Source organism: Monodon monoceros, unplaced genomic scaffold, assembly GCF_005190385.1.
Source record: "Monodon monoceros isolate NGI ecotype Baffin Bay Population unplaced genomic scaffold, NGI_Narwhal_1 Super_Scaffold_5, whole genome shotgun sequence".
In the NCBI taxonomy this organism is placed as follows: Eukaryota; Metazoa; Chordata; class Mammalia; order Artiodactyla; family Monodontidae; genus Monodon; species Monodon monoceros.
The window spans coordinates 21,715,825-21,786,693 of record NW_021703782.1 but is presented as its reverse complement, the minus strand read 5'-3'; the positions used below and the strand labels follow the sequence as shown (position 1 = coordinate 21,786,693).

The following is a 70,869-nucleotide window of genomic DNA, read 5'->3' as shown; positions in this document are numbered from 1 at the left end:
TGTGGTTTCAAGTCCCAATCTGGGTTTGGCTTGGTTCGAGTCCCAGCTCATGGATTCACTTCCCATCTGAGTTGTGCGGTTTCAGCAGGACAAGTCTCATTTCTTAGAATGTATCTTTTTTTGGCTGTAACTTGAGGCTTGCGGGATCTTAGTTCCCTGACCAGAGGGATTGAACCCATGCAGTGAAAGCGTGGAGTCCTAACCACTGGACCGCCAGGGAATTCCCAGTAAGTTTTTTTTTTTTTTTAATATTTATTTATTTATTTATTTAGGCTGCACCAGGTCTTAGTTGCAGCATGCAGGATTTCTGTTGCCACATGCGAGATCTTTAGTTGCCGCACGCAGAATCTTTAGCTGCAGTATGTGAACTCCTAATTGTGGTATTCATGTGGGATTTTGTTCCCTGCCCAGGGATTGAACCCTGGCCCCCTGCATTGGGAGCACAGAGTCTTAGCCACTGGACCACCAGGGAAGTCCCGCCTGGGGAAAGAAAGTAGGTATCTTTACCCCCAGTAAGTATCTTTTAACACTGGGGTCAATAAAAGGTATTCTCTTGTTTTCTACCTTTCCTGCTGTCTGTCAGCTTTTTTTTTTTTCTTATTTTATTTGTTACTTTAAAAGTTACTAATGAGAAAAGCCCACATTTAAAGATAACGCTTTTCCAGCTACCCGGTCCTGAGACTGGCCAGTCTTCTCCCTGAGCCCCAGCCCGCTCCCTGCACCCTACAATCAGCCACGTGCTGCAACTGACCCGATGTTAGTTATTAGGAATCCTGTGAGCCTGTTGCTAAACAGTTGTAGCTTGAAATCTGGTACTGGGAGAGGATTTACACGGAGGAAATGGGGGCAAATGCTGCTAGAGCTTCCTCCACCCCCAGAGCCAGTTGTTAACAGTTACTTAGTGCACACTGCCTACAAACCTACAGCAAAAAACAGGAAGGAAGGGAGGGAGGGAGGGAGGGAGGAAGGAACACAGGGAGGGAGTGGGGAGAGAGAGAGAGAAGGAAGGAAGGGAAAAAGGAGAAAAGGAAGAAATGGGTATCTCTGAAGCCACTGCTTATAAACCTGAGGAGCAGCAAACCCTCTTGTGACTGTTCCCAGAATTGCAGAGGATGCAGGGAGAAGGCGACACAATCAAGATTTCATCCCAAACACATTTTATATAAGGCTTTAGAGGGAGAGTGTTGTTGGTTTAGTTCAATGTCACCTATCTCTGAGCAGACTTTCCTTAAACCACCTGAGGATGTCACTTAAATATCTTTCTCAAGAACTGGAATTACCTTCTTATGAAGAGTAGGCTTTTCTTTGTGTTAGTATAGAAGGCCTACAACATTTTTTTTTTAAGAACATAAATTTTCTGTGGGTTACTGTGGGCTTGTCCCAGCAAGGTGGTGCGCCCTGAAGTTGTCTGTGTCCTTAGCTGTCCGGAGAACCCATGTGAGGAAAACAAACAGACATATAAAACACAAACCTCACCAGGCCACCCAACAATGGTTTCCCACTGTATCTAAAATAAAGCCCAAACTCCTCGCCAAGCCCCATGTCCCTGGGTCAGGTACGTCCTGCTAGTTCTGGTGCTTGGCTGCCACCCTCCCTGCCCATCCCCTCCACCCTGCACTGTCCCCTACCCATTAAGCAGGTGTTTGCTCAAAGACCACTCTTCAGTGGGGTCTTTTCTGGGGACCTGTTCTAAATCAGTGCACACCCACCATCTGTCCATTGGTCACATCACCAGGTTGGTTTTCCTCCATCTGTCTCTACCTGGAATCACACTGATTGTTTCTGTGTTTAACTAACTGACCGCTCAGTAGAATGGAAGCTGGAAGCTCAGTGTGAATAACGCCTTTGTCTCACTCGCAATGTTTCCCCCACGGCAGGCCTCTAGCATCGGGAAGGCAACAGATGTCCACAAAGGAATTGGGAGCCCAGCACCAACCCAGCCTCCCACCTGGGTGTAGGGTAACCAACTCTCCCAGTTTGCCTGGAGTTGTCCCTGTTTTAGCATTGAAAGTCCCCATCCTGGGCAACCCCTCAGCTCTGGTCACCCTCTAACTGGGTTATGTACTTATCTAGAATTACCTTCTGGAATGATTGTGAAAAGTAACTTAAATGACAGTAAAATATTTTAACATAAAAGCTTCCTCTGAAAACAGAATTAAACTTGCAGATTATCCTTTAATACTCTGTGAAAAGTTATTTGAATTAGCAGAATTAACCTATCTTAGTATATTCATTTGTATTTGCCTTAGTACTTAAAATATATATGCACCATATTGTTTTAAAAAAAGGATCATATTGCATTTGTCAGGTAGTGTTTTTAATTTTAAATGTCACTGCAGAAATAATGTGTTACAAACACTGCATGCATGACTCATTGCTGGTAGGGCTTGAAACTTCCCACTCGAAGTTACTTAGATTCCTAAAATAAGTTTATTCCTGTGTTTCTTTTACATTATATCTTCCTGATTAAAAACTCAAAATATTGCGTTTTTCCCATTTAATTTTCGAAAAAAATATTCTTCAGCATTTCTACTTCTCCTTGAAATTGAAGGGAAAAGCACTGTCAGGAGAAGTAATCACACCAAGGACATTGACTAAGCTATCAAAGTTATCTAAGCTGGGAAGGGATTAGTTGGCTTTCTGTTTATGTTTATCAGAATGCCTCGCTGAAATCACCAAACTTTTCAAAAGGTAAATTTAAAATCTCTATTTAGCGAATTAAAAAGCAACCATGTGGGGCTTCCCTGGTGGCGCAGTGGTTGGGAGTCCGCCTGCCGATGCAGGGGACACGGGTTTGTGCCCCGGTCCGGGAGGATCCCACATGCCGCGGAGCGGCTGGGCCCGTGAGCCATGGCCACTAAGCCTTCGCATCCAGAGCCTGTGCTCCACAACATGGCAGTGAGAGGCCCGCGTACTGCAAAAAAAAAGCAACCATGTGCAATCTGAGACCACCCAAAGTGTGCAGAAGAGCTGTGATCTCTATCATACGTGTGCTGAAAATGTATTAGAGGCCAGCAAAATATTTCTGACTGTTGTTTGTATCATCCAGTAGGCAAGGAGATGGCAGGCAAAGAGAGACACGAGGCCAAGGGCCACAGAGGACATCGGGTAGTGAAGTGGATAAACAACACCCTCCCTGCTCTTTCCAGTCCTCGCTCTCACCCTCATCAGGCTGTCCACCTGCCCTCTGAAATCATGAAGAGCCAGCAGGTTGGGAGAGGGCACAGAAGCAGCTTGTAAGCTTTTCCAGTCTACGTTGACTGTTGACCTTGCAGAAGGAACTGCCTCTCCCGTGTCCCTCCCGTACTGACTGTTGATCACATTCCAAGGCCAAGAAGTGACTTGCTAGACAAAGTCTTGAGTACAAATCTATAAAGTCACTGCCTTAGTTCACACCCATGGCATTTCTTACAGTGTGATCCAGTGAACACCCACATCCCAAAATCACAAAAGAGCTTTTCAAGAATACGGGTTCCTGGGCTCTGCTGCATCAGAATCCCTGGGAGGGGCCCCAGGAACCTGCATTTGTAACACATCCTCCGATGGTTCTGGTGCACACTAGGGTTGAGTCTCGGTGACCCTTGATCTTCAGAGCATAACTTTCATAAACCCCTCCCCCAAAAGACATCTACCATCCCAGCCATGCCCATGGAGAGCTCCCTTCCCGACATCCTTCTCGATGGGAAATACCCATGGGTCCTGAGGATCTGAAATTAAGTGCACACAAAAGTGCCTCCCTGACTTGGTCTCCTGAAAAGAATAGCCTGTTTCCCAAGTCAACGTCACATATAAAATAGCACACGTTGGTCTTCTCTGCAGAACTTGGGCTTCACTTGGACTTGAAGAGGCCAACTTTACGTTTGCCTGTCCTTGAGCCTGTTTCTCCGGCAGATGGACAGCGAGCCACTTGGCAGGTGTGGCTATCCCTGTTTCTTGCACAAACCCTGGACCCACAAGCTAGACTCGAAGCTGCCTGTGACAGTGCTGTTCCCACACCCTTGCTGACATTCTTCAATTCGGCAGTATCCTGGTAGGTGTTTTCAGAAGTAAAGCTTCATTGGACACTCAGAAAAAGTAAATATTAAAGCATACCTGGGGACTTCCTTGGTGGTCCAGTGGTTAAGAATCCACCTTCAATGCAGGGGATGCGGGTTTGATCCCTGTTCAGGGAACTAAGATCCCACATGCCGCAGGCAACTAAGCCTGCGGACTCTGGAGCCCGCACACCACAACTAGAGAGCCTGTACGCCGCAACGAAGAGCCCACATTCCACAACTAAGACTCTCAGCCAAATAAATAAATAAAAATAAAGCATAACTAAGCTAGCAATAACTAATTTATTAAATGTAACTACAGCACAAAATAATGCCAGATGTGTTGGAATATTATCAATATATAGCAGTGCACTCTAAAACACAAAAAAAATGGATTTAGTTTAAGCATTGCCTAAGTGCAAATAAATTTTAAAATATATGTAATTTAAAATACTATATAATGATTACAAATAGGAATAAGGTTGTTGTCTTTATACATAGTTCCTACTTTCTCTTTTTCCTGGTTACTAGAATCAAGTTTTGGACCAGCTCATTCTGGACTATCTCTAAATGCTACAGCTGCTACCAGAAAAGAACCAAGAACTGTAACTATAAAAAAATGAACAATGGGCTTCCCTGGTGGCGCAGTGGTTGAGAATCTGCCTGCCAATGCAGGGGACACGGGTTCGAGCCCTGGTCTGGGAAGATCCCACGTGCCGCGGAGCAGCTGGGCCCATGAACCACAACTACTGAGCATGCGCGTCTGGAGCCTGTGCTCCGCAACTAGAGGCTGTGATAGTGAGAGGCCTGCGCACCACGATGAAGAGTGGGCCCCGCTTGCCACAACTAGAGAAAGCCCTCGCACAGAAACGAAGACCCAACACAGCCATAAATAAATAAATAAATAAATAAAAAACAATGAACATTGCCTGGGATCGAAGAAGGCCCTCGGCTGATATCAAAGGCGGCCCACCTGCCTCCACGACTCTTGGACAATTGATTTTCCATTGATACCACCTGGGCAAAGGGCACACTGACTTCTTCAAGGTTCGCTCCAAGGAGACGGCTGTCCTCCCGACATGGCACCTCTCCCACCCAGCTACTCAGTACTAAACATCCAGGCACCAAACAGCTCTCTCCACTTCTAGAGCAGCCCTAGCAATTCTCCACCCTCCCAGAAGGTTCTAGTCTTGCAAATCCCAACTAAGCAGCATGCTGGTAGAAACTCAGAGTAAAAGTTCTGGACAGTGAAAATAAATAGCATGAAATCCTTGTACTTAACCTCATCAGAATCCTTCAAAACCTTCCACAGGGCACACTGACTATTCTCGCTTAGATTCATGTGGCCATTTCTGATCTCAAGTAGCATTAGAAGGAAAAGTATAGATGGCGATGGAGGCAAGTATTTAAATAATAGATACATGAATTCACCAGTGATGAGGCAAAATAAAAACAGGAGATACTCAGTACCTACTACAAACCAGGCATTGTGTTGACCCTGGAGACGTAACTGAGCAGAATCCTATGAGGCCTTTCTAGAATAGACCCCCAGCCATGTCCTCTGCCTGCCTTTTGTAGAAAAACTTTAGCCAAGGAAAAATTTTAATCAGAGAAGTGAGAAAGTTCAGAAAGAAAGGAAAACAGTCAAGCAAGACAAAATAATAATACTTTAGCCATTAAACAAAGTCAAGGACTTTTAGTTCCTCCTCGAGGGCTGTAGGTAATATTCTGAGCCATGTGCTTTGAGCTGTTTTGCAGATACTGAAACCCCCACCAGGTGGGAGAAGTTAACTGTATGCTGCCCACAAGCATGTAGACCCCAGACCGCTTAGAACTAGAAGGTTGACGATGCTGACTCCCAATTGCCTCACCACCAACCAATCAGAAGAATGCCCACAAGCTGATCACTCCCTCCTCTTTGAACACTAAAAGACTCCTCACTACCCCTTCCAGGGCGGGGCATATAGTCTGGAGGGCATCAGCCCCCTCTGGCCCCCTTTTCCTGGCAAAGCTATTTCTTTCTTTAATACTTCACCCAAAACTCTGTCTCTGAGATTTAATCCAGCACCCGTGTACAGAGGCCGAATTTCGGAAACAGAGAGATGAAAATAAATAAGGCCCTGATCTTGCACTCATGTTATACACAGTCTGTGTGTTTAGACTAACACACAAATGATTAACTTTAATATAATGAAAACAAAGTAGCAATTACATTAGTACAGGTACCAAATTTGACCTAACTTCAGCATAAATGGCATTTGCTGGAACGGTGTTGGTGACTCAAATAATTATTGGTCAATCTAGACAATCAACCAAGAGAGACAGAGACCAAAGCAACCCCAAAGATCTCAGCAACAAGAATTCCTATACTGTCACCTAAGTTTGCTGCCATTCTAATTGCCTCTCATCTCAAGATTCACTTTCCTGAGAGAAAAGATGTTGTCATTCTAATATGCATTACCAACCCTTCTTGTGGTCAGGGGGACAAAGTCCCATAGATTGCAGACCAAGAATCACCTGGAGTGAGGACTGAAGTGGGAGATGCCTTGTCTTGCCAGCACACATATAGACACACCTTTCCATACAGATCTCTGCCTAACCAAGAGGCCTCTAACATTCTGCAAATACCACCAACACACTCACCTGCTCCCCAAATGGAACACAACCCTAAATGACATTTAGCAACTGCATCTGAGGTAGGAGAAAGATGGGCTCCTGGGCTGGACAGCTGGTGTTTGTCAAGTGGAGTAGAACTGAAGCTTTGTTCTCACCCAGATACTCCAAGGACAAAGCAAGTGGCAGAAGCTGAGCTCTGCTGAAGTAAAGAGATAAGATGACCCGTTCCTGAGGCCAAGGAAAGCTTCCCTGTCTGCATATGCACAAGAAGGCTCCTTGGGGGTTAAAAAGGGAGGTGGCACCACCCCATAATAAGTGTGGACATGCACCCACAGGCCTCTTCAGTGGGATCCATCTTAGCAAAAATTTGTTCATGCATCTTGGGGAGGGTCCTAGGACCAGTGAAGTGTGAAGAAAGAAACAAGATAATTGGTGAAAGGTAACTGTCCTATACAAGGGATTTAAATCACCTCTTTACTAAGCTCTTCCTCATTAGAGAGGACGCCCACACCCTTTCTCTCCAGGTGTGTATTTCTTCCTTGCTTCTGTCGTAAGTAAACAAACTGCTTCTCTGTGTGCTCTCCCACATGTTATGCTGTGTCTCTAATAATAAACTTTGTACCTGTTTTTACAGTTTTTGCCTCCTTGAAACACTCTTGCTTTCAATGGGGGTAAGAGCCAAGGGAACTTTGCTTCTGACATCTAGCCTCTGGTGGTCTAGTGGCTAGGATTCCTGGTTTTCATCCTGGCTACCCAGGTTCAATTCTTGTTCAGGGAATTAAGATCTCACTTCACGCCACCGCTCACTGCTGCCTTTCCGAGATCACATCCAGAGTAAGATATGGTACCCAGTTGGGGCTACACATTGGATTATCTTGCTGGCAAATTGGACACTTGATTATGGCCAAGTGAGTTGTATCAATAGAAGTTCATATTTTTGAGTCCAAGGGAGCAGAAGAATCTTTTAATAATTGTTCATCCAGACCCCCTAATTGTTAAGAATCTCTCCTATAGAAAGGGCCCTTTGGTTAGCATTCAAACTGAGCATTGTATTCTTAGGTTCTGGGCCTCTTCAAGCAGCAGTCTCAAGTCCCTGTCCCGAGTCCTGTTGCCTGCAGACCTCCAATTTCAGTCCTTCCAAGTACCTGACGGATGACAGGACCCATGTAAGGACTGAAAGAAGCATGACAGAGGGGTCCCACTCCCCACTTGCCTTCTCCCTTTGCCCGCTTTCTTTCTTTTTGACTACCTGCCTTCCTTGTGCCATGAACTTAGACTACCCAGTGGACCACAAGGCTAGCAAAAGCAGTAACTGGTAAATGGTTATCAGGATTGTACCAACAACTCCAAACAAAGGACATGAAAATAGGAAACCACCCCCCACCAAGTTTTGGTTAAAACAGAAAATGCTGCCTATGTTAAAACTGCAAGGATGTGTACTCAACTTTCTCCTGTCCTATAAAAATGCTGACCCTTCTCCAGTTGGGGGGCGGGGTGGTGCTCACTGTGTGCCCATCAGCTGAAGAAAGCCTTTAACCTCGTTTGGTCTCTTAACTCATTTTCCTTCTTACGAGGAATAGGTCCAGATCTGAAGCTCAGGCCATTTTGGTTTGCAGGCGAAGTGGACATTGAGGTGCTCTACTCAAACAACGCCTACTTGGAAGACATTTCTTCTGCTCTGTTGTCCATCAGAGCCACCTAAAAAGGACGCAGTGCCTCAAATATGTATTTCTCTTAAGTGCAGCCATATTCTTACACCAAACTCCTTTATTTTTTATTTGTAATTCTCAGTGAGTCAGTCACAGGGCCATATGCTTCATATGATGAAAGAGTGGAAACACAAGAACCCTAGGAGGGGAACAGTGCAATCCCATGTCTTCCAGAAGCTTCCTTGTGTTTTCACGTCTTGCCAGGCCCAATTCAGTACTGACCACCTTCCTGTGATGCTTCAGTGTTGTTGGAGGAGGTCATCAAGAGGACATGACCTCTAGTTGATGTGAGAGCAGGATCCTGGCAATCAGAGGTTCCTTACCCACTCCCCTGTCCTTGGAAGGTACACTCCCATTCCCACAGCTGGAGTTGTTTCAGAGACTTAGTCTTGAGAGAGCAATGTGTTGTTGAGACCATCTGGACTGAATATGTGACTGAACCCAGGTAAGGCCTCTCTATAAACTCTTAAGATTCTTGTGGGCAGGTGTGAAGGTCTACTGGTCTGCGGCCACCCAAGACAGACTCCTATGTAAGGTCCCTTGATTATTACTGTCACCTACCAATCTGGAGCGTTCTGCCTCTTTCTTTGGTCTTTCCTTGCCCCCTGTGTAAGGGGGCCAGTTTGCAAACCAAGAAATGTTCCTGGGTACAACTGCCTTATGGCCAGGTGAATCAGCTGGAGCCCAAGTCAGGATGGAAGCTTGAAGCCCTGGGGTCCATGATCATAGAGGAATTCTGTCCCCACAATAGGTCCATATCTGTATGTCTCTATTCTGACATTTTAAATTTCTTCCTATATATTTTATGCCAAGATTTCTGGCCCTGTAATGTTCCTTTGTTTGAGCCAGGATTTGGTCTAGGTTGTGTTAGCCAACCCAGGAAACTGTTGGAATTGTAACCAGCTGCAAGCCAGCACCTTGAATGCAGAACTTCTGATAAGGACATCCACAGAAGCGATGTCGTTCTATCTAAAATTAGGTTTTGCCCTTCTTAGCCTCCCACGCTCAGAAAATTTCTTTCCTCAAGTATAAATTAGTAAACTCCTGCAGTTCCTCCTCTTTCTTACTCTGGTTCAGTCACACACACCCCACCTACACACCATATACCACACCCAATCACACACACAACACAATGCACCCACACCCCAGGCAGGTTAAGTATGAATCCTGGGAAGCTTAGAGCAGGAAGATAATGTTTTTCTACAGGAGAGGCAGCTTTGTCGAGCTAGAGAAACATAGGGGAAGGGGATAATTAAGAGGACTTGGGCGCTGAGTCTTCCAACTTGCCCCGATGACACCAATACCAATTTGGGGAACCCATCCTTTCCAAATTAATGCTGTAATTTCAAGGAAGAAACCTGGTGAGATAGTGAATTCAACTGGCAATCTAGTTCAGGAACCTGTAAAATCCATCTCTGAGGTTTGGTTTTGCAGAGATCTTAAAGCCAAAGCTTCAGGGATGCTTTCAGGATGTCAAGGAAAGACCCTGAGATTTGTCTCCTGCCTCACAGGGGAACTGAGATTCATGGCATTCTTTTCTCATTTTAAATCAGCTCCTGAGTCCAAAACACTCGTGGAACCCTGTGATCTTGGCAGTTCCCTTCTCCTTTTATGGGGTCTCGAGCTCTGTCAGGAGACCTAGAGCCTCAGGGAGCCGCAGGCAATGGCTCAACAGGCCAGCTGTCCGCTGTGCACTGCCTGTCACAGAACAGGAGTCGGTGACACAGCCGTCCCTCAGGCAGCTAACACTTCCAACGTCCCACAGGCCTATAACCCACTTCTGCTGAAAGCCTTTTTTTTTTTTTTTTTAAAGTCATTATGGTTGTTTGGAGGCTAAATCTATAAAAGTGAATTACCCCCAGGTCACTCACAGGATCAGAAAGCAGGAGAGGGGCAGCCTGGGGGCTTGGGGAAGGACACCCAGCCCACGACTTGGGGACAACTGCCACTGCATGACTTCCTTCAGCTGTGTTCAGTCCCTCTCAACATCCAGACTCCAGGAGAGATGACAGCTTGCTCATATGGGGCCACATGCTCTTCAGGCGGTTGAGGGTTAGGGTCCCATGTTCTATAGCGCAAATGAAAGATGTCTGTGACAGGGCTAGTGATAGAAAGTAGAAAGATCTATGGAAACAGAAAGGAGGGACTGCAGTGATTTCACTTGGAGTAGAGGGAGAAATGGGAAGTTGCCAAACAGGAAGGAAATTCTGGACCAACATACCCCTCAAAAAACTAAAAAAAAATTAATAATCCTGGGGCCATGAGCAATAATCCAGTCGGCCCTGAGCTAGCTATCAGAACCAGTTATGGGGAAAATCACATTCCCCATATCAGTATGTCCCATGGATGGGTGTGGGCTGTAGACCCAAGCAGCATGGGGGACATGGATTTGACATTCACGGTCATTGATGCTCCTTTAACCTGGCCTGGGTCAGGCACTTCTGACAGCTCCCTTGGGCACTTGCTGGCAGGGTCAGAGCGCCAGTTGAAGGAAAGGGCATTGCGTGGGTGGGGTTCACTAAGGGTCCACAGAGGGGTCCTGAGACCATTCTGTCCTGTGGCCTCCTCATTTCTTTTTAGATTTAAAGTATTCTGAGGAAGCAGGGAGATTTTGTGAGCTCTACCTTCAAGTATAAAAACAGAGAGGTGGGACTTCCCTGACGTTTCAATGGTTAAGACTCCACGTTTCCAATGCAGGGGACATGGGTTCCATCCCTGGTCGGGGAACTAATATCCCACATGCTGAGCAGCCAACGAAAAAAAAAAAAAAAAACAGAAACGGAGAAGAAGTGCAGCAGAATTTTTCAGCTCCCATTGAGTACAGAATACAGGGCCTACAGACCCAGAACCTGTCTGAGGTCCACTAGCCAAGTGCTTCCATGTTAAATCTCCAAAATCTATGCTAGTTTTAGGAACTTCTAGGAACACATATAGTAACTGTTATTTTTTATAAAACCATGCTTAAATTTATAATTCATGCTGATTTTTAAAAATGTTTTACTTTGGAATAACTTCAAATTTACAGGAAAATTGCAAGAATAATACAAAACACTCCCATATAACCTTTACCCCCAAATCACATTTTTTTCAAAATTACCTCAATTCACAATTTTTCACATTCCATCACATTTGTTTTATCACTTTCTCTCTCTGTCTTTCTTTCTCCATACACTCACAGACACATTAAAGAATGTCCTCATTCTGAGGAAATTACTGTATTTGTGTGTATATATAGTGTTTTATATATATAAAATATATATAGTATGTAAGATATGTAAATATATATAGTAAAACAGTACATGCCTTTTTTTTTGGCCGTACCTCACAGCATGAGGAACTTTCCTAACCAGGGATTGAGCCTGAGCCCCCTGCAGTCGAAGCACGGAGTCTTAACCACTGGACCACCAGGGAAGCCCTGTACATGTCTAATTTTGAACCATTTGAGAGTAGGTTGCAGACATGCTCCTTTATCCTTAATACTGAAGTATGTATTTCTTAAGAATGAGGACATTATTTACCTAACCACAGTATACATATCAAATTCAGAAAATTTAACTTCGACACTTTATATGACCTACCATCCTTTAAATGTCTCAAAAACGTCTTTTGTAGCCTTTTTTCTTTTTCCTGGTACAGGATCACATACTGCATTTAGTTGTCATATCCCTTTGGCTTCCTTTAATATGGAACTGTTCCTCAACCTTTGTCTTTCATATTAACAATTTTTAATACTGCTGTTCATTTATTTTAAAGACTACTCCACTTCCATTTGATGTTTCCTCACTGGTAGATTTAGGTTGAGCATTTTTGGCTTAAGTGGTGGTGGTCCCACATCTGAAGGCATGTGATTTCCATCTGCTCTTATGGGTGATGTGCCTTTGATCACTTGGTTAAGGTGTCCGGTTTCTCCTCTTTGTAAGTAGGATTTTCCCCTTTGTAATTAGTAAGTAACTCCTGTGGAAAATTGTCACACATTTTACCAAACTATCAGAACAAGATAAACTTTCTGCATATGACTTGGCATACCAAAATGACTTCCTGGAATATTTAACAGATTCAGAAATGGGGACATCACTGCATCCAGGTCATGGATTCCCATAGGCAAAGCTCTACAGCTCTCTGCACTGCCCAGCACCTTGCAAAGCGCAGATAAATGAACAATTACCCCTGTCCTCCCCCTCCTCCTTTTAAAGGCCTTCACAGTACCATGACCGAGGTCTGTTGTTCATGGCCCCAGGATTATTAGTTCTTTTTGTATTTTCTGAGGGGAACGTTGGTCCAGAATATTCTTCCTGTTTGGCAAATCCCCACCCCTCCCTCTGGAAGCAGCAATCACTTTCTCCATGAAGTTTACCTGGGGCAGTTGTCCCTCCTCTCCAGGTGAAAATAATTTATTCCCTCCTCCTCCCCTCCTCCGAATCAAAACCGCTTCCAACTGTGCCATGTTTCAGCTGGGAACTAGTAGGAAAATCTATTTAACTGAGGTGACTCCTCAGTCCTCAAGTGTTTGCATTCTTCTAAAACTCTCTGATTGTTAGGACTTTATGTGAAATTTTTCTGTCTTGAGGGAAGATTTGCAGGAGGTAACACAGGATGCAGCTAGTGCCTGTGCACACAGTCTAGTAGTCTGCATGCAGCCTAGCTCCAGGGGGCTCTTCCCACAGAGACTGAAATGAGCAGGACCCTATGGGGCTCCCAGGCACGGAAGCCTGTTTCCCCATTTCTTATTTGTAGGGAATAGACTCCAACCTCCACTACCTTCCCTGAGTCCCAAAGGACAGATTAGAACAGTTGCTAATCAGGGAAGGGAGGGGATGCAGAGACAAGGGAGGAAACCACCTGAGGCCAGATTAAGGGAGTGCAGGCTCTGCACACACCCTGATCCTTATCAGCAACGCTGCCTTTGAGCCATTGCTATAAAACTCCTCACTAATCTTCCCGGGTTGGGACATACAGTTTTTCAGGGCACAAGCCCGCTGTGTCCCCCTTTGCCTGGCAAAGCAATGCAGGTATTCTTTTTCACTTCACCCCAAACTCCATCTCTGAGATTTGATTCAGCACCAGTGCACAGAGGTTGAGTTTTCAGCATCAAGACCACGAGGTGAAGGGCATCCCAGAGCCGACCAGAGGGAGATATCCCCACATTCTAGTAGAGATTTTCAAACGTAAGAAGTGTACAGATCACTTTTGAAGGGAAGTAAATCTCTCCAATCAATCACCAGTGTAAACTTTATATCCATTATACTAGGGGAAAAAACCCACATATCTTTATTATAACGTTATATACCTAAATATACAAAAATAGAATACGGCTTATACCTTTTAAACAAAATATCAAAATGTCAAATACAAGCTAAACTTACTTCAGTTTAAATACAAATTAAATTGACTTTAATGTGATAGATGTTTTGCTGAAACCAATCATCACCGTCAACACACTATGATAGTCCTAAAGACGGGTTTTTTCTGAGGCCAGCATGACTTACCAATCCTATTGGGCTTTTTGATACTTCATATTGTGATATTGTGATTTATAAAAGCAATACTTATTTGGTCTTTGACCCTGTTTCTGGCACAGAGCTCCTAAAATGCTAGTAATTTACAAAGACCAGAGAGCAATAAAGGTGTCCTCCTATGTTAATGAGGTGACTTTCGGAATACACATAAGAATGGGGGCTGGGGCTTCCCTGGTGGCTCAGTGGTTGAGAGTCTGCCTGCCAATGCAGGGGACACGGGTTCGTGTCCCGGTCCGGGAAAATCCCACATGCCGCGGAGCGGCTGCGCCCCTGAGGCATGGCCATTGAGCCTGCGCGTCCGGAGCCTGTGCAAAAAAAAAAAAAAAAAAAAGAATGGGGGCTGGCTACCAGTGTAACCAAACACCGGCGTGTTGGAAATTTCAGTCCCACCTCCCGACCTCCGGGGAGGGGAGAGGGGCTGGAGGCTGAGTCAGTCACCAATGGCCAATGATTTAGTCAATCAGGCCTGTGTAACGAGGTCTCCATGAAAACCCAAAAAAGAAAAAAGACGGGGTTTGGAGAGCTTCTGGTTGGTGAACGTGTGGACGCTTGGTGAGAGCTCAGGGAGGGCATGGAAGCTCTGTCCCCTTTCCCCATGCCTTGCCCTGTGCATCTCTTGCATCTGGATGCTCCTGAGTTGAATCCTTTTATAATTAACCAGTAATCTAGGAAGTAAGATGTTTCTCTGAGTTCTGTGAGCCACTCTAGCAAATTAATTAAACCTGAGGAGGGAGTTGTGGGAACCTCTGATCCATAGGTGGTTGGTCAGAAGTTCAGGTGACAATCTGGACTTGCAGTTGGCATCCTGAGTTGCAGGTGGTCGTAGGAACCTCCAGTTTGTATTCGGTCGATCAGAAGCACAGGTAACAAAACTGGGCTTGAGACTGGTGTCTGAAGTTGTGTGTGTGGTGGGGCCGGGGGCAGTCTTGTACAACTGAGCCTTAACCTGTGGCTATCTCCAGGTAGTGTCAGCACTGAGATGAATTGCAGAATACCCAGCTGGTGTCAGAGAAATGCTTGGTGGTGTTGGTAAGGGGAGCCTCCCCCAGCTCCGCACGGGCCCCAACCATTTAGGAATTTGTGATCAGGAAAAAAAGACAAATCCTTTATTACTTTATTCTAACAACTGCAAAAACTTTTCTATAGTGTACCTTTTGTTTTCCTTTGACATATTCTAACTCTGTTAGTTTCTCATTGGTCCACACAATTAAAGGAAGACTAACAGGAACAAAAAACATGCTTGGGCTCTGAAATTAAGAAGTCATATAGATGATGTAGAATTAATTTGTCCATGGACTTAAAACGCAAAGTTTAAACAGTCTGGCAGGGAACTTGAGGATCCTTCCCATCTGTGGAACCTAATTTGAGAAACGTTGCTCTTAAAAGCTGTTTTCTTTCACAGCTTATTCTCTTCATCCATTCACATCCTTTGGCAACCTTTAAAAGATTCCATAGTAATAAATGACAAAAATCTTAAGCAGAACCCAGTTTTTCACCTATGAAAAAGTGACAAAATATTTCAATAAGAATAGTAACAATATGATTAGGTAAATTCAGACTTTGCTTTTTTAGACAATAAATGTACGAAGTTACTTACTTTGCTTTATTTCCAATATATTTTAAATTGTCTTGAATTTATTCTACTCCTTCTTTCAACACTTTGTGAACAGTAATACATTTTCTTCTTGAATCCAGTGTTGCTTTTGAGATTGTTACTGTCTATTCTTGTTGCTTTGTAGGTGTGATTGGCAACTTCTCCCTGGAAGCTTTTAGAACTTTCCTTTCTCTTTGATGTTCTTAAATTGCACTATAATCTCTCGCTGGCACTCTATAAGCCCTTTCAATCTGAAGTCTTTTTTATCTTTCCTTAAAACTGGGAAATTCACAGCCATTATATTTGTGTAGTATTTCCTCTCCTGTTTATTCTCTCTCTTGTATCAAATGGGACTCTTGTATCTAATGTTGTCACCTCTCCCTTTAGCCTCCAGGTCTTTTTACTTCATGTTTTCCATCTCTACCCCTAACTGATGGTTTCTGGGACTGTTACTCAGCCCTGTGTTCTAGCTCACTGATTGTTCTTCATTAGTATCCACAATACTTTCAGTTTACCTACTGAATATTTTATTTCAACTATTTAGTTTTCAATAATATTGCTATTTGACCTTTCCTTAAGACTGCAATTACTAATATCCTTTAATCTCTTATGATATTTATAACTTATAGTCATAATTCCAAAAAAATAATCAAATGTAAAAAAGAGAATCTTTTAAAGTATGTGGTGAACTACAATGGGTATTTATGATAAAAATTTAGCAAATTAGTAATGAAAAGAGTACACACAACCTCAAAATGACAGAGTAGCTAGAACTTCAACAAAACTGCAGTGAACATTATACTGGGCTGGTTATTACATCCCAAAGTCAGTTTGTCTATCAAGTTATCTTAATTTTTATAAGCCACTGCTACACTGTCTTAATTACTATAGGTTCTTAATAAATCACGATCTACTAGAATCCATTAAAGTGTCTTTGCTATTCTTGGCCCTTTTCTCATCCATATTATAGTCAAATAAGTCCTTTGAATGTGGTATTTTTATTGGAATTAGATTGACTTGACAATCAATTTGGAGATAATTTATATCTTGACCATATTGAGTCTTCCTAAGCATGAACATAGTATATTTGTCCATTTATTCAAGTCTTCATTTATGTCTCTCAAAATTTCATAATTTTGCGTATCAGCACTTTGTATATCCTTTGTTAGGCTTATTCCTAGGTAGGTGAATTTGATGCTAATACTTTCTTTTTGAATAGGTTTTCTAGTTGTTTCTGCTATATAGGAATGCAACAGACTTTGGATATGAATCTTAGACATATAATTACATCAGTTGCAAATGATAGTTTTATTTCTCTTTCCAAATAATTTGCCTTAAACTTCTCTTAATTGTGACGGCTGACTTCGGTACATTGTTCAATATAATTGGAGATAATAGAACATTTTAAAGAGAATGCTCCCAATGTTTCCTCATGAAAATTATATTGTTTTTTATAGATACCTTTACAAGGTTTTAACAAAGTTTCCTCCTACTCCTAATTACTAAGAGTGTTATCACTGGTGAGTGGTGGGTTTACAGTTTGTATTATAAAAGAGTGGTGAATGTTAGCAAATGTTTTCTTCTGCTTCCATTGAGAGGATTTTTTTCTCACTTCCACTGTTAATGTGGTGAATTACATTAGCAGATTTTCTAACATTAAACTATCCTTGCATTTGAAGATAGTATATCACCCTTTTAAAAAATACAATTGGATTCAGTTGGCCAGCATTTTATTTAGGATTTTTACATGTATCTATTTGAGTGGAAGGTACAGGTACTTTCCTTTCTCATGTTGTTTTTTTGAATCAACATTATTCTTGCCTAATAGAATCAACTTCTGCTCTAGAAGAGTTTATAATTAAGAAATAAACTCTTGGTAAAACTTTTCTGTAAAGCTATTTGGGGCTAGAGCTTTATTTTTAATTTATGTTTTTAATTGAAATATTCATATACCGTACATACGGCTCACCCTTACGTATACAGTTGTTTTTTCCTATTCACAAAGTTATGCTGCCACTACCAGAGTTGGACTTTTAATTACTGCTGTAAGTTAATTGATACAGGACTCTTCAGTCTTTCTCTGGCTTCTTGAGCCAGTAGAGGAAGACAAGCAAGGGGAAGCAGATGAAGGAAAGACGGAGAGACCAAATAGAAAACAACTAACAGAGACTAACGAGGAATCTAAGTGTAGTAATGACACGGCGCTAAGTATTTTTAAAATTTTTCCTGAGATTGTATACCGTGTACAGAGACATACACAGAAGTATTATCTCAGAGTGAAATAACATTATATTTGGGATCTCTTTAAAAATATTCTAGGAGGGCTTCCCTGGTGGCGCAGTGGTTGAGAGTCCGCCTGCCAATGCAGGGCACACGGGTTCGTGCCCCGGTCCGGGAAGATTCCACATGCCGCGGAGCGGCTGGGCCCGTGAGCCATGGCCGCTGAGCCTGCGCGTCCGGAGCCTGTGCTCCGCAACGGGAGACGCCACAGCAGTGAGAGGCCCGCGTACCTCAAAGGAAAAAAAAAAAAATCTAGGAAAAAGGGGGAATAGGTAAAACAAGATGGGACAAACGTTAATGGCTGAAGCTGAGCAACTGGTACATGGAAGGTGATTATATTACTATTCTACTTTTCTGTGTTTGAGATTTTCCACAATGGTCTCTGTAAAAATATACCTCTTAGTAAGCTTTCCTTTCCCAGGTTCCACCAAAAAGTTAGTGACTTCCTTACCCATCTCCCTTAACGGGCTATTCACATCTTTTCTTTTTTTGGCTGAGTCATGCCGGATCTTAGTTCCCTGACCAGGGATCAAACCCACGTCCACGGCAGTGAAAGTGCCCAGTTCTAACCACTGAACCGCCAGGGAATTCCCTACACGTACCTGTATTTTAAACTAGGATTCAATGCTAAGAAGCCAAAGGACTTTTTTTTTTTTTTTTGCGGTAGACGGGCCTCTCACTGTTGTGGCCTCTCCCGTTGCGGAGCACAGGCTCCGGACGCGCAGGCTCAGCGGCCATGGCTCACGGGCCCAGCCGCTCCACGGCACGTGGGATCTTCCCGGACCGGGACAGCCGTGTGCCCTGCGTCGGCAGGCGGACTCTCAACCACTGCGCCACCTGGGAAGCCCCCAAAGGAATTTTTGCTAACCACTTTTAATCCCATTGTCCTCTACTAAACATCATTATTTTAGTAATCTTTTTATTTTCCCATATACACGCACACACGCATATCTACAGAGTTGTCGGAGTGCGCAAACGGCATGGGAAGGCAGTTTTCACCTAACATAGGTCTCTGGGCCATGGCCCCACCGCCATCTACGCAGCACTCCGTGGCGAAGTTCCGGAACGTCCCACTTATCCTGGCGGCGCGCATCGCCGCGGTGAGACATCTGGACGTCTTCCTCATGTCTGGGCACAACTTCTGGTTCTCCCCGTCCTTACTCCCACAAACCGGCCTTGGGCGCCCGCGGTGATACTCCTCCCCTCACGCTTCCCACGCCTGGGTTTCCCACAGTCTAGGACCACGGCCTGGCTCTTCTCACCTCCCACTGGCTTAAGACGCGTTGCCGGGTCTGCGGAGGGTGCGCCTGCGCACAGAGTGCCGTTCGTCGGGCAGCCCCCACCCCCCGCCCTCGCCAAACCCCGCGATACCTTACCCCTCCCGCAGGCTCGCTGCCCCAACGGCTCCGCGGACCTGGAACTTTCTAAACCCCTGCGCACGCGCTCTACGGCCCTTAACGTCCCGGCTCCGCCCTTCCCTGGCCGCTCCCCTTTTCGTCAGGGAGATCCCCGCCCTAACGCCACGCCAATCATCCACTTCTTTCCTAGGCCGACCTCGCAACAGGCCTTTGATTGGCTGATCTGGGTGCGAACGCAGCGGAGGGGCGGCGACGATAGGCTGGGAGCCGGTCCCGGCGTATCCGCAGAGTGCGTGTAAGGTGATTGGTCAACACCGTCGTCCAATCAGCGGCGGGCTGTCGGATTCAAACCGGACTCGTTTGGCTTACGGTCGGTTGGTCTCAGTCGAGTCGTTGCCTTCACTTGGCGAGGGCGTGTCGCTCGCCTGCGCAGGTTCTTCGCGCCTCGTCGCTCCAGTCCCTTGCTGCCCACCGCCCTCCCGCAGGATGGCCCATAAGCAGATCTACTACTCGGACAAGTACTTCGATGAGCACTACGAGTACCGGTGAGCGGACCGGACGGCCTAACTCAGCCGCGGCCCCGGCCGAGCCTGAGCTGGAACTCGGGCCGGGTACCAGGGGCCAGGACCGGGAATCGGGGTCGAAGCGCGTCGGGCTGAGGTTTGGGTCGGAGCTCGGGGCCGGGGGCCGGAGGTAGGGTCAGAGTCGAGCCCGAGGGCCTGCCGGGAGTCACGGTTGTGTCGGGGTCGGGCCGCCCGGGCGGGAGCTTGCGCTTCTCCTCGCCTGGCGGGCCGGCCCGGCTGGCTTCCGCCCTTTGTTCCTGTTTGTGAAGAGGACGAGGCTGGGGCGGGGATGGGGCCGCTTCTGGTGCAGAATTGCTACCTTAAGGGGAAGGGGCCGAGGGCCTGAGCGGACCCGGCGTAGCTGAAGTGCAACGCCGAGAGCCCGAATCGCAGCGGTTCCTAAGAACTTAGGCCTAGTTCGCATTTAGGCAAACGTCCCCCTCCCAGTCACAGCGGGCGAAGGGCTGTCGGAAGGGTAATTTTGCACAGGTAACGTCGCCAGAGAAACACTTCTCTTTTTCTCTCATTTGAAGTTAATGGCCCTAAAAAGTAGCTTGTAGGGGAGTCCCCCTAAAATGAGCTTCCTTGGGATTCGAAATGTGTCTTGGGTATGGCGACTTCGGCAGAGGCTCGTGCGTGTTAATCCTCTTGGGTTATTATTAAAGGGGCTTCCTTTTGAGACAAAATTGAGAACTCGAATGGATTTGGGGCATTTTTTTCTGCTAGTGTGTATCGGCAAAATTTTTGGCTTTGAGGGATTTCTGGTTTCTGCATCATTATGTGATGCACTAGAGCATAGTTGCTAAATTGTAAGATTAGCAAATTGGATTGTGTGAGGGAAGAAACACTTAACATTAGCTTTAATATATGCAGGAGACTTAGCTGGGGTGTGGCTTCAAAGACCAGCGCCACCCAGTTCTCCTGGGTGGTGACTAGGACGCTGCATTCTGGGAAACTACCAACTTGTAGGAGGGGCCAAATAGTGACCTTATTTTCTGCCTCCTATCCTTTTACGTTAGATTTCCAAGAATGCTATTTGAGTTAGAAAGGATATAACAGTGGGTGGCCTCTTTTTTCCCTCCCCTTAGTATCTTGTAATTCTTTCTTAGTATCTTGTAAATCTTTCTCTGGAGAAAAACGGAGGATTTCTCTGGGCAGCTTTGCAGGTTAGTAATACCTGAATTGTCCAGCAGGGGTTATCCAATAATGGACAGAATGTAAAACCACAATCTTTATAAAAATCTTAATTTTGAAACATGTCTGGCTCCGAGTAGTACTTTTCAGGACTTTTCCTGGCAGTAGTTCCATTTTCTAGTTTTCTAGTTTCAGTATACTAGCATAATTATTGATGAGCACGAAGTAAACTAGTCTATGCTATCAAGATTTTAGCCTAATAGACTAAGTGGTTTATGTGTAGTAATGAATAGAAGAAAATCCTGTCATATCTGAAATGATATATTCTAATCCAGTTTTAATCTAATTACTATCTAATCCAGTATTAATCTAATTAATATCTAATCCAATATTAATGAAACCTGGTCTTTCTTGACCAAGCCACTTGCCTTTATCAAACAGGACAGTAATGTCCAGAGAAGGGAAATTTAATTGTATCTTGCAGTGTTATCTTAGTAGCTCCTTTGTTGTTTGTACTGCTATGGCCTTTTTTTTTTTTTACCCCCTCTTCACCCTCCATGATAAGCCCTTGGTACTGAAATAAATGTTAGATTTTTGGAAACAGTTCTCCTTACATGTAGTTAGAAATACATAGAGGAGTTATATCCATGCAGAAAAAAATACAGGTAGACTTCCCATCTGAGTTTGAAGCTACTTACCCATTTTTCCCTCGTAATCAAATCCTGATGAAGTTAGCCTGTCTCCATGGTTTATGGAGAAGGTAGGGTATATGACTTATATCTAGACATAAATTGGAACATTTTGTACGGCATACATGAGTACAAAGGCTAGTTTGCATTTTACATTTCTCTTGAGACTAATCAACAATTATGTAGAAGATAGAAATAAGGTAACAGGCTATTTGCAGAGCCTTAAAAGTAGATGTTAAAGCAGTATTTCAAGAGTCAATGAGCTAGCTGTTAAGTATTGCTAAGAATCATCATGTAGTTCACTGGAATTGGTAAAATTTTTACCAACTGTGATAGTAAGCATAATTTGACTTGGTGGCCTTGTGGCCAGCAAGCAACATAACACAACAGTTCTAAGGCTTGATTTTGTTATGCAAATTATAGGAAATTGGTACTTAACCAACCACTCTCAGACTAGAACTTAAGTTGGTGACAGTTTAGTGCTTATTATGGGTTATGGGTTCAGTTTTCCTGTGACCTGACTGCTCCTTTCTTTCCCCAGCCAACAAATTCGCAGGCATATATCTAATACTGGTCAAAAAATTTGGTTGGTGGTAATGGATGACGGTATAAAACTACTGCTCCTGGAAGTGATTAAAAATGAGCCTGGGAATTTTGATTTTTATAAAGATCCTTTCAATTGTAATTAAATAAGAATTCGGTGGGGGTGCATATTTGTTTTCTAAGAATTTTTCAAATCTCCAATTGTACCTATTCTTGATGGTTTGACATTGAAGAATATTGCATGCCTTCTTTAAAAATTGATTAAAGTTTTGGATATAGGCCAGTAACTTATTGGAAAACTGAATGTGTTTTAGGTAGCAGGTACATGTATATGTGCATTTAGTGTTTTTTGCTTTTAATTTCGAACAAAGTATAAAGCAACTTTTGGAGTTATGTACAAGGACTTGTGTCTACTACAGATCTATAGAGTAATAGGAAACCCAAATTAACTGTAACAAGCTAGATTCCCCCAGCCCTGCTACCTGGGGCTAGTATGACACTTCTTAAAATCAGGGACCATTCTTAATTTATAATCACTTCTGTGTTCTTAGATGGTTTCTCTGGCTCCCTGATCATATCAATCTGCTTCATAACTAACAGGAAGGAGAAAAAAGAGAATTGGGCATGTTCTTTTCTTTCGAGGATACTTTCCATAAGTTGCATAATTTCTGCTTATATCCCTTTGGGCAGGATTTAGTCACATGTGATCAGAGGTAGCTGCAGGGGAGGCTGGGATGTCTTGGATAACCATGTGTCCCACTTAGTTTTTGAGGTTCTATTCCTGAAGAAGATTGAGACAATTAGCAAGCAGTCTCTATTAGGGAAAAAAGTTAATCATAAATAAAATGCCTTCTACTTTTGGACTGCATATTCTAATCTCTAATTTGAACACAGGCCATCAAGATCAGAATTAAAGGTAGTAGAGAGTAGTCTTTAAGATTGATGCTAATGGTAATGTAACAGGGGTTGCTTTAAAGAACTTTAAGGGCAAAGAACTCAAATTTTAAGTATCCTAAAGATGCATGTATAAAGTGACCATAATTGTAGGAAAGGCATATTCACTTAGAGCACTAATATTTCGCTGTATTTTTTCACAGGCATGTCATGTTACCCAGAGAACTTTCCAAACAAGTACCCAAAACCCATCTGATGTCTGAAGAGGAGTGGAGGAGACTTGGTGTCCAACAGAGTCTAGGCTGGGTTCATTACATGATTCATGAGCCAGGTAAGTTTTGCTATTAGGGGAGCACTAATTGAATTAAAACAGTAGTGGTTGTTAAAATTTTTTTAGTAATATTGACGTTTCAGTGGTATCCCAAAGTAACTCTGATAAGCTTGACTATTTTTGAATGACTGATACCTCCCTAGAGAGGGTTCCAATTTTATAGTAAATAAAATACCATGAGTGAAAATAATGCATTCTTCTAAACTGCAAAAATAAACTATTTAGTTAAGAAAAAAGAAAAGGATATTCTGTTTTATTTTAAAATGCGTGTCATTGCTAGTAGTATCTTGAAGTATTTTGCCATAAATATATTTAGAATTCTGGTATATCTTTGAAAACTAAGAACTTAATGTAAGACAACTGAGTGTCCTGTGTATAGAAATTGATGCAATTTGAAGTGATTTGTTTTTTCCTTTAGACAATTAGTATCTACCACATTAAGATGAAATGAGATAGCATAGCTAGTGAACTCAAATGTGCTGCCTGTGTTATACTTGAGTGCTTATGCTATTACGTGGTATTTACCAGAGAGCTTTCCAGATTACTGTTAGTAACTATTAGTAAACCAGACTAAGAAACTTTGTGGTGTTAAACTGTGTTTTTGGGTTATCAGTAAATCTAACTAAAGGACTTAAACTGCTTTGAACAAAATTTTAAGTCTTAGAAGCTGAATTAGGTAAAACTAAAGCTATCTTGCTTTCTGCTTTTGTTAAAAGCAGCAGCAGCAGCAAAAACTCTAAGACTTGTAACTTTCTTGAGATTGGAGCATATAATTATATTAAAAAGGTGTTTCTCCAGATAATACAATGCAGCTGAGGATCTTACCTATAGGTTCATATTCAGTCCTCCACCTGCCGAAACAGAATCTACAGGGATGGGCCCCTAGGACCTGCATATTTTGAATGAGGTGTTAAGTGTCTTTTCCAAAGAAGAGAAGACCTTTTTCTTTTCACTGGAATTGAGATTCTAAAGATAGAAACCATTCTCCTTCTCAAATTGCATCTTTACTTAACAGCCCTTTTCTCCAGGGTGTGTAAAAACTGGGGGAATATTGTTAGGTTGTTTTCTTCTGTTTACTGTTTACAGTGACATGGAGCAAAATTTATTTCAGATACCTCAATAAGTAACATTAATTGACCATAGATTTATTTTACTTTATTTTGGTTCAACTGAGAATTCTTTGAATTTATGTTGAATGAATGAAAATTAACCATATAATATTAAAATAATATAAAACATTTTCTTTCTACAGAACCACACATTCTTCTCTTTAGACGACCTCTACCAAAAGATCAACAAAAATGAAGTATATCTGGGGATCATCAATTAAATCTTTTTCAAATTTAATGTATATGTGTATATAAGGTAGTATTCAGTGAATACTTGAAAAATGTACAAAGTGTTCATCCATTCCTGTGCATGAGCTGTATTCTTCACAGCAACAAAGCTCAGTTAAGTGCAACTGCAAGTAGGTTACTGTAAGGTGTTTAAAATTTCTAGTCAGTTTTTCTTTTAATGTAAGTGCCTGTTTGACTTTACCTGTTACTTTTGTTAAATAAAGTTTGTATGTTGCATTTATCACTGTTTGAAGTTATTGAGGTTTGTTTTCTTAAGGTTAATTTGTGACTATTGAGGATGTTGGATGATTTCAGTTTTTTAATTTTAGTCCTGAGGAAATAAATTCACTTTATAGAAATAAAATGTTAGGTGGGTTTAAACCCATTAGCTTGGTGTGATTGAGGGTACCATTTTTTAATTTATTTAAAATTTTTGGCTGTGTTGGGTCTTTGTTACTGCGCATGGGCTTTCTCTAGTTGCGGCAGGTGGGGCTACTCTTCGTTGCATTATGCGGGCTTCTCATTGCAGTGGCTTCTTGTTGTGCAGCATGGGCTCTAGGTGTGCAGGCTTCAGTAGTTGTAGCACATGGGCTCAGTAGTTGCGGCACATGGGCTCTAGAGCGCAGGCTCAGTAGTTGTGGCGCACGGGCTCAGCTGCTCCGTGGTATGTGGAATCTTCCCGGACTAGGTATCGAACCCGTGTCCCCTGCATTGTCAGGCAGATTCCCAACCACTGCGCCACCAGGGAAATCCTAAGGGGGTACCATTTAAATTCACTTATGAAGACACTAAGAACTAGGGATAAGTTTAATAGAGCCAAGGTAGATTTTATAGCTCTGTCATTAATTTAATTCCTAAAGAATTGTCTAGAATCTCCAACTGAACAAAAAGAAACCCAACTTAATACTCTGGGCTACCTCCACTTATGTAAATACTGCCACACCTAGTTACCTTGGGAGAAACCATTTAACCCCATTTCTCTTTTCCATGTGCCAAATGGGGATACGGTTTTCTATAAAATATCAGCATTTTAAAAACTTCGAAAGCACTGTAAAGAGCACCCGTCTTTCGGTGTGCATTTTGTGTCTGTTAAATTGCTTTTTTAGCTGCTAGGAAAATAGAGTGAATGCAAACAGAGGCTTTTTACCTTCATTGCTTTATGCTGGAGAAACCTTTTAGGTGAGCTGCGAGTAAGCATAAGACCCCAGACCCCAGTGTGGTGGTCCTCTATGCCCCTCTCTTTAGAAAAGGGTGGTGCCTTTACACAATGAGCAAAATAAATACTGAAGGTGGTGATGGGCAGGAGCCTAGAACTTATTTCATCCCCAGGGATCCACCCATTGGCGAGAGGTCCCAGGTTAGGACAACAGAAGGATGCCAGAATTGTTAAAGTAAACTATTGTATTTAGTACAGACCAGTATACTGCATAATGCTCAACCTGTCCCCACTCTGGAGGTTTGGGTGTGTCTAAGTATGTTTAATCGCCCTGTGGGATCTGCACAGAAGGACACCAGGAGATGAGCTGGAGCTGCCTGCATTTACTGCTTGAAATACCTGGTAGTCACTCAACAGAGGAAACCTACAATCAGCCTCCAGTTTGATTTTCAACCTAATTAACCGCTGTCAAACAGCTTGCACTCTTCACCAAGTAAGCAAGAGTTCTTGACTCTGCACCGTCCCTCCCTCCCCACTTCCTCACTCCTTGTCTCCCACTTCCCATCCTACCTAAAGTCTCCTGCCCTGGAGACTGCTTACTTTCACCCTACTTTTCCATCTCTACCTTTCCCAGCACATTCCCTAGTGGTCAATAGCTGTCTGTTGAACTGAGCAGTTTTGAAATTCTTTTCCGCGGTTACTTCCAAACTGCTTTAGGTTCCTGGAAATTTAAGACGCCAAATCTTGTTGTCTTTTTCCCTTCGTAGGAGTACAGGGTATGCGGTTCCCTTAAGTCCCCAGCCTCCCCACAGACTCCTGCCCCGCTCCAGGTGCCCGCCACCCTGTGCACCGTCCCCTCGTCCAGGCCTGGCCGACCGGGGGTTGTCCGCTGTCTTTGCGGAGACAGTTTCCTGTTAACTCCACACTCCACACGCGCTGGGCTTTGGCGGCCCAGAGGGTCACCCCACCGGGCACCTCGCGCAGGCCCAAAACTGTCACCGCGCACACTTCCGGCCGGAAGCAGGGCGGGGCCGGGGCGCGTTTTTGTGACGGAGTTCCTGGAGTTCGCTCCAAAGGTGGAAAAGCGGGGAGGAGGAGCGTCGCGCTTCCGTTCCGCCTGCCGTCGGGCTACTGGCTTACCTGGCCAGGCGTCTTCCTAGCCGCCCGCCATGGCGTCGGAGGGACCGCGGGAGCCCGCGGGAGAGGTGAGGATGGCGGCCCTGGGCGCCCCAAAATGATGGTCTTGCGCGGACGGGGTGGGAGCTGGATTAGCGTGGCCCGGAGGCTTGTTGGGGACAGAGCCGGGGGCGTCGGGGTGGGCGGCCGCGGTCCCCAGCCCCCGGGCGCGCCCACACGGCCCGCCGTTAAACGCGGTGAGAAAGGACGCTGTCGACGGGAAACCGCCTTACGTCCCGAGGCTGCGGAGGGGTTGCGCTACCGTGCCGGCTCACCGCACTGCTGATTGGGAGCCGAGTGTTTAAAGCAGCTTGTTAGTAACGTTTTCTGAAACGGAAGTCTGCTCGACGTGCTTAGAGTACCTCTAGAAGGAGCCCTGGCAATCGCATAAATCGGCTTTCACACAAATTAAAAACCATGATTATAAGTTGTTAGTGGAAGTAAAACTCTCAATACAGATGTAAAAACTGAAAGAATAAAAGCCCAACAAGTTTTTTTATATTCGTATTCCAAGGGCTCATGGCGATAGAAAGATTTTCTAGCAACGCTTACTTTTGCGTTTCAACAAAACAACTTTTAGTGCTTCGATGAGTGAAAAGCAACAGTTTTAAGTTCTTTGGGAAATTTAATAGAAATAAACTTCCGCAGTGTGTTTTGAGCGCTACAGTTAAGTTTGACAGTCTCGATTGTCCCTAACTCAGCTGAGAGAGGTAAACTACCATATTCTACGTTAAAGCTAAGGAAACGTCACTTGTGGTTCTAACTATACAGTCTGGGTTGACTTTTACTCTCACTTTAATTGGTTGTCCTTATTCTTCATTTTAAATATTTGGCAGACTGTTTTTTCTAGTGAAAAAGTGTTTGCGGAGAAATTGTTAGCAAACAAATTCTTGTCCTTGCTAGGTAGAATTATTTGGACAACAACATTAGCATTTCTGGGGCTTCGAGAAGGGAGGGACTCTCCCTTTATTTTTTTTCCCCCCACTTGGTTGATCTCAGAAGGTAGCCAAAACCCCCTTTTTTTCCTCAGGGCATCAAGTTGTCAGCAGATGTCAAACCATTTGTCCCTAAATTTGCTGGGCTCAGTGTGACATGGTCAGAGTCTTCAGAAGCACGCGTTTTTCCCAGCTGTGCAGCCACGACATACTATCCATGTGTCCAGGAACTAGCAGTGCCTGAGTATGTATCCTTCTGAATGTTTTGCCTTACCTGGGGACTTTTTTGCTTGACTTTAATGGTGATTAGACTTGAAATATGCAGCAGCTAACACATTAACGTTTTCAGAGCAACTGGAGAAGATGCTCCTCAGCCAAGAAGCGTCTGAGCCAGTAGCACAACTTAACTGTGTCCCACACCAAAAACTGAAGCTCCAGCTCTCCTTTTCTTTCTCCATATTCATTTGATTATTTTTGGCACAGAAAGTGGAGACTGCATTGCATTTATTAGTGGGAAATGCAGTTCATTTGTGCATACAGTTTATAAGTGTATCATGTATCTAATGGGAGACGAAATGGCAGGAATGAGTGGGCGAGAGGAAATGGGGCAAAGACACGCCCAAATAAATAAACATGAGGAATGAGTGGGTTTTGCTTTTATCTGTTTTGCTTTGTACATGTCCTATGGAGATGGATTCTACAAATTTTGGTTATAAATTCTAGATTTGACTTGAAAGAAGGCTTATATTGTCCTTTAAATGTTCTTTTTCCTTCTCAGGATTTATTCTCTAGGTATTTACAAAATGGTTTCCATTTATTAGCTGAATTTAGAAAAATAAATGTTAAGCCTTGCACATAATTGTGTGGATTACTTGTAGGTTTATTTTTAAGGCATGGATCACCTTTATTCATGCCTTGTCTTTATGTTCCTTTGTTGGGTCAGACTTGTTTCCTTTTTTTCCCCATACCTACGTGGTGTAATTGAAAATAGTTTATACTTCATACAAATTCTAGAACTGTATTCACGAGAATGAAAGTTGGAATGAATAAGAAAATCATTGGGTTGTCTGGTGTATTTAGGAAATAAGGAAAGTTATATTTTTTGACAAAAGTTGAAGTCCTGCCTGAATGTGCTGAAGGTCTTTGGTAGGAATACCAAGTTTTCCATTGTAATTTCATCCTTTGTAAAAGGGAGGTTGGCATGGGTCTCTTTTGAGTCATTTCCTACCTTGAGTGGCTCACATAATAAAATACAAGATGTATCGCTCTCAGTGACAAGAACTCTTAAGTCATCTGCTGGGTGAAATTCTAGTGACCCAATATAAAGGTGGAAAATATTTGTATAGCTAAAGCAGCATTCTGGTAGTAACATGAATTGAGATTAATCAGAGGCTCAAGGATGCTAAATGCTGAATTTTAAAATTATGTTTCTTAACCCCTTATCCCTTTATAGCTTTGATTTTTTTTTTTTAATTGTTTATAACCACTGAAAAGGTTCACTGACAGTATTCCTGCCTGGCAAGAAAACAATTAAAGACAAAGGAGGCATGAAACCAAAGGGCAAGTTTAGAAAGAATGAGTGCCTTTAAAGTGGAGATGAAATGGTGAGACTTTACACAGTAGAGAAGTGATTATCTAGTCAGTTCTAATGTAAGTTAAGACTTGCATTGCTATAGTCAGATTTTGTTTAAATGGAGATCTCTTGCTGCCTTGAAAAAAGGAGTAGAATTTTCTGTAACAAACATATGTCCTCTTTCCTACTTATTCCAGTATAGCAACCTAATTCTGTATGTCCTTAAAGGAGTGACCTTTAACAGAATATCCATCTCTAGTACCTCTAGCAGTGCTTGCCAAGGGACTTCATTTATTCATTTGGAGTTCATTAGTGAAAGGCTATTACATGGAAAAGCACTAGTTCCTAAGCGGGGAAAGACTGTCTCATGAGCTATGCTCCTGCTTTTGTCTTATATATAGATTTGAACTGGTGGAGATGGAAGAACACGAACTACCAATCTCCAGGTTTATGTTATAGACAAGACAAATATCAATAGAAGTATTCTGGTATATAGAATTGGCCATGTTTGGGAAGTAGTGAGTATTTACTGGTGTAATGAACAAATAGAGGTTATGCAAACAAAGTAAGTTCTCTGTTCCCAGTCATCACCCCTGGACGATGGCTTTGTTGATTGTCATAGTACCTGCTTTGTGACAAATCCTGTGTAACACATGCATGAGGACATGTGTGTTTTGTTTGGGAATTACTGAATATGTTCATTTCTTTCATGCTTGCCGCAATCCATGAGGTTGGCAGGGAGGTGTAGTGTTATTTTACACAGGAGAAACTGAGACTAGAAATGCTTGTCCAAAGTTCCTCAGAGACGTAGCACCAGGACCAGAATTAGCATTCAGTTCTTCTGACCTGAGTTCATTGTATTCCCCAAAGCTGCTATTGCTGTCGGTAAAGTTGAGCTTTTTCAGTATCTTGTAGTATACTGTAAAAATCACAGTGCCAATGGATGCTTTTAAGTTAAACCTCTCATCTATGAGAATTAGCAGTTCTCCACAGAGTGTGGCTCACGTCAGGTGGGTGGGTGGAGGAGTGACTGGATTCCTGACAGGTTCTGGCCTGGTTAGAGGGGACCAGATGCAAGATATGTTTGGGAGACAGTAGAGGAGTATGGCCCCATTGTTAGGGGGAAGCCACTAGTCAATTGGCCTACATGGTACAGCTGAAAAGTTAGGTTTGTTGGGTAGGAAATAGAGAGCTCTTGGGGCTGTTTTGGTTGGGGTCATGATAATCACTCCTGATTTCTGGCTCAACTTAAGGGAAAGGGGCTTGAAGGTTTTGATTGGGTTCTAGGCACTGGAAATAGAGAAGAAAATACCTGGAGACCTGCTGCAAGAGAAAAGGGTTCAGTGGTTGTCCATATGGGTTTTGGTGGAAAAGACGCTATAGCAGTTTCCAGTTGAATACATGGAACGATTTGGGATTATTCGTGAGAGCATAAGTTGGCAGTGGGGCTGGTTTGGGGACCAGTTGTTATGTTTTGGAGCTATATGTGCCAGATGGGGGAAAAGTGAACTATTAAGTGGAAATGACCTGTAAGTTGGAGATAGAGGCCTGGAGATGGTGAAAGTGTTGGAATTGAAGTATGTAAGTGAAGTCCTGAGCAGAACGAGGAGAAATTCTGACTCAGAGTGAGTCTGCCAGATGAGATAGGGAGAGTGTAGGGAAGGCCACGCCATGGAGGAACCTTTGGAAAATGGGTGAGAGCAAGGAGAGGGCAGAGGCTGCCAAGTGCAGGCTAGTGGAGCTTTTCAAGTGATGTGATAAAAGTAGACACCATGCAATAGAGGCTACTGAGCTTGGCAGGAAGGAGAGTCCTGGGAGACTTGGTGGTCGTCGGTAGTGATGGGGTAAGGGGAAGTGGGGCTGAGAGATTAGCAGGGGAGGTTAGGGGCTGCTAATAGCAAAAGGAGGGGGGCAGATGAGACGGTGGGGCATAGAGGAAGTGTGTTACTATGGTTAAGGGCCGTTTGAGTGATTCGTGGCAACTGGAACTTTAGAGGCAAGCCATTTGAAGCCGCAACTGCAGATGCTGTGGGTTATCTCTTTGAAGTTTTGTGTTGTATGTTGCTCTCTGCATGTAACTATATTTACCTGGGATGGAAAGAAGAAATATCAACTTTCCAGAGGAAGAAGGATCAGTGAGGGGATAGAAACCCAAGTGACTTGTCCAAAGGGGGAAACCAGATTGTGACCCAAACCGAGGTCTCCTGATTCACAGGAGAAAAATTTTCTGGGTGACAGCAGCCTTCAAAACCATTACTGGATCCTGCCTCCTCCCACCTCCCTTTCCTTCTTTACCTGAATTTCATTGGTTTGTTCATTTATCCATTTTTTGGACTTGGGCTAGTAATTTTAACTTTTTTTTTTTTTTTTGCTATCAGCCCATCTTCTTTGCCTATCTTCTTTTGTGGAGAACAGGTTCTTCACCTTCACCTGCCCTCCCTTAGATTTTCTGAGCATCAAACAAAATAAAGCAGAGATTCACATCTAGGGTTAGCATCTGGGGAGCAGGATGAAGCTTTGAATATTTCTCTTCTCAGCAAAGAGCAGTACTAGGCCAGGTGTTCTGTGGGGCAGAAAATGGTCAGTAAAAGGGTTCGTTGGGGTTTTAATCAGGAATATTTCATTACTAGAATCAATTGCTTACAAGAAAAAGATCTTATAAGATTTAAACTTGTTATAAAATGTCATGAATTAATAGACGGTGATTCCAGGCAGTTCAGTGCTGCATGGAAGCGAAAGCAGTGAACATTCTCATCAGTGTGTTAACAGGTCTAGCCTGTAGATAGTGACTCCTTTCCTTCCTCAGTGCAGACTCTTACTTGCAGCAGAGTAGAAACATGACTTCTAGTAAGTGGTGCCTACGCGCATATCTCCTGACAGTTGAACAGTTGGAAGATCATATGGGATGTCTCATCATTAGCTTTGGCTCTTCCTGCCTTTCAGTGGACCAGTACACTTTGGGATTTCATTGATTTGCTACAAGATAATTTGGAGCTCTGGAAAGTCACAGAAACATCTGCTGGTGCTTATTTGTAGGAATGAGAAGATAGTGATTTGTATTTAACTCAGCTGCTTAGCATTTTGTCATTGTATCAACTTTCATTGCAAAATGGTTGAAACCTCTGGCTGTATACCAAATTTGCTAAAAAAAAAAAAAAAAATCAATGTTAAATTATATTTCAGTTTAGCCTAGCAGCTTGAGAAAGTTGAGGCAGTAGCAGTGTTCAGAGATGGTTCCATCTTGTTAGCAGCGTGTGTAGTTCCTGGACCACCTTGTGCGTAGTGTCCCCATTGCAACTCCAGCCCCAAGAGTCAGTAGAGCACAGGATGTGGCAGTGGGCTTGGAGCAGGGAAGGGGCTGGGCAGGCTGTCTGCGGGCACCTGGGGCCTCAGGAGGCAGGCCCTGCAGGTTGTCGGGGTAGAGGTTGGATGGGCAGTAAAAAACTCCCTCTACTGAGACAATGGTCTGGATAGCTCTTTTGGCCAGGGTTGCTGAGAGAGGCTTTTCCAAATGTTTGACAGCATGAGAGTGGAAAGCTGCTGGAGCATCCTTGGACTTTTCTAATGTTCCTTATAATTGGGTCCTTTCATGGAGGTTCCAGATAAGTAATGAAAAAAACAGAACTAGGTCAGCATCTTTCTTTGCAGGTTAAGAAAAAGTGCTCAGAGGTTTTATTTGGTTTTTAATTTGAGGTATTGCTAGAATAAATGACCTCAAAAATAGTAAAAAGTTTAAATTTGTTTATTACAAAATATTAAGCTCCTTGGTTTGTGGTATGAAATCTGCAACTAAAATTTACATGTTTTATTTAGACAGAAACTCTATGCCGAAGATATGGCTTTTGGAGCTTCAACTTTTCCACCTCAATATTTATCTCCTGAGATCCCTCTTCATCCATATGCCTATTCTCCTTACACCCTGGAGTCGTCACAAAATGTTTGCCCAGTGCGTGGCTCCCAGTATGATTACAACCAACCCGGTTGTTTCGGAGGTTTTCAAACCGTGAAGCCACGAAACGAGCACGTGTGCCCTCTCCCGCAAGACACAAAAGCTCTGTTTAAGGTCTGTAAATGTTTTGGTTTTGTTGATCACTTTAGCATTTAAAACATAAAGAACTGGTAAGTTTTTGCGTGTTATTTAAGGTATTTAAATTTTGAGATATTTAAAATTTGATATGGTCTAACCTTTCTAAAAAATGGTTGAGTTGTACTTATGAATTTGCAAATTTGAGCCTTTTTTATAGTGAATTTATGTTACTTTTTAATATGTTACTTTTCAATTATGTTTACTTTTTAATGTTTCCTGCAGAAGAAAACCTGTGATGAGCAGAAGTTTGACACTAAGAAGACTGATGGACCTATATCATCTGATTTAAAATCAGTTAAAAGTTCACCTCGTATGTCCATTCATGCTGAGAATAGTTTGAAATCAGGTAAAAATAACATGCTGTGTATGTTATGTCTTCCTACCTTGTCTACCCCCAGAAACGTCTCTGTTCTTTGAACTATTTTTGTGGGCTTACTCATCATGAAAAACTGAGGCCATCAGGTTTCCTGTGGGATCCTGGGGGCCTTTCCTCCCGGGGAGGGAACTTGTTTGTGTGGGCTCTATGACGTGTCCTTAACATGTTATTACCTTGTTTTGTGCAAGAACTTCTGTTAAGTCACATAGCAAGTAGGTGATAATCACCCGCCTCAAAACAGTTGTTAAATAAAAGTGAATTACAGTCACATCCCTTGTACTATATTTGATTATGTTCATCCCTGAACTAGCTTCTCTGGTATTCTGTTGGGACACTTTTTAATACGTGGGAGAGTTGACTGTGGTTTAAATCCCATCCTAAACAATACCAAACCTGAGGCAGGACAGTCATTCAGAGGACATGTCTGCTCTGGTCTTGAAAACTGCTGTTCCAGTCTCTGGCTGAAAGTTACTGATTATACATGATGTCTTGTTTTTTTCGTGTAAATTACTTACTATTGCACGTTGATCACAGCCATCATCTGTTTATATAATAACTTAAAACCTTTGTAATAGCGTACTTACTGGGAATGGTCATTTTATTTACATGTGTAATTTATTGTTACTTGATATGTAACTTTTTCTCTTGGTGTTGACTTCACTCATAAACCATCTGGTACATGGTAATGTGAAAGAAAATTTGAACAGTTAACTGTAATAACTCTAGCCTTACAATTAAATAATTTAGAAAATGCCGGGGCTTTATGACATTGTAACCTGTAGCATCATTCATTTGCATTTGAAGGAGAAAGATGGGAAAGAGCTTATAAGTTTCATTTTACTTGTTTCTCTCCAGTTTCTTCCAGCAAACTAAAACATGGAAATTTTATTATTTAAAGAAAATTTGTAAGAGTCCCCTTAATCTCACAAATCTCTAAAGTGTGTATTAAGAATAATTGAAATGCCCAGCTGCACAGTCAGGTTAAGGTAGCCATTTCATCCACTTTAGAATTACTCCTAAAATTTGCAGTGTGTTTTCGTTTTTCTGCTTGGTGGCCCCCATGGTCATTTATGTTTTCCACTGTTACAGAGAAGGTTAACAACACTACAAAAAATTAGGCTGTTTGGACAATAACGTGTTGCATCAATAGCAATAGACTTTCTACTCTGCAATTTAAGTGTGAGTACAGGTCATTAGACAACATCTAAATTTTTACCCCTACTTTTAATTCTGTAAATACAGATGGTTATTATAAACGAACAGACAGGAAATCCAGAATCATTGAAAAAAGTGGATCTGCCTCCAAACCTGAGTTTGAATTTACCAGGTTGGATTTTCCTGAACTGCAGGGTCGAGAGAACAGTGAGATACCAGAGATACAAAAGCAGCTCAAGTGGGGGCCTTTACGCTCTGCCTCTACTGATGTTTCTCTTCTAAGAGAAGTGGGGAAACCTGCTGCAATGTTAGCAGAGGTGAGTGCAGCCTCCTGCTCTTTTTGTTCCCTTCTTTCTTCCTTTCTCCTCAGTGATGGGTAGTGATGCAAGGACATCACTTCAAATACTACACTTCACATCTTGGTGTGGGAGGGGCCTCTCAGTTCGCTTAGGTGACTTTCTCTGTTGTTTGAACTGTTTATAGTCAGCTGTAACACCTGGTGTGGCTATTCTTTCCAGAGAATCACTTAGCAGGTGTCTTCATATCTGGTGGCTAGAAAGCATTGCAGTGTCTCAGGAGGAGAAGATTGTAGCACGGGTTCCTGCTTCCACAGCACATTGTGAAAATGTTGTTTCTACCATTGCATTCTGGTAGCACTTTTTCCAATACAGGGAAAGAGATTTTTTTAAATCAAATAGTAATGTTAAAACTGTGTAGTGTAACTTCTGATTTTTCCAGGCTTTTTATCTGCACCTCAGTCTTGTCAATGATATGGAAAATGTCATTGCAATAAGTGCACTCAGTGCCTAATAATTTTAAATTGCACTGTATTCACCATTTGATCTCAAAGTTTTACTCCATCAAGTTGATGCATTTTTCCTCTCAAACAGATTGATTTTGAGACTTCCAGGAAAAAACCTTATTGGGTTAGTAGTCCCTAAAATGGCTTGTGACAAATTGGGGCCCATCCCAGTATGGAGGTAAGGAGAAAGAAGAAACAATGAAGAAAACAGAGCTCACCAGTTCATTTAGCTCTTGAATGGAGAAAGGATTTCCATTTCCTGTCCTAGCACTTCTCTTGGGTGCCTGGATACTAAACCCTCTGAAGACTTGATGGTAGTGGCTTATAATGTGCAGAAAATAAATCATTCCCCACATGTTGACCTTAGACTATTATACCTTGGTGTTATAATGTGCAGAAAATAAATCATTCCCCACATGTTGGCCCTTAGACTATTATACCTTGGTGTTTTCCTTTTACACAATGGTGATAAGTAAGGCCGATTGACTGATATAGAAGAATCACAGTTTCATTAGGCAGCTTTGTGACTGCTTTTTGGGCCCTGGCTGGGTGTATGGAATAGCTGAGTAGTCGAGGGGCTCCATGCTTTCATCATGGGTGGTCAGTGGATAATTCCAGACCTGTGAGCACTGTACAAAAGTAGGACAGAGTACAGCGGGTCCAGGGTGAGTGGAAGCATGACTGACACTTTATATCATGGTCACTTGTTACATATGAGTACTGCATATGTGGACAAGAAGTAAGGCATATCATGCTATGTGGGGAGATGTACGTACTCATTGCTTTATATATTCACACTCTTGAATTATGTGTGGAGTATTTTTTTGTTTTTTTCCCATTTTCCCTCTAAAAGAAACCTTTTTTTCCTGATGGTATTAGTAACATCTTTCAACATGAGAAAAATATTCAGGAAAAAAAAAATTGTCTGAAGCTGTACAACCAAGAGAAAACCATGTTTGACACTTACTCTTTTTTTAATGGTACATTGTGGGAATTGAGGGGCATTCCTTTCAATTTAGGATACACATGTATGATACAAGCTTGTGTTTGAATTTTTCAAAACTTGTGGTAGTTTTTCCATGTCATAAAATATTTTTTGAAAATATAACTGTTGCATTGAATCTTTGGTATTGATATATATAATTTACTTAACCATTCTAGAATACGTAAGCCATTTCTAGTGTTTCATTGGCTTTGGTGAGCATAAAAGTTACGTTTACTCAAAGAACAGGCTGTGTTTTAATCATTTATGTTATTTTATTTTCTCCTTCGATGAATTTATTTTTTTTTAGTTAACATAATTGCCTTTACATACTGTGTCTATCTGGAGCCCCATAGAGAACACAGCAGCCTATAGGATGGGGCCGGAAGAGAATTTGTTTCTCAGTGTGCAGTCACTTCCACAGAGCCATGCTGATGCCACATCACCTCCTCCAGGACTAGCCCAGTGTTTTGGAAGCTGAGAAAGGTGCTAATAGAAGGGAGAATGGCATCTTTCTCTTTGCCAGACTCCCAACCTCCCCATGCCTTTGGAGTTTCCAGAAATGTTTCATTAAAAATAAAAATTCACTTCCCCAGTCACTCTTGTTTTGCATCCATTTGGTAGTAGCGAAATGAAATTATCGAGATTCTGTTCAGAGGTTGGGCCTCAGTCCTGCAGTGAATTGAAGCAGACAGCTCCGCACTCCTGGGATGGGGTGGGTGCTCTAGGCGGCACCTCCTGCAAGATTTGTATGGTGTGCGTCTGTCAGGCAGTAATTTGGAATTTGCAGGTTAGCAAGTGACACCTGCCTGCCCAGAGAGCCCTGCCTGATGTCTGTAGGGAAGTGGTGGGTCCTCTGGGGAGGCCCTGGGGCAGGAAGGCCCAGGGTGAAGTAGGTATTTCCAGGTCCTTAGTGAGCTCTACCACGGGGCCAGGAATCAGCGGATGCCACATGGAGGATTTTGCTTCATTTCTATTTGTAATGAAAATGGGGGCTTTCTGTCCTAGTTAAGGAACATGTTCTTTCCATTGTTCTGAAACAGCTCTTGGAGGTTAACAGGCTTCTACTATCCAGGCAGAGAAGTGGCACAAGGCATATTCAGCAATCAGCTATTTTGGCCACTGAATAATTCTTTTTTTTTTTTTTTTTTTTTTAACTAGGCTTAGATGTAATGGAATGGTAAAATGGATAAGTTTATGAAACATGTGAACTCCAGAATTTATTTTAAATCCATTCAGTGTGAATTTATCATTTTCCTTTCACCTTGGCTGCTGGTCATTTTGAGGTCTCTCTTAATGTACTCACTTGTCCCCAAGTGTCATTTGGTGCCTCTTGTTCCATGCATGTGGCAGCTTTCTGTCTGTGAAAGGGAGTACGTATTAGAAGGCCTGTATTTGTTTTTGTGGGTATGTTCAGGGATTTTTTGAGCCTTGGTGTGGGGGTGTGGTGAACGACAGCTTTTGCATTCACAGTGGGCACTTCGGCTCTAAGAATCGCGTAGGTACATCTGTGCTGATTTGGAAATTGTTGGTTGTATGTTGGTTTTTTTTTCCTAAGTTACATGCTACTGCGTGTGGTGTGATCCCATTATGGAGATCCATTTAAAATGATATACAAATGTTTATGTCCTAAGCAAAGAAATAGAAGGATGCTAGCTAAGCTGTAGACGGTGGATGGTTTTTCCTCTAGGGAATGAGATTTGGCAGAAGAAAGTAATTTAATTTTTCACATTATGTACTTATGTGTTTGGAATTTTTAATTAGCGTATGTTTTGCAGGTTTTAAGAATGGCGAAGGAAACTATATATTTCAAAAATAATGATTACTTTTATTTTGAAATAGTAAGAAAAGAACTGGTTTGTTTTTTAGGGTGAAATAGTGGTGAAGAATAATAATCGGACCGAATCTGTAACTGATAATGCTGCTACCAGTCCCTCTTCATGTACAAGAGGTAAGAGTGGGCTACCAAATATTATTTTAAAATATAAAAATTGTCTATTGTTGTCTGTTTTCTTAGTTCATTTTCAGTCTAGTGCAACTGAAATGTTTTTGTTTTAAAGCCTTCTTTAAGGCAGCTGATGGGTTGATAAACTGGCATCATTGTTAGAAGACTGAAGTAAGCAAACGAGATCCCACATCCATGCACAAGGAGTGTAAACTACATACAAGTAAAGCATTCTAAATGAAATGTTGTTTGGTTAAGTGAGACATTTTATGAACTCAGAAATGATTACTTTCTTAAGCATTACCTATATCAGTGGTTCTCATAGTTTTTGGTCTCAGGACCTCCTTAATACCCTATAAAAGAACCCCAAAGAATTTCTGTTTATTTGGATAACTGTCAATATTTGTAATATCTGAAATTAAAAGTGAGAAATACAAAATACTTATGAATTCACTTTAAAAGTAACAATAAACCCATTACAGGTTAACATAGCACATTTTAATTTGAAAAAATAACTATTTTCCAAAGTTAAAAAACTAGTCAGGAGAGGAGAGCAGCCTTTACGTTTTTGCAGCTCTTTAACGTCCGGCTGAGGAGATCTGCTTCGGTATTCACCTGTTTCACTGTTCTCTGTCGTACAGCCTCTGGAAAACCCCACTGTACTACGCTCATGGGAGAGTGAGAGTGGGGAAGGCAGATGGCACATTCCTGTTACCAGGAAAACAATTTTGACTGTGGACCCCTGAAAGGGTCCTAGGAGTCTCAGAACTTTGAGAACTGCTGGTCTGTCCTGACCTGGCCCAGAAGTGAGATATTCAGAGAGAGTTCAGTAGATTCTGCTTTTGAAGTTTTTGTGAGTAGCTTGTCCTAACAGAAGCCCTTTTTACAAAATTATTCTAGATTTATTCACAGGTGTGTTTTCTATTGCGTTAGCATGTTTGGTACGTACGTGGTTCAATAAAAGACCTTCACTTTAGCAACTGCTGTGAAGATGCATAGCTCTGTGGTGACAAGAACAGCCTGTCTCCCCACTGTGGGGTAGCCACAGGCTGCTGACATGACCTGCCCTTGTCCTGAAGGATGTCCTTTTGTTTTGTCTGTATATAGAGTTTCATGGGCACCTATGGAGTAGTGTTGCCATACTTATGCCTATGTTCTAGAAAGAAATAAATTACCAGTTATTGCGATAGCTGAAGTTTAGTGATCTTTGATTTCTGATGTTAAAGGTACACATCAAGGTTAGTAGGGCCACAGTTTGCTCTTTAGCTCATTATTTCTGTGTGTTTGCCATGTGGATGTATTTGTGGATTATTGTTTTTTAATGGAAACTTTTTTGTTTACCACCTGCACCTCTAAGTTAAAAGAACAGTTCCTAGGAAAGTCAGTTCCCCTTACAAGTTAATTCAGCATGCATGTTCCAAGAGGAAAAACAAATTTAGTGGATACTGTAGTTTCCAAGAGAATGTTCTTGACAACACCTTAATTTAACTATGCTCTTGAGTACTTCATGTAATGCATGCTTGGAATTTCTTTTTACTGTTGGGATTGTTCAACAATTTTGGTTATCTTTGAGCAGAATTATCTTGGACACCAATGGGTTATGTTGTTCGGCAGACATTATCTACAGAACTGTCACCAGCCCCTAAAAATGTTACTTCCATGATAAACCTAAAGATGGTTGCTTCATCAGCAGATCCTAGAAATGGTAGTATGTCATCTTCTGAAGTTTTATCTTCGGAGCCTTCGTACAAAGAGAAACATGCTGTCCATCCTACTAAAAAGGTACGTGTCACAGTTTGATTATGTTGCTCTTCTGTACCACTGGATTGTCTTTTTTTCTTAAATCCGAACTGAAATATTTCATTCGGTACTGTAGGCACTAATCTGAGTTGGTTGTATTCACTACTTGAATTGAATACAGTCTAGGGACACAAGTGGTAGCTTTTATACACAAGTAAGGATGTGCATGTTAGACCTATGGTCTTAAAATATCTGTGGACCATTTTGAATTCTTTACAAGAGAGATGCTGGCAGTAGCTTATGCTCTGGTATATAAAATACTGCAGTCTTTTGTCTGTTGATTTTACATTGCTTTTACCTACCAGGTACTGGTAGCCAGATAATTGTGTGCCACATTTTGCGATCATCATGTATGTTAATTGATTCTTGGTTAATTGCAGCTACTTACTATAAAATAGCATTTCAGAATCCATTTTTTCCTTTCAATTCAAATAATTTTAAGTTGTTATTTTTCAATCCCTAGATTTCTTTCTTGAAGAGCCTTTTTTACTGGGCTAGATTTTGGGTTTGATTTTCATTGTGTACTGATAACATTATTTTAAGTTGAAATATGGTCATATTTGTTTAGTGCTGGTTTCCTATCTTTTTGAGTGTTAGAATACTTTTTGATATCGAAAGTGTCTTAGACCATCCCACACAAACAGGAGCTGTGTGTTTATGCTTGGTTGATTGAGAAATCTCTGCTGGTAACAGTTAATGGTGAAGTCAGACCTGTGTGCCTGTTCCCTACAGCTTTACGCACATACTTGTGAAACAGGAGGCGGCTGTGAGGCCCCTCCAAGTACACATGGAGACTGGCCAGCTCCAAGGCCCCGCTGGTGTCGGGGCGCAGGCTGCACAGTAGGCCACCAAGTCACCATCTAAATGAGTTTTTAACACTCTTAAGAGTTAACAGATTTTATTTTATTTTCCCAGCATCTTTTTAAAAATTATTTTTTAATTAGAGGTGTAAGAAAAGTTTATTTTTGAGAAGTCCCAAAATAAAGATGAGAAAATGAGGATCTCCTGTAATCCTATGACCCAGATGGCTTTGCATTGTGGTCATAATATTTTTTTTTTTTTCCCCTCTAAAACTTTCTGTATTGTGAATTTTTATTACTGAAATAGCACCTGTAATATTACAAGGATCTAATTATGGAAAAGGTCCTTTTCCCATAGCCCTTTGGTCCCCACCCCTCTAGGAGCCTCCATTAACAACTTGCTGTCTGTTTTACCTCAGGGCTCCTGAAAACATAAATAAATAAGTATGTTTATTTTGTTTTAAGTTTTTTTTTTTTAAAACAGAAATGGGACTTCTCTGGAGGTCCAATGATTAAGACTTTGCCTTCCAGTGTAGGGGGTGCAGATTCGATCCCTGGTTGGGTAGTTAAGATTCCACATGTCTTGTGGCCAAAAAACCAAAAAAACCCATAAAACAGAAGCAATATTGTAACAAATTCAATAAAGACTTTAAAAATGGTCCTAAAACCCCATGATTTTTGCTTTTTTTGTTGTTGTTGTTCTAGTCCAGAGCATCACAAGGTGACGATCCTGAGCAAAATGAAGCCTCAAGGAAGAATAAGAAAAAGAAAGAAAAGTCTAAATCAAAATATGAAGTCCTGACAGTTCAAGAGCCACCAAGGATTGAAGTATATTTACATTTATTACTCACCTTGTTTGATATAATAAATGGGTCTTCCTTAATAGAAATGGGTTCATACTGGTTGCTGAAGTAAAAATTCTCCAACATTTTCTTTAATAATTGTAGTGCTGGGCTTCCCTGGTGGTGCAGTGGTTGAGAGTCCGCCTGCCAATGCAGGGGACGCAGGTTCGTGCCCCGGTCCAGGAAGATCCCACGTGCCGCGGAGCGGCTGGGCCCGTTAGCCATGGCTGCTGAGCCTGTGCTCCGCAATGGGAGAGGCCACAGCGGTGAGAGGCCCGTGTACTGCAAAAAAAAAAAAAAAAAAAAAATTGTAGTGCTAAAGAAAATAGTTGTCACCCATTTTCTTCAGTTCTTCATTTTGGTGTCCCCAGTGCAGTGCCCATCTCATAGCAGGTTCTCGGTAAACGAATGAATGGCCTAGAGAAAAAACTACTTGTATTGAAATTTAATGGTGTGTATGCCCTACTACTAATATATACCCCTCAGTATCTTCTGGTCTGTTTTTTTCTTTGCTTTGGCATGCTGGCTTCTGCAGGGCCTCCTTTTCTATCTAGATGTTTTGGTATAATATGCTCCACTATTGAAAGAAACTTAGAATACTGTAGATCTGTCGTGGACCCTGGTCAAGAAGAGAATATCATGAACTTCCGAAAATGCTCTTTAAATTGTTGTCCAGTGATACTCCAAGAATGTCTCTGTTCTCCAAGGAGCCATCCTGGATCCTGATTATGTTTTTCATGGGTCTGCAGTACCAGACTCAGCAGCCTGGCTCCTGGTGCTGGCAGAAGGGCCTCTCAGCAGTACTCCCAGGCAGCCAGCTTAGGGTCAAGCCCGAGGTGTTCCCACAAACTCGAGGGGCTCCCGGGGCTTTTTGAACATTCCCTTGAGAGTAATGGGGTTGCATGTTTGAAAACCTGTGACTGCGGTAGAGCATTATTGTTTGGGCCAACAAATAACTCATTTTTTCTGCCCACATTTTTCACATAATTTCTCCAGGGTCCCTAAAATGTTGACAGAAGCACATAAGACATTTTAAAATGATTTAAACATTGTTTAGAGACCTGTTCCTTTGTTTCTTTTTTCTAGTCTAGGATCAGCACATGTGACAAGATGCTTACATCCCCTGAAGTCCAGATTGATGGTTTCCCTAAAGAAAAGCATAGTTGAAGGATGGGTGCTTGAACAGTCTTGTGCCAGGGTGCTTGGGGCAGTTCGTAGACTGCTTGGTGAACCCACATCCTTGAGGCCCCTGCTCTCTCTCTCTGGAGCAGGGAGATTCAAACTGTGGTCCTTAACTTTGTTCTAAGAGTGAAATAAAGCCAAAGCACTTACATTAGTTTTTTGTTTTTGTTTTGACTGTTTTATAACACCTTTGAGCACTTTTATAAGGATATTTTTATGGAAAGAAAATAAGAGCAAGGAAAAGGTTGTAGTTGGGCTTATTTGATAATTGTGATTTGCGAAGAGCTAAAGGGTGTGTGGTTTACTTAGGATGCCGAGGAGTTTCCCAATCTGGCAGTTGCATCTGAAAGAAGAGACAGAGTAGAGTCACCGAAATTTCAGTCTAAACAGCAGCCACAGGTAATTTTTAGATTGAAACCACAATTGCTTTTGGCTTAACTTTTCTTGCTAAACTAAACTGAGAAAAACTGCTTTCCAGGCTTCTTTGTGTATGGGGACAGGTGGTTTTGTTTTGATTCATTCCTTCATTGGGGAACCACATCCAGTATGTTGAAACAAAGTTGATCTTAAGCTAAAACTGCTTTATCACTTTTGAAATTAGGCTATTGGTAACTGCTATTGCTGTATCAGAAAGGAGGGGAACACAAACTGCCTAACTTGGATTTAAAGAAAAAACTTTGACTTAGTTTATTCAGGAAACAGAAGAATCTCTTTGTGAGGCAGTAATGTCTGACAGAAGGAAAAAAGAGAGCCACCAGCATTTCACTCAGGTAGTCAGGATCAGAGGAAGAAATGATTCTTCTCTTGCCTCAGCCCCACTGTGGATTCAGGAATGAACTTGTAGTTCATAATCTAGATGGAGAACTTGCATACTTTGGGCATGTTCATTGTCATTTTGCCTTTCAAAGTGGGGTGATTGTTTTCACATTTGTGAAAAGTAAAATTCTAAACCCATGTATCTTTGCATTCCTATGTTGTAATTTGCTGCAGAGGTCTCTGTGGCTGCCTGTGCTGTGCTTAGCACTCACCCATTGCCATGAGCCCTCACCCAGCGTGAATTTGGCATCAGGGAAGAGAACAGTGGCGTGGGGCAGGAGTGGAGGTGTTAAAGCACAAGAGACAACACATCCGTACAGCCTTATACAGTCTCAAAACCCAAATCAGAATGATTTCAGAAATAACATTTGTTTAGAGTGTATCTGACTTTGCGCCTAAATATAATACTCACCTGCTGGGTGTGTTTTGGACTTGTATAAATTTTTGGTCATGCCTCCATGGTTTCATGGCACTTGGTTGGCTCACTTAGGCAATTGGAGAACGAATGGTGTTAATGAGGCAGTAGTACCAACCAGCTGGCCCCACACATAAACTTCCGTAGCCAAGGACTTTATACAAGTCTTGGTTCCTTATCTGTAGATGTATGCTGTTATTCACAATGGAGATGCAGACGTGTAAGTGGTTTAATTAAACCAGTGTTATGAAAGGAGGAGGAGGAAATAAACAACCTTGGTGGTAATATTGGCAGATAATTTGGAATTGACTGGGTTTTTAATTACTTTAATTTTTTTTAATTTTAAGATTTTTATAGTCCCTATATCTGTTTTATCTTATTAATTATATGATTTTTTTATCATAAAATGAAAAGCACAATTTGTAAAATATAGTATTATAAATAAACTTCTGATTTTTGAACTTTTTAGAATAATTTTAAAAGTAGTGGAAAGAAGAGCCAAATTCCAGTACAGTTGGATTTGGGAGGAATGCTAACCGCATTGGAAAAGAAGCAGCACTCCCAGAATGCAAAGCAGTCCTCCAAACCAGTGGTGTTCTCAGGTAAAAGAGTCTTTTCATTTCAGACAAATGATTGAAGTCTTTTTCAGTAGACTATTTTGTGACTGTTTTTTCTTGTAATCAAAAGTTGTTTATATATGATCAAAATAATGTGGTGCTGGAATAAGGATAGTTATAGACCAGTAGAATAGAATTGAGAATCCAGAAATAAACACACATATCTATGGCCAGTGAATTTTTAACAGGGTTGTTGAGTTCATTAAAAGGACAAAGAACAATCATTTAAAAAATGGTCCTGGGGCAACTGGATTTCCACATGCTTAACAATGAAGTTGGACCCCCAACCTCACACCATATACAAAAATTAACTCAAAATGGATCAACAGCTTAAATATAAGAGCTAAAACTTGAAACTCTTAGAAGAAAACAGAGGTAAATCTTCATGACCTTGGATTAGGTGATGAATTTTTAGAAAGGACACCAAAAGCACAAGCAACAAAAGCAAAAATAGATAAATTGGATTTCATCAAAATTAAAAACTTTTGTGTACCAAATGACATTATCAAGAAAATGAGAAGACAACTTATAGAATGGGAGAAAATATTTGAAAATCGTATAAGGATTTAATATCCAAATATATAAGAACTCTTACAATTCAGTAACACTCATATAAAAAATGGGCAGAGCTCTTGAAAAGACATTTCTCCATGAGAAGGTATATGTATGGTCGATAACATGTGAAAAGATGCTCAACATTGGTAGTCATTAGAGAAATGCAACTTAAAACCACACTGAGGCAGTTCTTGAAACCTACTATGATAGCTCTAATCAGAAACATGGAAAATAACAAGTGTTTGTGGGGATTTGGAGAAATTGGAACCGTTGCTGATGGAAATGTTAAATGGTGCACTTACTTTGGAAAACAGTCCCATGGTTCTTCAGAATGCCAAATAGAGAGTTGTCATGTGACTTGGCAATTCCACTCCTCTGAATGTATCCAAAAGAATTAAAAACAGAGACTCAGACACTTGTACACCAGTGTTCATAGCAGCATTATTCGTAGTAGCCCAAAGATGGAAACACCCCAAATGTATATCAGCAGATGAATGGGTAAACAAAAGGTGGTATATACATACAATGGAATATTCAGCCTTAAAAAGGAAGGAAATTCTGTCATAGAAAGTAGATTAGCGGTTACCAGGGGTTGAGGGGAGTGGGGAATGAGGAGTTATTGTTTAATGGGGATAAATTTTTATTTCGGGGCATGAAAAAGTTTTGGATATGGGTAGTGGTGATGCTTCCAACAACGTTGTGAACGTAATTGATGCCACTGAATTGTGAAGTGAAGAACGGTTAAAATAGTAGTTTCTATGTTATATGTATTTTATCACAAAATTTTTAAAGTTATTTAAGTACGATGATTTTAAGAAATAGGTCTTATTAAAAGGTGGGTTTTGGGGACTTCTCTGGTGGTGCAGTGGTAAAGAATCCACCTTCCAATGCAGGGGATGCAGGTTCAATCCCTGGTCAGGGAACTAGGTTCCCACATGCCACAGGGCAGCTAAGCCCGTATGCCAAGACTCCTGAGCTCAAGCATCTCAGCTAGAGAGCCCATGTGTCACAAACTACAGAGCCCACGCACCCTGGAGCCTGCGCGCCACAACTAGAGAAGAGAAAACCCGCGCACCACAACTATAGAGAACCCTGCACACCGCAGCAAAAGATCCCACGTGCTGCAACTAAGACCCGATGGAGCAAAAAATAAATAGATAGATAAACATTAAAAACAACAACAACATGGGTTTATGGGTTTTCCACTTGATGTGACGACTTGGTGTACCTAAAAGTCTTACGTAAGTGCCCTGTACAGGTTATAAAGCTTCACCAGATTGAAATGAATTACCTGCCTGTCCATGGGAACGCAGCGGGTGGCAGTGTTGGCTTGGTAGTGATGCAGTCATTCTCTCCTCTGAAACACCTCTTAGAGCCAAGATAGTTAAAATTGGCAATATGTTATACAGAGAAATAATGCACATTTGCCACCATAGTCTTTTAAATATGTTTCCCTCTGAGGCAGTTTATTTATTTTAAAAGTGAAAAATAGGTATCCAAGGAAATGGTAAAGAAGCTTACTTTTTTTGGTTTCTGAAGCATTTTAAAGCAATTTGTGGACATCATGTCATTTTACTTATAAATACCTCAATCTGCATCTCTAACTGATGGTGATTTTATTATGGCATTAATCCCAGAAAGGATAAACATGATTTGTCTCTTCAGTGGAGGGAGGTAGCATTTTTTTTCTTTTGAAAATTTTCAAACATCTGGAAAAGCAGAATAAAATCATGCAGTGACCACCTATGCACTCACCATCTAGATTCTAATTTTTTTCAATCTCGTAATTTTTCCAGAGGTCAGCAAACTATGACCTGCTGGCTGCTGGCTGTAAAGTTTTATTAGAACACAGCCAACACTTGTTCATTTAAGTATTATCTGTGGCTGCTTTTGAGTTATAATGGCAGTTGAGCATTGCAATACGCGTATGCTCATTAGCCTAAAATATTTGCTCTCTGGCCCTTTAAGGAAAAGTTTGCTGACCCCGATTTATCCATTCATCAATATGTTGTTTTTTATTTTTGCTGCATTTAAGGTAGGTTGCAGACACCACTGTATTTTACCCCCAAGTGTTACAGCATGCATATCATTTACTAGAGTTCAGTATTTATTTATGGCTCTTCTTTTCCTTTGGAGGTAAAATATGCATTTAGTGACATGCACAGATCTTAAGTGCACCATTTGAAGCCTTTTGGCAAATGTATAACTGTGTAACGTAGACTCGTGGCTATGTAAAACATCGTCAGCACCCTTGAAATTTTCCTCAGCCCCTTCGCATTCCAGTCATTCCCTGCTGCTACCCGCAGGCAACCATGTTCTGATTTTTTTTCTGCCATAGACTAGTTTGTCCTTGTTCTAGAACTTCATGTAAGTGGAATCTTAGTATATGCTTCTTTGTGTAAGGTTTCTTTCACTCGACACAATATTTTTGTGACTTACTTACACTGTAGATGTATGTCAGTAGTTCTTTTTGTTTTTTATGGAGATGAAATTCATGTAGCATAAAATTAACCATTTTACACTGTACAATTTAGTGGCGTTTAGTACATCCACAGTGTTGTGTAACCATCACCTCTGTCTAGTTCCTAATATTTTTATCACCCCAAAAGGAAACCCCTACCCATTAAGCTCCCCATTTTCCTCCTTTCCCCAGCCCCTGGCAACTACCTATGGATCTGCCTATTCTGACATTTTATATAAATGGAAACATATAGTTTGCGACCTTTTCTGTCAGTCTGCTTTCACTTAGCTTAATGTCTTTGATGTTCATCCATATTCATGTATCTTATTTCACCAGTGTTTGTGATCGAATCATACTCTGTTGACCACAATTTCTTTATCTATTGATGGACATTTAGGCTCTTTCCACCTTTTGTCTGTTGTGGATAATACTGCTGTGACTATTCATGTACAAGTATTTGAGTGTCTGTTTTTAATTCTCTTGGGAGAGTGGAATTGCTGGGCCACGTGGTATTTAGTTTATAAATTGCCAGACTGTTTTCCAAACTGCCTGTGTACCATATTACACTCACCAATAATGTATGAATGTTCTCCTGGTTCCACATCCTCATCAACATTTGATGTTGTTGGTCTTAATTTTAGCCATTCTGATGGGGGTGGAGGTGGGATTATTTTGAAGCTGAAAATTCTGAACTCTCTGGCAGATGATTTTATATGGGCTGCTGAATGATATATCAGCAGTTTCCTAAATAGCCTTCTCATGGCTACAGCAGAAGTAAGTTTTAGTGAGTTTCATAGTGACCTTTATTAAAAGCCCAGAGTACAAATTTAAAATGTCTGAATGCAGTTAATTTAGCCCATGTACAGTGTGGCTGAGGCACCAGTCGACAGTGTGTCCCTGAACCCAGTGTTTCTTTTTCACACAGTATCCCCAGGATTGCCAGCAATGGCACTGCCTGGGAGCGAGCTGAAAGTGCAGGTTCCAGGAACACTTCAGAAGTGGTACACTAGAACCGCTTGGTATGGGAAGGGCAGTAGGTGTTTTTAACAAGCACACAGTGGGATTTTTTGTTTTGTTTTGTCTTTGTTTTTCACTTTTTTGTGGTGGAAAATTTGAAACATAATCAAAAGTAGAGAGAGTATGATGAATACTGCCACCATGTGCCCATTACCCAGCTCCATCAGTTAACAACATTTTGCCAGTCTTGTTGCATCTGGAACTCTACTTTTTTTTTCTGAAGTACTTGTAGACATCAGGTCATTTAACCTGTAAATACATCAGTATCTCTAATTGATGGTGATTTTATTTTTAATTGAACCACTCTGCCATCCTCCCATCTAATAATATTGATGATTATTTCTTGCTAGCATCTTGTATCCAGTCTGTATTTAAATTTCTTTGTCTCAATGATTTTGGTAATTTTATTCATTTCAGGATCCACAGTTTTATACATCACATGTGTGAGTAATTCTTACATATATCAAAACTTGGGACCACTGCCTTCTTAGATATTCCTCAAAGTTGCTTTTCTCAGCTCATCTTCTGTTTGGTAAAGGCCTGCAGTGTTGGCCTTTCCAGAGAAATCTGCAAAGTGCTTGGCCAGCCGCTGATTCTGAAGAATGTAGCTTCTTGGGGAGCCTGCAGGGAAGTGTGTAAACTACTGACTGAGCATTCTAGATCTCCAGTCAAAGGTAAAAGCAGGAAAAGTGAGGGAACTACCTCTGAGGCTATACGAGGTGGCTATTTTGCAACTAGGTTCAAGTTGGACCTTTTAGATGCAGTTGTGTATGAAGTACATAAACAGTTTTGCAAGGAGTGGGGGCCTTCAATCAGATGATATTTTTAAGTATTTGAGGTTGTCAGATTGTAAGGTTGGGATTTTGGTAGTATTGAAAGGACATTTTGGTCAGAGATCCCAGGAATACCCAAATACTGACATGTCCATCACCTTCCTTTTTGACATCAGTAATGGAACCATTCTTTGCAGAAAAAGTAAAAATTAGGTAAGAGGAATTCAGGGTTCCTCTTTATTTTAGATGAGCCAGTACCAAGTACCCCTATGTGGGGCTTTCTTGCCAGAACACAACTTAAGTCAAAGGCCTTTGGAGGCTTATGTCTATTCTGGAGCCCAAGTCAGGCCTTCCCAACTGGCTGGTCAGATTAAAGAGGAGGTGAATGCTTTTACCAGCAGCATAGGGAAGAGTAGCCCTGGCCACCTAGCAGACAGTGTGTTTAAGATATGTTTCTTGTAGACAGCATATAGTCAGAGCTTTCTTTTTTATCCAGGCCAACAATCTCTGCCTATTGAGTGGGGTGTTTTACTCATTCATGTTTAATGTAATTGTTACTTTGGTTGGATTTACTGCTGTTGCTATTTTTTTCTGATTCTTATTTATTTTTCTGTTCATCCTTAACTGCTTTATTTTATGTTAAACAAATATAGAGTACCATTTTGATTCCTTTGTTGATTTTTTCCTTTACTTTAAAAATACTATTTTCTTAAAAATAAAGTTGTTGCTTATAAATAAGTAAATTAAGCAATGAATTCTGTCATTGTTTATCTAGGAACATCTATATTTTACATTCATTTTTTGAAGGATAGTTTTGCCGGGTATAGAATTTTTGGTTGACTTTTTTTTCTCCCAATACTTTGAATGGCATTCCATTGCCCTCTTGCCTCCATTATTGCCAGTGAGACGTCAGATATTACTTGTCTTGTTGTTCCACTTTCTGTGGTGAGTTGTTTTTCCCTTGCTACTTTCCATAGTTTTTCTTTGTTTCCACCTTCAACAGTTTGACTATGATATGTCTAGGTGGGAATCTCTATATTTATCCTACCTTTGGTTGGGTAATGTTTATCCTATTTTGGCTTTGTAGATTAAAGTTTTCATCAAATTTGGGAAATTTAGGGCCATTATTTCTTCAGAATATTTTTTGTCTTTTCTCTTTCCTCTCCTGGCACTCCCATTATATGTATAGTGGTATGTTTGTTGTTGCTCCACAGGTCTCTTGAGGCTGTCTTCATTTTTTCAATCTTTTAAAGTCTTTAAAATTTTTCTTTAAATTGAATAGTTTCTATTGATTTATCTTCATGTTCACTGATTTTTCTACCATCTCAAATCTGCTACTGAGCCTTTTTCCTTTGTTATTTGTATTTAATGAAATCCTGTGTTTTCATCTATTCTCATAGTTGCCTTGAAGTCTTGGTCATCTGTGTCCCACAGCTGGGAGCACTCAAAGACAGTTTCTGTTAACTTCCTTTTTTCTTTAGTATGGGTCACACTTCCTTGTTTCTTTGGAAGTTTGAAAAATTTTTTGTTGAATACTGAATATTTCAGTTAATATATTGTAGCAACTCTGGATTTGATTTTTTCCTTCTGAGAGTAGTGATTGTGCTGGGTTTTTTTTGTTTTGTGTAAGGAACTGCCTTGGTCTGAATTTGGTGGCTGTCTTCCTCACAGTGTGTGGTTGTTGATGTCTCTGCTCAGTTATTTTTTTTTTTGTTTTTATTTTGTTTTTGGCTTGCCTTTCCAGGAGTCGCCCCTGTGTCTACACAGCACTTTTAAAACATATTCCAAAATTAAGGAGGGTGGGTAAAATATATTTGGAAAAATACTGATGGTTGTTGAAGCTGGACAGTGAGTACGTGAGTTTGTTGTTATACATTCTCTTTTTCTTTGGTATGTGTTTAGAAATTTTCCTAATTAAAAAGTAGGGGGAAAGTATGAACAAGTTAACTATTTCCTTGGGAACAGGAACAAGGTGGGAAGTAGAACAGAACCATAGTATGCAGTTGAAGTGTACTGAGTAGTGATTGTGGTCATGTATTTACACTGTGCAGGGAATTTAGGAAAGTATGTTTATGTCTAGAAAACTCAAGAGAATCAACTTGAAATATTACTAGGATCTTATAAGGTAGTGAGGTAGAAGGTATGCATAGGGAAGCCAGTGGCCAACTCCTGCAAAGGCAGTGTCAACTGAAAATGGTGGAGTAAAAGGCATCTTAAATCTTAAGTACAAGCTACCCGGAAAAATTCTTAATCAAAAAATGAGACCCACACATCATCAGATTTTACTGAGCAACATAGGAGATTTGATTACAACATAGGAGCAATATAGGAGATTTGATTACAGGGATAGGAAGCTGGTTCTCTAAGGGACAATTTGATGAGGATGAGGAAGGTTGTGGGGATGGGCGGGCAGCATAAGGAGCCCCTGAGACAGATCTGCAGCGAGCCTGCCCTCTGGAGCCAGGCAGGTGGCGGGCAGCAGCCTGAGCCATGTGTCCCTACTGTGTTGTAGTCGGGGCGGTGCCCGTCCTCTCCAAAGACTCCATGTCAGGGAAGAAGGGCCACCGCTTTGGCCAGGTGAAGACCCCGCACAACCCCTTAGACTCCAGCGCCCCCCTGATGAAGAAGGGGAAGCAGAGGGAGGTCCCCAAGGCCAAGAAGCCAACCTCGTTGAAGAAGGTGTGTGGTGTTTTGTTTGAAATTGGGCGCGAGAAAACCTACAGACTCTCCTGTATCTGTGTTACTCCTTTCGACTCTTACATTTTTAGATTTTAACCTTCACTCTCATTTGAAACTGCTCTTGTCAAGATGGGTACACGATTCTCTGAAAGATGATCCCTTGCTCTTCCACATGGTGTGCTAGAGCGAGTGAAGCAGGGTGCCTTAGCTGCTGGAGGGGGAGGCCTTATTTATTTATTTATTTTAATGCTTTGGAATGACATGGACAGAAAACCAGAAATGGGGGAGTATGTTCTCATTCACATTTTTTACCCTCATTCTACCCAAGGCAATCTGTCTAGTGCTCAGATTTGGTAAATATTGGACACTTCCTGGCACACGTTCTTTGATTTAATTTTCAAAGCAGCCTGTGGAGTGTGGTGGGTCTCAGATGGAGGAAGGCATGTCTTGCCTGGGGCCAGGTAACAGTTGAGCTGCACAGTTGCATCAGAGCCCAGTTCTCACGTGCCCTGCTCTGTGCACCCAGGGGGAACATGCTGCTCCTGGGCTGTGGGTGAGAGGGTTGGGCCCACCCATGGGGGTGGGTGGGGAGTAAGGGCACAAACAGGCACAGTGCCAACCAGCTTAACTTGGGTGGCTTATTTTGCAGAAGAGCTTATTTTTAAGTACAAGTATTTAGGTGTTTTGATCGTTTATTTAATTTTAAAGATTATTTTGAAAGAGCGGCAGGAGAGAAAGCAACAGCGTCTCCAAGAAAATGCTGTGAGCCCAGCTTTTGCCAGTGACGATGTGCAAGATGGAGAGAGCGGTGGTGACGACCAGGCCCTCGGGCAGGCTGACCCCTCAGGTACCGAGTTCTGTTGGTTTGCTTCTTAAAGAATCCTTCAGCGGGGGCGGCCATATGCACAGCCAACTGTCTGGGCTTTGCCCAGCCCTTGTCCCTGTGTGGTTAAAGCACGTGGGCGTTGGGCCTCGGGAATGCAGAAGTTTTCAGTCTCCTAACTTGACAGTAAGAGGACGTCCCTATGGGCAGGTGGAGCTTCTGGTGCCTCTGCTTCTCAGGGGTGAGAGGGACAGAGGGGTGAGGCCCCTGAGTTCGATCTGTGTGACATTGGGTGGTCCTCGCAATTTGAAGTGCCATGAGAATTAACACCATTAACTGCAGAGCTGCTTGCCCACAAGTGTGTGAGACATGGTGTCATACAAAAAATGGGTTAAGTAAGCATTTTAGTGAATTATACATTCAGAACAGTACACAAATCAGAAGCATATAGCTTGAGGACTTTTTACCAAGTTCAGAAATGTATCAGCCCCACAGTCCCCATGATTCCCGCTCAAGGCCTCAGCCCTGTCTGCAGCCCTACCCGTGAGCTTTCAGGCTTTGTTCCAGTGGAATCTTGTAGTGTGTGCCCCTCTGGCCAGCAGTATATCTGTGGCCTGTAGAGGTAGTACCAGATTGTCATTGCTGCATAGCATCCAGGTGTACAAACGTGCCAGGTGGCATGTGAGTGTTGTGGGCGTTTCCACTTTGGGGCTATTAGAAGCAGAGGTGCTGTGGCAGCGTGGGATGTATATAGGGGACGTGAGCACCCCTCCTGCTGGCATTTCCCCAGGGTGGATCTTGGGGTTGGGTCCACTGCCACCCAGCCTGGAGGCTCCTGCCATACAGGCTGCCAGGGGTTTTACAAGCTACGCCTGTGGGTGGTGGAGAGGCCAGCCATGGGACATTGTCTTTCCTGGTGGGTGAACTCCTTCCTCTGGTGATGTTATTGCACTTGCACTTTGGAAGTGTCTAGAAGTAACAATTTGAGTGTTGTAAGCTGTTATTGAATCCTGTCTGATGGATTTAAACACACCTATTGTGGCTTTCCCAGTTTAGATGTTCAGCTTCTCTTTTAAGGGTTATTTGATAAAGGAATGGTTTCAAGCATTTGCAAAAAAATTGAGAACTAATAAACCTGCTTTTAAAACTTATTGATAAGAACTTCAGGTTAAATTTCAAAATTAAAAAATAAATTTGGCCACTGAAACCGCACATTTAAAAACGGTTAGGGAATTCCCTGGTGGTCCAGTGGTTATGGCTCCACGCTCTCACTGCCAGGGGCTCAGGTTCCATCCCTGGTTGGGGAACTAATATCCTTCGTGCTGCGTGGTGTGGCCAAAAAAACCAAAAACAGTTAAAATGGTAAATTTTGTAAATATTTGCCGCAATAAAAATAAGAAATAACTAAATAAGGGGCGGGGAGGCACCACTAGGCAGTGCAGAGAGTCGCCCAGTTCTTCTGATTTCCCAAGCCATTCCCATCACTCCTCTGCCTGCTGTGACACTCGGTGGCCGTGTCTGGATGTGGTGGGTGTGTGCTGCCGAATCTGGCTGCTCTGGCGACACTGCCGCTGTTGAGCGTTCCCTGCCTCAGTCCCCGCAGTCTGTGTGTGGAGCCCTGGAGGGGCCATGCTGTGACTTCTTTCTCTAAAACTCCAGGGGGAACAGAAGAGTTGGTGTCCTGTGCTTCTGTGGCAGAGAGCAAGTCGGAAGACCAGCTGGGAGCTGAGCCCCAGAAGGAGGTGGAGGCCTGCCCCAAGATCCACAGCCGGCGGTTCAGGGAGTGAGTGAGCCTGGCAGCTGTGCCTGCAGTGGGGCCTGGGGCACTGTGCTCACTCTGACACTGGGCGTTGAGTTCTTCGCCCACTGGCTCGTCTGGGCCCCGGTGTTTGCATCCTCCCCGTGGAAGGTGGCTAGGACCTGGTTGTAACACATGCCAGGGCTACCTGATCTCCCGAGAGGTCCTAGTGCCGTGATGCCAGAGGTGCCCTTGAATCCAAGCTGTGGTTGGGGGAGCGGGTAGTGAGGTGACAGCCTGTTGCATCTGGGTTCCCTCTCGTTGTGTAATTTCTGTATGTAATTTCTTAGGGCACTCCGCCTCCTTCCCTCCCACTTTTCTTCAGGATAGACTCTCCAAACATTTTTTTTCATGAGGAGAGGTGCCCGGGAGTGGCTGCCCTGGGGACATGGGGCCCAGAGGTCTTTTGTCCCTTGTAGTTAGGGCTGGAGAGGATGCCTCCATCCACACCTTTCATAAAATCCTATCAGGAGTTCCACCTTTTTGACTAGTATTGCAAATCAAAGCGTGATTTCTTGAAAGTGGCATGCTGTCCCCCTCATCTGAGGTGTGCCAGGAGCAGTGCGCTGGAGTGTCGCAGCCAGTGGGAACGTGACCGTGTCTAATGTTTCTTTCAGCTACTGCAGCCAGATGCTCAGTAAAGAAGTTGACGCTTGTGTTACGGACCTGCTGAAAGAGCTGGTTCGTTTCCAAGATCGTATGTACCAGAAAGATCCAGTCAAGGCTAAGACCAAACGCCGACTTGTGTTGGGGCTGAGGGAAGTTCTCAAACATCTGAAGCTCAAAAAGTTGAAATGCGTCATCATCTCCCCCAACTGTGAGAAGATACAGTCGAAAGGTAAGGGCGCTGTGGCGTCCCTGGCGTGTGGCCCCCTGCAGTACACACCCTCTGGCTACCACACACCCGTCAGCAGCTAAGGGGCACCGAGGCCTCGGCACCTCAGTTTGTTTCATTTTCTCTTAATTGAGTAATTTGTTTCCAGAGTTTATGGGATCAGCCAGTGCATTCCTCTGTGAGTCAGGCTGTGGTCTTCACAGTGTGGCTCAGCTGGCCTGCGCAGGCCTCTTGTGGTTACTGGTCACTCACACCACAGAGGCTTTGTGCCTGGCAGCTAGGCGGTCCCTGCATTGGGCTTTTGTCCGTTTTAAATGTGCTTGCTCAGTCTGTGACTAACTCATCTGTCCACTGATTAAAGATGGGTTTGTTGGGCTTCCCTGGTGGCACAGTGGTTGAGAATCTGCCTGCCAGTGCAGGGGACACGGGTTCGAGCCCTGGTCTGGGGAGATCCCACATGCCACGGAGCAACTGGGCCCGTGAGCCACAACTACTGAGCCTGCGTGTCTGGAGCCTGTGCTCCGCAACAAGAGAGGCCACGACAGTGAGAGGCCCGCGCACCGCAATGAAGAGTGGCCCCTGCTCGCCGCAACTAGAGAAAGCTCTCGCACAGAAACGAAGACCCAACACAGCCAAAAATAAACAAATAAATAAAAAGAACAACAACAAAAAAAGATGGGTTTTTCCAAGCACTTGGCCATCTTACTGATGCTGGAAGGTTGGTTCCGTTTTTCGTGATGTGATATGCTGGGCGAGGTGACCGACAGATGGACGTCTGTGACACCTCCCATTGGCCCTTGGGTGGTCCATTTTGTGTCCTCAGGCTGCGCAGTAGAGGGGTTGTCAGTTAAGAGCAGAATGCCGTCACTTAGACACTGGTCCTCCATCTTCGTGTAAGTGTTCGGAGTCCTTCTCTGGTCCTGTTCCTCTCTCCTTCAGTGTAAACTTCCACTCGGCTGGAACTGGACTTTGAGGGATCCAGTCCAGATCCTAGCCCTGAGCTTTTCTGGTTGCTGTTCCAGTCTGAAGACTTGAGGTTTCCTGACTTGCCTGCAGCACCCAGGGTCACTAGGGCAGCAGCTGGACCTGCTTATTGCCAGCCCAGTGGGCTTGTCCCCGTCCTAGTTCAGGGCAGGTCCAGTCCCAGCCATCAGAAAGGGGTCTCGGGACCTGCCTGTTCGGTTGTGTGCTGGCAGTGTCCCCACCACAGTCCCATGGCAGGCGCTGAACTTGAAATGAATCACTCCTCAAGCTCTCACCCGGCTGCCTGAACCTCTTAAGGCAATGGGTGCATCGGGCATTCTGCAGCTTCTCTCCTGGAATCGTTCCAGGCTCTGTGCTTCCTCTGCAGCTGTCGTCCTGGGGACGGCCTCCCCCATCTCCTGTTGGGGTGTGGTGTTTAGTGGCTCTCGTGCACTCCTTTGTCTCGGGGTGTGCACATCCCCCAGTGGCTTATGAGAGAAAGGGTACATGGCAGCACATTTAGAAGATGGTGCTTGAAATCCAGGCTTTCTGGTTTCTGACCTTTTCCCCTTTGTTCTCCCTTATCTCTGGAAGCTTGTGGGAAATTCCTTGTGCGCAGGGTTCCGGGAGGTGGGGCGGTTTGCAGGCAGTGCCCTCAGTTCTCGGACGTGCTGTTGGGTTTGTGCTCTGAATCTCCCTACAGTCGGTCCTCTCTAGGCTCTTCCTGGAACCATGTTGCTCAGATGCTGGGCCTCCTGCACTGCTGTCCTCCTGTGACTTTTCCTCTTCCTTTCACCTCTTTCGTTTGGTTCTGTTTTCCGTAAGGATTCTTCAACTATGTCTCAATCTTTCTGTAGAGGTTTTTATTTCTGCTATTATTTTTAATTTCTGGGAGCTATTTTTATTGTTTTCTGAAGTTTCTTTGTGTGTTGCAGCTGCCGTTCCTCTGTGGATGTGTTTCCTCCCTGAGAATAATAGTGATGTGAGGTTTCCTTCTCCCTGCATAGCCTCCCTTCCCAGGTGGTTTGCTGTTTTGATCTCTTGGTGGAGGTTTCTGCAGATACCGGTGTCTGCTATCTGTTTGTCTTTTTTTTTTTAATTATTAAATTTTTTTGGCCACACCATGCAGCATGTGGGATCTTAGTTCCCCAACCAGGAATCAAACCCGTGCCCCCTGCATTGGGAGCACGGAGTCTTAACCGCTGGACCGCCAGGGAAGTCCTCTGTTTGTCCTTAACATCCATTATAGCTGACTAGAAATCTGGGGGTGGGGCTGGCATTTAAAGGCTTTGAGCTGCATTTGAGGGCAGTGGTTCTCAAACTGTAGTGAGCATCAGAGTCACCCAGGAGGCTGGTGAAGACACAGATTCCAGAGTTTCTTCCTGAGCAGGTCCAGCAGGCCCCAAAATTTGCATTTCTAGTAAGTTCTTAGTTGCTGCTGTGGATGCCAAGCTAGAACCTCTGCTGTAGGATGACAGCTGGGCTGCTGCTCTGTCTCTCTGACTCCATATTCCCTGGGGAAGAACTCTCTTACCTCCTGCTGGGAGTCTGTGACCTTGTCCTTACGCCCACGGTTAGAAGTGTGGGTCCCAGTGTCCCACAGACCTGCCCATCTGCCTCACCAGAGGCCTGGCACTGGCATGTCGGCTGGGTGAAGTGGATCTGGACACCAACTTGCTGTCACCTCATCTGAACTTCACCCTGTCTCTGAAGTGCCCGGTGCTGCCTGTTAGCTGCCAAGCTCTGGGGATTGAATTCTAGGGTGTAAATGGCTGGGTCTAGGGGGTTTTCCCATTGTTGGCTTAGGTCAGCTGAGTCAACTGTTTGTGTTTCAGCTTCCAAAACTTTTTTGCTCTTATCTTGCATTCTCCTGTGATTTTCACCTTTAAAAGACAAACCAGGGACTTCCCTGGTGGCACAGTGGTTAAGAATCTGCCTGCCAATGCAGGGGACACGGGTTTGAGCCCTGGTCCAGGAAGATCCCACATGCCACAGAGCAACTAAGCCCATGTGCCACAACTACTGAGCCTGCGCTCTAGAGCCCGAGAGCCACAACTGCTGAGCCCGTGTGCCGCAGCTACTGAAGCCCACGTGCCTAGAGCCCGTGTTCCACAACAAGAGAAGCCATCCCAGTGAGAAGCCCGCGCACCTCAATGAAGAGCAACCCCCCGCTCGCCGCAACTAGAGAAATCCCACATGCAGCAACAAAGACCCAAAGCAGCCAAAATAAATTTTAAAATTATAATAATAATAAATTTAAAAAGACAAACCAAAAAATGGGAATGTGTGTATTCAGTTGGCAGTCCACCTTGCTCTTTCTTTAAGCCTCCACTCCTCTGAGTGTGGCAGAGAATGGAGCTAAGAATGTACTGATGGGCATCTCAAGGATTTGTTACGCATTTAAAATACGTTGTTTAATCATCCGTCCCTACATTGTTGTTTTTTTTTTTTTGCTTTGAAGCATAAAGAACTCGATTATGTGTTTTAGGAATGTTTATTCCTTGGAAAAGATAGCCAATAGATTGTCGTCATTTTACATGTAAAATTTAGTATTACAGCTTGGGATTATGTTAAAATACTGTATTTGCTCCGAGTGGCATTTTCTTGATAATTCTGAACTTAAACTTTAAATGGAAATTGTTTAGCTGATTGAGCATTTGCTTGTTTTAAGTTGTCTTCCTGTGGAACTTTGAGAAGTCGGCACTTGGAGATGCTTTCAGCTCTCACTAGTAACGTCAGCTGGGAGCTGGGCTGAGCAAAACCATCTTGACTTGGCTGCTGTGTCGGGGAAAGCAGGGCATGCTTCCAGTGTCCTCTCCCAGGGGAGTCAGAGAGGACGCGCTGAATTCCCTCAAAATGAGATGTGACAACACGTGTGAAGTGTGATGTCATCTACCAGGGAGGCTCCTTGGGGCTGGTCACATGGGCACCCTCTGCCTGGCATGTCCCCACATTCCAGACTCACAGAAGGAAAGCTGGTGTTCAGTGTAATCCTTATATGCATTTTGGGTACAGTAGCCACTCTTCCTAGTTGGGGTGACAGGGGTCCTCCCAAAGCCCAAATTCAGGGACCGGAAGGGTCAGCCAAGTAAGTTGGCCTTTTTATGGATGGCAGCTGTTGGGCCGGTCGCTTTATAGCTCTTTTCTGCACACTGCTGTAACAGCCTTTGTGACCAGCTCCTGGGTTGGGGTGGACACAAGGTAGAGACAGACCCTTGAGTGAGAGGCCATGGGGCTGATGTTGAAGAGACTCCGTCAGCCTCCCATGGTAAGCTGAAAATATCTCACTGTAAGGAACACAGCCATCGCCTCACCTCTGGTCCTGTCTCGCCCTTTTCACCACCTGCCCAGAAATGTTTTTTCTTTAAAGTTTATATCCCCAGAGATTTCATCCTCATCATCTTTGCTACTCTTCAGGTAGATCTGGGGCAGGGGGGTGGGCAGATTTCAGGGATATGGGGCTTAACCATTAATCCCCAGTCAAACCAGCTGCAGAATGAGTTCCCAGTTCCCTCAGAGCAGTAGGATGTGCATTTGAGAAGTTCCTCTTGAAAGAAGATTAGGTAATCATATGTAATTAGATACCAGGTGATAGGAGATCTTGGGAAATTTTTCCTTCCATGCAGACGTTGTGTGTTCGCTCAGGAATTGGTCAGTTTCCAGAGGAACCGGGGCAATGCCATGCTGTAACTTTTCAGATGCTAGGTTCAAACAGCTCACCATGCAAGAGGGCAGGATTCAGTGCTTGTTACTTTCCTTTGGGAGTAAGTCCCCCCAGATACTTCCCACCACCCAGAGGCAACCACCATTGCCATATTTTGATGTGTCCTTGTTAGTCCGTGTGTGTGTGTGAGTGAGTGTGAGATCTGGTGTCCTGGATCCCATTTGTGCCTTGCTCTTTTTAGTATCACAGTCTGGCTCGGGACACTCCCATTCTTCTGGCTGCGCAGTCCCGGGCTGATGGTCACTTCAGTTGCATTCAGATTTCTGTAGCCGTAAACAAGGATGCACCTTTCACACTGTAGTTCTTTTCTTTTTTCTTTTTTTTTCTGGCCACGCTGTGCGGCAGGCAGGATCTTAGCTCCCCAACCAGTGATCGAGCCCACACCCCCTGCAGTGGAAGTGCAGTCTTAACCACTGAACCACCAGGGAAGTCCACACACTGTCGTTTCTTACTGAACATCTCCGTAGGTACATTCCTAGAGCGAAACGGCCTGTGCACTTACCAGGTTAACGCACATGCCACGCTGCCCCCCGGGGACACTGCAGCCCCTGAAGCCGGGCTGCTGCTTCCTCCTGGCCTCCCCACCCTCTTGGGAAGATTCTGTTAGCATTTTCTTGTGAAGGGAGTTTGAGCACCTTTCCACTTGTTTAAGGGCTTGGCATTTTCTGTAAATTGTTGATTCTTTACCCATTTGTCTTTTAGGATGTCAGTCTTTTTTATATTTATGTGTACCTTTTTTTAATAAATAAGAGCCCCTTTGGGTAAGAGTTGTAAATATTTTTGTTTTGTCATGTGTCTGTTTTTCTTTAAACCTTTTTTGGCCATTCAGAGACTTCAGGTGTGTACATATTGGTATTTTTTATTCTTGTTTTTATTGCATCTAGGTTTTGTCATTCATCAACCTTCCTACTCCAGGATTATTAAAGATTTTTTTTCTTAATTCTGTTTTTTTCCTGGTTCTTCCATGTTTTCATTTTTGTTTAGGTTGAATGCATTTTAGTCTAAGATGGATCTTTGCAGAGGCTGACCTGCTCGCTGTCCCTTCTGCACCTTCTCCGGTGCTTCAGAGGGCTTTTGCAGACCTGCTCAAGCGCCACGCATTTGGGTCGTTTCTGGACCTTCCATTCTGTCGCTCTTCATCCCCTCGTTTACGTTCTTGTAGTTTTATAGCAAGCTTTAATACCTGGTGATGCTAGCCTGACGTTTCCTTTTTCAAAAGGCTGTTCTCATATTATGTATTGGGTTGGCCAAAAAGTTTCTTTGATTTTTAAGTAAAAATAAAAGACACATTTTTCATTTTCACCAAGAACTTTATAGAACAACGTATTCACCCTTTTGTTCCACTACCTTCTGCCATTTTTCAGGCAGCTTCATAATTCCATCTTCAAAACTTTTTGAGCAAAGAACTGTCCCGGGTGCCTTTTACAGTCTTCCAGGAAATGGAAATTTTTTCAGTCAAGAGATTTTTGTAAAGACTGAAATAAATGGAAATCTGAAGGTGCAATGTCTGGTGAATACAACGGATGAATCAGAACTTCCCAGCCCAGCCAAGCTGTAGCAGTTTTTGCCTGGTTATCAAAGAAACATGCAGTCTTGCGTCATCCTGATGGAAGATTATGCATTTTCTTTTGACTAATTCTGGATGTTTCTCAAGTGCTGCTTTCATTTCGTCTAACTGGGAGCAGTACTTGTTGGAATTAATCGTTTGGTTTTCCAGAAGGAGCTCATGATAGAGAACTCCCTTCCAATCCCACTGTACATACACCATCACTTTCTTTGGATGAAGACTAGCCTTTGGTGTGGTTGGTGGTGGTTCGTTTTCCTTGCCCCAGGATCTCTTCCATTTCACATTATTGTACAGTATCCACTTTTCATCACCCATCACAATTTGTTTTAAAAACGGAACATTTTCGTTACGTTTCAGTAGAGAATCGCATAACGAAATACAGTCAAGAAGGTTTTTTTGCTTATGTGGAACACAAACATCAAAGCGATTAACGTAACCAAGCTGGTGCAAATGATTTTCAGTGCTTGATTTGGATATTTTGAGTATGTCGGCTGTCTCCTGAGTGTGGTATAACGTTGATTGTTCTCAATTAATGTCTTGATTTGGTCGCTATCAACTTCAACTGGTCTGCCCGACCGTGGAGCATCAGCCAGCGAGAAATCTCCAGCACGAAACTTTGCAAATCACTTTTGACACATTTGATCAGTCACAGCACCTTCTCCGTACACTGCACAAATCTTTCTTTTGCATTTCCACCTTTCTTGAAATAATAAAGCATAATATGCCGAAAATGTTGCTTTTTTTCTTCCATCTTCAATATATTTTAATGGCTACACAAAAATTCACCAATTTTGATGTTTTTTTAAATGCATGCTGATATGACAGCTGTCACAATACAATCTAACAAAATTGTTTCGAATGAAGTTAAAGACATCTAAGTGCTACTAGAGACATCTTACGGAAAAAAAGAATGAACCTTTTGGCCAACCCAGTATTTTTTTATTTCTCAAAAAAATCCCACTTAGAGTAAGTTACAGTATAAAAAGTTTTACGTTAACATAAAATTGACATGTGATCATATTGGATCATTCCATCCAAGAGCATAGGTGCCTTTTGTTTAGATTTTCTATTGTCTTTCACTAACATGTTGAAGTTGCTCTATAAATCTCTCACGTTTCTTGCCACTTTTATCCCTACCTGTTGTAGTGATTGGTTGCTGTCATGTATAAAGTCATTTCTTCCGTTTTATGTTCTAGCTGGCTGATGCGTGTGTGCATACTGGTTTCTGCACTACTTGCGCACAGACGTCCAGATGTGATCCTCCTGTTGGTGGTAACTCGTCAGTGCTGCTGGGTTTCTGGCTTCACAGGCATGTCACCCGCATGCAGGGCTCCCTCCACCCTCTCTGCTCTCCGTGCCACCCCCGCCCCACTCCTGCCTGGCTGCTGCTTCACTGGGAGGCAGGGTTGGAGGTACTCAGTGGCCTCTCTGGGCTCTGGATTTCCATCTCTTAAGTGGGGTGCAGCCTCCCCCTCAGGGTTTTGTGAGGATATAGGAGCCAGTCCACACGAGGCCGTTAGACCGAGAGTGGCACGCGGTATTCAGCAGATACTTAACCAAGCCTTCATTTTTCCATTACGCACAGCACCAGCACCAGATGTTGACTTGACGTGGACATGTTTTATCATGTTTTGTTGCTTTTAGAAGTGTCTCTCTTGGAGAGTTGATTTCTTCCATGTGGCCTAGAGTAATAGTGTACTTGCACTGCAGTGACTGGCTCTCTCCTGGTGAAACCTGGCCTGGTACACTGGCTTGAGTAAGGAAATAGCCAGGAGTGTCACTGTCGGGAAAAGCCCTTGGCGGCCAGTGTCACCAGCATGCTCGTGTGATGCACTTCCTTGTCATTTTCATTGTCCTTTGACCAGGTGGGCTGGACGACACCCTGCACACCATCATTGACTACGCCTGTGAGCAGAACATCCCCTTCGTGTTTGCTCTCAACCGCAAAGCTCTGGGGCGCAGTCTGAACAAGGCTGTTCCTGTCAGCGTGGTGGGGATCTTTAGCTACGACGGGGCCCAGGTGAGATGGCGAGGGGGCGCCGGCCTATCTTGCTTGTGGGAGGGAGTCGGGAGGGATAGTGGTTGTCTGCACGTCCACAGCACAGCAGCCCTGAGCCTCAGGGGCCCCAGTGTTGAAGGCAGCAGCGTTGGTGGCCTTCTTTCCTTAAAAGCATGGAAGTGTGATTCCGAATTTAGGTCCGGGCTCACCGCTGCCGCAGAGGAGCCTTAAGCAGGCCTGAGGTCAGCACCTGCTCTTCCCTCGGGCAGCACCGCAGGCGGGCATCACCCTGCTTCCCTGTGGAGGGCGCCATCCCCAGTTTGCAGGGGATGTCACCTGTGCTCTCGTTTCTGCCCAAGGACCAGTTCCACAAGATGGTCGAGCTGACGATGGCGGCCCGGCAGGCGTACAGGACCATGCTGGAGAATGCGCACTGGGAGCTGCCGGGAGAGCCTGGGCCCCTTGCACCCGCTAGCCCGCCCACGCAGGGCCCCAGCTGCTCTGCAGAGAACAGACCCCTGGCCCCTGCCGGAAAAGAGGAGCCACACTACAGTGAGTGCTGGGGGAATGGATTTGGGGTTGAGCCTCCTCTAAGTCTTCATCGACACTGATTAAAAAGGGTGCCCAGGAGAGCAGCATGGCCACTGTGGCAGGACCGGCTGCAAAAGGCCCCGTTAAGACCCGGCCCTTGTTTAAGAGGTGGTCTCAGACTTGGGAGGGCTGGTCAGTGGATGTCTCAGACAGACCTCGGGTCAGATGGCACCCAAACAGAGGGCATCCTTGAGGACAGCTGTATCCCTGGTGGGCGGTTGTCAAGGCCGGCGTGCGCCAAGGTGTTTGGTGCTGCTCACGAGGGGGTTGCAGTTGGGGACTTGGGCTTGAGTCCTTGCTGGGCCCCATCTAGGGAGCTGGTTCGCTGGGCAGGCCACATGCTGCTTGCTTTCCAAGAGACTTCCCTGCCGTTCATCAGCTGTGCCCTTTCTTGCTTCCAGTTGAAATCTGGAGAAACCATCTGGAAGCATACACTCAACGTGCCCTGGAACTGGAGGAATCGCTGGAGGCTTCGACTTCTCAGATGATGAACTTGAATTTATAAAAGTTCTTTCCTGTGTGTTTGTGTATTTGGGGTAAGGGGGCGGGGGCTGAAAGACTTCGGGGTCTTTTTCTTCTTCTCAGTTCTTCGTTGACCTAGTGTGTGTTTTGTATGACTGTTTAATTGGGAAGTTAACCAGTGGTGTTGGTAGGCATCCAAAAGCTGCGAGTCCCATGGACGGGCGCTTGGTATGCTGGCGGAAACCTTTTCACAAAGCCTCGGGATGCAGCCTTGGCCCTCTGAGTGCAATATGAGTCTGGAAAATGCTGGAAAAGGTGGTACTTGGAGTACTCTGCTGCTAAGGGAACGTCTCTCCATTGCAGAGTAGCTGAGCCAAGTTAGTTTGTGGAAAGCAGCGGGGGGCTGAGGTGATGTGGCTGGGAGGCAGCGGGGTGCCAGCCTGATGTTCCCGGTCCCGGTGACCCAGCACAGCCCTGCAGAAGCCGCTGGACGGGCGCTGTGGTAGCCAGTGTTAGTGCAGGAGCGGTGGGGTGGGGAGGGGTTCCTTTCTCAGGTTGTGGCTTTTTGGCCAGAAGATTTGGGGGTACTTGGAGGGTTTGCTAAAATGAGCCTCAGGAGGAAAATCAGTTCTCTAACCTGTGACCTTTTGACATGAATTATTCCTTTTATTCTTTATTTCGCAAAGAAACAAATGTATATTGAAGTTCCTAAATTTCAGTTTTCTGCAAATAATCTGCAAATATTTTCTTTCTTTTGTAAGTGAACATATTTTGAATGTGGTTTCTATCTTAGAGGCCAGAAGGATAGAAGTTTACTTTCATATTTTCCTGTAAGTAAGAGGGCTTATTTATTTTGAATAAAGAGTGATTATTTAATTTCACTGGAGACTCCAGTCATCTTGTCTAATCAGTGGTCCTGCGTCCTGATACTTTTGGGCACTCTTCTTTGAACTGAAGGGGACTGAGCAGGGAGAGGTTTGCTGCGCTCAGGCCTCTTGGGTCTCGAAGTAGAGACTAACCCTTAGAGACTGTTGCTGGACCCGCCTCGGTCCAGCCTGCTGGCGTGCTGGTCACGGGAAATGGCAGAAACGAGTTTCACTGCTTTGCACTTGTCAAGCAAGCAAGGTATCGTGCGGGCTTGAAAATACTGTTAGTTGAATTCAGTCATGCCAAATGTACCTCTGAGAGTGAGTGGCCTGTGACAAGCAAATAAAAGTGGAATAAGGAGTCGGAAATGGCCCGCTGCGTGGCCAGGGCTGGCGGCAAGGTGGAGGTCATCTGTGGGAAGCACCAGTCTATCTTCTCATCTGTTCTTCCCGGTGTGTGCCCTGCTTTTCCATACACTTTCTGAGCTGTTTAAATGAGGGACATGCAATCTGGTCCACCAAGCCCTCCATCCTGTCACAGGTTTTTCCCTCAGGGCCACCAGGAGGAATAGCAGGGAGGACCCCACCCCATGTCAACTATAGTAGGTTTGAAAAGTAAAGGTTCCAAATGAACTTATAGGGAGAAAGTTAAATAGCTTGTCAGCTGCATTCAGCAGTCTAGAATTATAAAACTGACAAATCAAAAAATCATTAAGAAATCTCTGCTAGAGATGCACGTTGTTTGTCCGGAGCCCCCAAGGCCTCTGGGTCTGTAGTATTTGTTCAGATTAGCTGAACAAAGTATGTTGGGTTTTTAACATCACATTCATTCAGCTCCTGAGAGGGTTCACTTGTGTGACAATGCTGAGTTGCCCTGGTCATGGTGTCACTTTCCTGACAGAGGCCACTGCTGCAGGTTGACACAGTGACCTACTCTGTACTGATGGTGCCACAGAAAGCAGGCAGGCTCCCCAAATACAAACACGCTTCACTGAGCAAATGTAGGAAGAACTCTTTATTTTCTTCCAACAGCAGAGAAAACTCATCCTCATAATCCCATTTCCCACCAGGACCCTGCGTGTTGATGTTGTGATAACTGCAAGTGTCTGTTTTGTTTTGTTGGGCATGAAAGTGCTCTGACTGTATCCAAACTTGAGGAAGAATCATAGCACCAAGGAAGAAGCCCCAGTCTTGGAGCTGTCCACTCCGCAGCTGTGGTGGCTGGAGCCTACCCGCACTAGAATCACAGCGAGGGCCGATGGGTGTTTCACCAAAAACCCTGTCACAGTGCGTGGCGGTCTGTGAGCCAGCTCGGCGTCTGCTGGCAAGGTGGGCCAGCAACTGGGTGGGCAAATGGGACAACTTTAACCCCAAAGCCAGCCGTCCTCAGAAGCCTTGTTTAGAACGGATCCTCTAGGTGACTGGCTGGAAATGTGTGCTGCTCTTGTACGAAGGTACCCAGCTTCAGGACAAGGGGGTCTGGAAACAGCTGTGGTCATGAGGCTGAGGAGACATCCATTTGCTAGGGTCACAGGAGAAGTATAACTTAACAGAGGTTTTGGTTTTATGATAGACTGGCATTCCATTAAAAAAACGTCATTCCACAAACAAAAAGTATCTGTAAGGTTACAGGCTGAGCAGCCTCGGCCTTCACATTTATACACACACACACACAGCAGAGTCTCCAGGTGCAGAGTGAACAACTAGGGACCCAGAAGCATGTGTACAGAGTAGCCTCACCAGACCCGCACCGCTGTGAGAAGAGTGACTGTGACCCGGGAGAGGCACACAGCTGACCTGCTGGCTTTTCCGCCTCATACAAGCTCGGTGCCCAGGCCGTGGCCACCAGTGCACAGGTGCACACTGGGAGCTTTAGAAAACAGGCTGAAGCTCTGATATTAGTGAGGAATAAGAGTCTCTTCAATCCATGTTTGTTAGCTCCTGAGTTGGGACCTCAGCACTCAAGGTTTAAGGCAAATTCTTGTCATTTGAAGCCTTGCCCTTCCCTGTCCTTTAGAGTCGAGTGGCTAAGTATGAAGGTGGTTCCACAGCAGTAAAACCAGCAGTTAAGAGGGGACTGAGCTAACACTGGGCTGTTTAGGGGGCAGGGGGCGGCCCCTTTGCATGACATGAAATCAGTCAGATGGTGAGGAGTGACCTGTGGAGCGTAACAACAGTGCTTCTGGGGGAGGAACCGTCATGCACACTGCCGTCTTAACCAGGGTTTCTTTCTGTAGCCTGTTAACACCTTTTTGGTTTCCTGTTTCTGTCAGGCCATTCTGTCCCATCTAAGCACCTAATTAAAAGAGGTTTCGGCTACTGTCGCAGGTTCACTCAGGGCTCCGTGTTCTCAACTGAGCAGCCCTGATGGCCTCGTCCAGCAGCGGGGAGGCAGCTCACTGCCCTGGGGCATCCAGGGCTGCATGGCAGGTGACGGCAAGGTCGGCTTGGGGTTGGAGTCAGCACTGCCTCCTGGTGGCTACGTGTCCTGGTTACAGCGTTCCTGAAAGAACAACGTGGACTTCGAGTTCCTGGCAGAACAGGAGGGCCTCGAGTCCCCTTCCCGTGTGCTCCCCGTGGGGTCTAGGGTCCCGCGGGAGGGAAGCCTGGTGTGCTAAGCTGTGTCTGGGGGTCGCGGTGGCCATGGGGGCTTCTCGCCAGAACCAACTGGCCCTGCCTGATTTCAGTTTCCTGTAAGGGCCCCACCCTGCGCTGACTCCCTTCCGGGGATTGGCTCCAGGCTGGATGGCTGCGGTGGCAGGGGTGCAGGTTTCAGAAAGCAGAACTGCTCAGTGGGCCAGCAGGAAGCACGTGGGGCCCACTGGCAGCACGGGCCCCCCAGACCCCTGCCCTCCCTCGGGCCCGGCCACATACCCACTCCTTCCTCCAGCTGTGCATCATGCGGTCGTGTTCCCCGACCACGGCCCTCCAGGTGGCGAGCTCTCTGGTCCACCTCTCCTGCTGGGTCGCCTCTGCAAGACAGAGGGGGGGCTCCAGGTCTCAGCTTGCTGGCCTTCACGGCCCCCCGGGGGCCCTCCACGCACCGAGGCTGTGCTGTGAGCTAGGTGATGCCCCTCTGTAGGGCCGAGCCAGGCCGAGGCAGCCAAGTGGGCAGGGGTGAGGCGTTTACCCCTCGGGCCTCGCCTTCCTGGCTGCAGGGGCTTCCATAGTCAGTGCCCCCGCCTGCCCTTCCCCGGGCCACCACCTCCCACAGCAGCTGCTCCCCAAGGTCACAGTGGCCCCAACCGCACATCTCACTGGCCCTTTCTGTGTAGCCAGGAGAGGGGCTAACTCCCCACACCTCACGAGCAATGCAGATACTCTGGGGCTCGGGGGGTGGGGCAGGGGCTGCTGCTGCCTCCCTCGAGTGAGGCGGGAGCTGAGGTTCAGAAACCTGCTCGGTAATGAGGTCTGGCGTCCCCTTACGTCACGTGCTACTTGCCCCGCACTGCCCTCCTTTTGTGTTTGATCCTGAATTTTGAAAATGAGTTACTTGTAGGGGTTGTCAGGGTGGCATGAGTCTGAGAGCCATAGCTTTTCTTTGTAAACATAAAAATGCACCCCGTCATTGCTTTCAACTATAGCTCACGTGACTAATTTCAGAAATGGGTTCCAGGGACTTCCCTGGTGGTCCAGTGGGAAGACTCCGGGCTCCCACTGCAGGGGGCCCGGGTTCGATCCCTAGTCGGGGAACTAGATCCTGCATGCATGCCACAACTAAAGATGCTGCGTGCTACAACTAAGACCCGCCGCAGCCAAAATAAATTTTTTTAAAAAAGCAAGAAAGAAATGGGTTCCAACGACCTGAGTCCTTCAGACAGTAAGTCGAACTCATACCCTGAGCAGAGCTGAGCAGGCCCAGTGGTGACGGTACCCACACAACCAGCCCTCGGCTGGAGCTGCCCCATCCCAGGACGACAGTGGGAGGCACCCAGAGTTCTGGAGGAGGGCCCTTAGTGGCCCTTCACTACAGGGGCCCTGCAGGGGCTCCTGACTCAACACGTGTGAATCCAAATCCCAAAAGAAACATTTCATCTTCTAACACATCCTCACCCACCACCGCCCGTACCTTCAGTAAACATGGTTGGGTCTGTGGGGAGATAGAAAATACTGAGCTGTCTTAACTGTGCTCATGCCCTCTCCTGGATTTTGGGTCTACTGTCCACAGAGTGACCCAGGTATAAATTTTCTTGCCATCAGAGTCAAGCCCTGCTCCTTACTGGCTAGTGAGCTGTGTGACCTTGGATGAGTCACTTAACCTTCATCATCTGTGAGCTGCACCGTCCTTATAAGGCAGCTGAGTTAGATGAGGTCAAGCAGTAATGGCCCCAACTGCCTAGTTGCTCCTCTGGCTACTCCTACTTAGCTACTTGCTGATAGTACCATTCACTTGACTTCTGGATAAGAGGTCACAATTTGTAAGGCACACTTATGACGAGATCATTCATTTTACCTTGACAGCAACAGGCAAGGGCATTCTACAGAAAGGACAGGAACGG

At 43.9% G+C, this 70,869-nt stretch overlaps 2 protein-coding genes across 14 annotated transcripts; both read left to right on the top strand.

Moving 5' to 3' along the window:
* The first annotated feature begins 19,486 nt into the window (after positions 1–19,486).
* Positions 19,487–24,839, top strand: CKS2 (CDC28 protein kinase regulatory subunit 2). Its single transcript, XM_029203396.1, has 3 exons — positions 19,487–19,652; positions 23,134–23,261; positions 24,514–24,839. Exons 1-3 carry the CDS (start codon positions 19,594–19,596, stop codon positions 24,564–24,566), a joined length of 240 nt encoding a protein of 79 aa, XP_029059229.1. The 5' UTR covers positions 19,487–19,593; the 3' UTR covers positions 24,567–24,839.
* Positions 24,840–26,825: 1,986 nt separating this feature from the next.
* On the top strand, positions 26,826–66,385 carry SECISBP2 (SECIS binding protein 2). 13 transcript variants are annotated; one of them, XM_029202086.1, is made up of 17 exons: positions 26,826–26,959; positions 27,961–28,109; positions 33,252–33,501; positions 33,748–33,871; positions 35,144–35,373; positions 38,710–38,791; positions 40,362–40,567; positions 42,091–42,213; positions 43,719–43,808; positions 45,110–45,242; positions 52,576–52,742; positions 53,451–53,589; positions 55,225–55,348; positions 55,981–56,201; positions 64,318–64,472; positions 64,811–65,003; positions 65,444–66,385. In XM_029202086.1, the coding sequence occupies exons 1-17, from the start codon at positions 26,924–26,926 to the stop codon at positions 65,545–65,547; spliced, it is 2,526 nt and encodes an 841-aa protein (XP_029057919.1). In that variant the 5' UTR covers positions 26,826–26,923; the 3' UTR covers positions 65,548–66,385. The 13 variants fall into 13 exon arrangements, with proteins under 13 accessions (XP_029057919.1, XP_029057922.1, XP_029057921.1 ...); XM_029202089.1 differs by having other exon boundaries at positions 40,479–40,567; positions 65,444–65,681; XM_029202088.1 differs by having other exon boundaries at positions 40,476–40,567; positions 65,444–65,681.
* The last annotated feature ends 4,484 nt before the right edge of the window (positions 66,386–70,869 follow it).

Bases quoted from the DNA above. Each gene is read 5' to 3' on its own strand.
- CKS2 (XM_029203396.1), top strand. From the start codon at position 19,594: ATGGCCCATAAGCAGATCTACTACTCGGACAAGTACTTCGATGAGCAC. The intron at 19,653-23,133 runs GTGAGCGGACCG...ATTTTTTCACAG, and splicing joins GATGAGCACTACGAGTACCG to GCATGTCATGTTACCCAGAG. The intron at 23,262-24,513 runs GTAAGTTTTGCT...TTCTTTCTACAG, and splicing joins TTACATGATTCATGAGCCAG to AACCACACATTCTTCTCTTT.
- SECISBP2 (XM_029202086.1), top strand. From the start codon at position 26,924: ATGGCGTCGGAGGGACCGCGGGAGCCCGCGGGAGAG. The intron at 53,590-55,224 runs GTACCGAGTTCT...CTAAAACTCCAG, and splicing joins CGGGCAGGCTGACCCCTCAG to GGGGAACAGAAGAGTTGGTG. The intron at 65,004-65,443 runs GTGAGTGCTGGG...TCTTGCTTCCAG, and splicing joins AAAAGAGGAGCCACACTACA to TTGAAATCTGGAGAAACCAT.